Source organism: Helianthus annuus, chromosome 14 (genome assembly GCF_002127325.2).
Source record: "Helianthus annuus cultivar XRQ/B chromosome 14, HanXRQr2.0-SUNRISE, whole genome shotgun sequence".
NCBI classification, from domain to species: Eukaryota; Viridiplantae; Streptophyta; class Magnoliopsida; order Asterales; family Asteraceae; genus Helianthus; species Helianthus annuus.
The window spans coordinates 63,579,932-63,652,020 of NC_035446.2; the positions used below are offsets into that span (position 1 = coordinate 63,579,932).

Consider the following 72,089-nt stretch of genomic DNA (forward strand, 5'->3'; position numbering starts at 1 on the left):
GATCAGATAAGATGTACCATGACTTAAAGGAGTACTATTGGTGGCCTAACCTCAAAAAGGATATTGCTATCTATGTTGGAAAATGCTTGACCTGCGCGAAGGTCAAGGCAGAGTATCAAAAACCGTCGGGTTTATTACAACAACCCGAGATTCCCGCTTGGAAATGGGAACAAATATCGATGGACTTCATTACGAAGTTACCCAGGACCTCGAAAGGCCATGACATGATATGGGTAATCGTCGATAGATTGACAAAGTCCGCCCACTTCTTACCGATTCGGGAGAAGGATAGTACTGAGAAACTAGCGGGAATCTATCTCAAAGAAATAGTGGCTCGTCATGGAGTGCCTATTTCAATCATTTCGGACCGAGACGGTCGTTTTGTTTCAAGAATATGGAAATCATTTCAACAGGCCTTTGGATCTCAATTGAATCTAAGTACGGCCTTTCATCCACAAACTGACGGCCAGAGCGAACGGACAATCCAAACACTCGAAGATATGCTTCGTGCATGTGTTATGGATTTAGGCGGCAATTGGGATAATCATCTACCTCTAGTTGAGTTTTCCTACAATAACAGCTACCATACAAGTATACGAGCTGCACCGTTTGAAGCTCTATATGGTCGAAAGTGTCGCTCTCCGCTATGTTGGGCGGAATCAGGCGATAGTCAATTAATCGGTCCGGAACTAGTCCAAGATACTACTGATAAAATTTTTCAGATACGAGACCGTATCAAGGCGGCTCGCGATCGACAAAAGCTTTACGCAGATGGAAAACGAAAACAAACATCTTTCGAGGTTGGAGAGAAAGTTTTGTTGAAAGTCTCACCTTGGAAAGGCGTAGCGAGGTTCGGTAAACGTGGAAAGCTTAACCCGCGTTACATTGGACCATTTGAAATCTTAGAGAAGATTGGCACTGTTGCTTACAAGTTGAAGTTACCAGATGAACTTAGCAGTGTACACCACACGTTTCATGTGTCGAATCTTAAAAAGAGTCCAATACAAGTAACCGTTACCATTCCTACGGATGAAATTCACATTGACGACAAACTCCAATTCACGGAGGAACCTGTTGAGGTCACGGACTGGAAGGTCAATAAAACACGGAGAAGTCGTATCAAGTTAGTAAAGGTTCGTTGGAACTCTCGTCACGGGCCCGAGTATACTTGGGAACGTGAAGACCAAATGAAGTCAAAATATCCCCACCTATTTCCGAAGACTCCTGAAAAGAATAACAAAGCTAGAATTTCGGGACGAAATTCTCAATAACAAGGGGAGAATGTGACAACTGCCACTTTACGGTAACTTTTCACACTTAAAATACTCATTTTAGCTACATTTTTAGCTACATTTTTATTCATTTTGAACATCCGAACTGCTTATTTCGTGGCATGCACATAGAATACTCAAGGAATACTCACTTAGGATGCATATGACTCATTTTTATTAAGTACATTTGGAACAGTTTAAACAATGCATCGAAACTACTAGAAAAGCACCTAATAAACTAGTATTCTGACGAAAAAGCAGAATCCGCAGAAATCATCTAAACGACATCTTTAGGACTTAGACGAAAGTCCAACATCTTATATATATTAAACCCTAACTAGGAATACAAGGGTTTGATTTAAATCCTTTCCGAAGTCCGATAACACTAAAAATTGCCCGAAAAGCACTAAAAGCGATGATTTCAACACTTTTCCGCAGAAATTCTGCTGAAATCAGCTTTCTAATATTTTTACGACATGTAAAAATATTATTTGACATATAATTCATGTGAGGATACATTCGGGTATCATCCGAGTCAATAACTACATCAATTCACACAAGTTTCGCAACTTAGCGTTCAAATAACATCTAACCGAAACAAATCAAAACAATTATCCGAACAATGTCAAATCTTTTTTTTAATGATCATCTAGTGTTAATTGGATCATTTTGGTCTAGTAATGATCATTTAACACCCTTTAAACACTTAAACACTTATACTTATAAACTACCTAAAACATCTAACTAAGAACTCTAACATTTTTACTAAGTAATTCAAGAAGGAAAAGCAAAGGGAACCCCCCCCCCATTCACGGTTGCAACACCCCTTTGTGGGACCCATTTTTTTTTTACTTGTTACCACAAATATCCTAGATGGTTACTAAAGTCTTGCAAGTGGATGCAAGTGGTGAAATATGATCATTACTAGTAACTAGTTACTTCATTCCTAAGCTTTTCATTCATGCATTTCACCTTCCATTTTCACAACACCAAAAGCTCCCAAACATACCCCATTTTCGGACCATATACACCATCCCCCATCTTCATTTTCAAGCCACTTTCATGATGATCAAGATGCATTTTCATGGAACTTAGGAGGATCTAAGGCAACCACAAGTAGAAGCAAGCATTTCCATCCATCTAAGGGCTTTCAACCATCAAATCTTCATATTCTTTGCTTTTCATTTTCACCTAGATCATCCCTAGCCAAGAGCTAGAAGTGAGCCTTCTAAATCCTTTATTTTCATACTTGTTTATGTATTTATTGTTAAAGAACAACTTATAACTAAAACAACAATACAAAATAAGATGAAAATATAAAGAAGCAAAATAATAATCATAATATAAAAGTGTGTTTATGTTGTGATTTATTGATGATTACTTGCATATTTGATCTAGTTTTGATGGTTAGCATACAAATAACTTGTTAGATGATGTTTAAAAACATAATCTAACAAGTGTTCATGAAAGTGTTTAAGGGTTTTGTTAAACATGAAAGATTAGATGGATGATCATGATCTTTGTTTTTGTTAAAGTATATAAAGTGGTTAACTAAAAATAATGCTTTTACAAGTTATAAAAAGAAAACATACAAGATGGGTTTTTATAAAAAGCTTGTTAAAGCTAGAAGTAAAATATGATTTTTGGACTAGTAAACATATGTAAAGATCATACCAAAACCCTACATGATTATGAGTTCATCTTGATAAGTTATGTTATAAATCTCTTATGTTTTTATTAAGAAAAATATGAGAAGATTGGTGGTGATTTTATAAGAAAAGATGTGTTTTTATTAAACATGGCAAAGTCCATATTTCTAATAAAATATGGCCAAGTTTTCTTAAAAATCATAAGTTATAAAAACTATTATTTTTGACAAAATCTTTATTAGATTAAAAGATTTTTAAGAATAGTTTTTATAAAAATCAAAGTTGATATAAATATATATTTTTGAGAAAATATATATTTAGTTAACTTAACAACTTAAGGGCTATGTGTTATATGTTTGTATTAGTTATATGTATTATAACTAGGAACTTGAATACAATGATACAAATGAACACAATAAACATTTCGACTAAAGTCTTACAAGACTTCACATATTTACGCCTTAAAACGAGTTACGGACGATTCAAATAATCGGACACCATTTATGGTCTAAATGAACGACGGACGACTACATAAGTGAATTACCAATCCGAAGAGTTACTACGATGTTTAGACAATTTTTCGACACGAAATATAAATATGCTATCGATAACAAATTTTCGGATGTTTATAAACTTACAAAAACTAGTATGTTTTTATTTACTAACAAATGTACTTAGTAAATTTTTATAAAAAAGTTTTTATAAAAAATGAAAGGCTTATTATACTAGTGGGCTATTTTATAACAAATGGGCTTATTATACTTAATGGGCTTAACATAAAGACATGGGCTAAGCCCAATATCAAAAACACATGGGCCAAGACCAATACCAAACATATGGGCCAAGGCCCAACACTATTTAAGCCCAACACTATTCAAGCCCAACACTATTCAAACCCAACACTATTCAAGCCCAACACTATTTAAGCCCAACACTATTCAAGCCCAACACTATTCAAGCCCAACACTATTCAAGCCCAACACTATTCAAGCCCAACACTATTCAAGCCCAACACTATTCAAGCCCAATACTATTCAAGCCCAACACTATTTGAGGCCCAACACTATTCAAGCCCAACACTATTTGAGGCCCAACACTATTTAGGCCCAACACTATTTGGGGCCCAAAAACATGAAAACATGGGCTCGGCCCAATGATACCATTATTGTAAACACAATCATACAATTGATACATATAAGACACGAGATTAAGAGGACTAAATCCGACTATACAACTCACATGATACAAGATGACATATATGTATATATTTGGTGAAATATATATATATATATATATATATATATATAACAGATTAACAACTCATTCATCTAAATACACCGTTCAACGAACAGTATAGACATACAAGTCTTACACACAAATAAGACACAAGACTTGTACTCAAGTTACTTACAAAGACCAAAGTGTCTAACAAAAATAAGGACATTTGTAGGTCGCAACGCTATTCAGGACGACCGCACGTGAGATCTTATTTTCATCTATTCACAGGACGCGATACTGTGAGTTCATGTCCCCTATTCATTTAAATGTTTTACAACTTTACAACTATCGGGGAAAATACATGTTCAACGTATGTTAAAGTTAGGGAATGAAACACCTTAGATCATGTGCGAATTAGGGTTATACATCTAAGCACCATTAATCCAGTTTGGACCTAGGTACAAGTGGTTAGATCTAATGGGTTTTGGCGAGCCCCACTCTTGGTCGTGGACCCATACGGAAGAGTGCTTTTGTGTCCCAGTCGATAGGAATCGGCATAAAATCGTCTAGGGTTGGATTGCTTCCTTTTTCGTCACACATATTAATGTCCTTGCAAAACATTAATGATCAACGATTTCATTGACGCTTTACATACTACAACTTACATTTTAAATACATCTTTTACAACTAAACTGCATGAATTCGCCAACTTTTGTTGATGTTTTCCAAACTTAACATGTATTTCAGGGAATTAAAGGACCATGTCGGGATTCTCAGTCAAGATAACAAGTACCAGAACTCCATGCCATCTTTTGGAGGGTTTAACTGTTATATTCCGCCTCTTTGCGGAAATATGATGGTTTAAACCTTAGTAGTTTATTTCATGTTAATGTATGAAACAATAACACTTTACTTTTATGTTAATGGTTTGTCACCGACACACTAAACTTATGTTGTAATCTTTTGAAAAACTTATGTAATGGCAATGGAGTATGTTTTATTCATATAGTTTGTTCATGTACATCGATATTTATGCAATGAAAACCATACAGATCACACCTCGCGCTTCCGCTACGAGCGGGTGTGACATCAATGAACTTTGTTTCTAAAGGCAATGTTGATCCTAACCAGTCGTTTGCATGTGCAGAAAAGGTTGACTTGAAATGTGAAGATACTCTTGGGGGAGAACAAGTTTTAAATTCTGATTTACAAAAACCTTGTTTTGATGAAAATAATCCTGATCTTCTTTTAGGACAAAGTATTTTTAGCATGTTTCTTTCGTTAGCGTCCAATGGGCCTGATATTTTGGGCAAAACTGATGATGGGTGTGTTGAATCTGTGAACATTAATTCTGGCGATGAATTTTCTTCAGCTAATGATTGTGAATGTGATGTTTCTAACTCTTCAGTTGATGATAGTGGTACAAGTGAGGTCCCTCAGGATACATTCAGTGAAACCACTGAAACTACTTCTCAAGAAAATCAAGAATATCCTGATTCTTCTTCTGAATCGGCCTCAGTAGGTGTCCCTAATGTTGAATCTAGTGGGATCCCATTGGAAACCGTTGATGCATGTGATGCAGAAACACGTTTTGATGAAACTTCTACATCTTCTGAAATTAAAACTGAACCAAATTTTGAAAGGGAAGAAGTGGTCACATTAAATGAAAAGTCAGAAGAAAATGTTTCTGAAAAGGAAATTAAAACAGAAACTGAATCGTCTTTTCAAAATGATCCTGATAAAATTATAAAAGACGAAAAACATCAGTTGACTGAATCTCATGCTTGTGCTAGTTCTGATCAACAGGTACAGAAGAAATCAGAAAAGGCACATGGAACACAAGCAAAGCAACCTAAGCATGCTAAGCAAGCTCGGTCATCTAGGCCCATCAGATCAGCTACTGCTGCTGGCTCTCCGAATCTCCATACATTGAAGCGACAGACATGTTTCAATTGTGGAATTCCTGGGCACATTGCTATAAATTGTGTTCATCGCCCAAACGTGCAACAAAATGCGAATATTCACTCTTGTGCTGATGTTTGTGAGCCGGTTCACAACACACAGAAGGAGCCAAAACGAGTAGATCAAAATCAGGGATATAAGAAGTCTGCTCATCAAGGACAATCACAATCTCGTAAGGCTCGTGACAAGGTGAAGAAAAGCTCCAATCAGGGAGAAAAGACGAAGAATGGGGCTCAGAGCAACAAGACTTTTGCAAACAGCAAATACAAGCACCCAAATTCATCTTCGTCTAAGAGTAATGTGCAGTCACATCCAAAGCAAAAAGGACCGGTTTGTCCTTCAGGACCTGCTAGAGCAAATCAAGCTACTCAAAATGTCTTTCCGATGAAAAGACAAACTTGCTACAACTGTGGCATTGCGGGTCATATTGCTAGAAACTGCCCAAGGCGTCCCTACGTACCCTACTATATGCAAAATCAGAGGGTTACATCAAAGGATAACAATCATTCCAAGCCAATGAAGGTATCTTCACCTAAGGCAATGAAGAATGTGAATCCCAAGGTTAAACCTTCTGATGGGGATTGGAATGCTGCTAAAAACAAACGCAAGGCTGTTCAGGAACAAAAACGTGTTTCTAAAACTAACAAACCTGAAACAGCTAAAGTTGCTCAACCGAAGGCAACAAACGCGTTTGCTAGACCGAAACAGTTTTGGAAACCCAAATCCAAAGCAGCAACGTCTCCAATCCTTGAAATTAAAGGGGACTTGTGTTTGAAAGAAGTGTCTTACTTTGATGCTTCAGGAAATCCCAGGACCACGATGGCCTGGGTACCCATGTCTTACTAATCTCCTTACTTTTCAGGAACAACCAAGGAGGAGCTGTTGACAATCTCTGGAATGTTGATAGCGGTTGTTCCAGAGATAAAAGCGGGTAACATTTCACTGTTGCAAAAAGTTCAAATTTTTTTTTACAGATGATATGTTTCCTTTGGAGGAGATAAAAGAAGTAAGAAATTATCAGCAAAAGGTACCGTTTAAATTCAGTACTTTGATTTGTATTTGATTAGTCTTCAGTCTGATGACAGAACGGTTAAGCAAAAATATTTTTCTCTCTTTTTCTTAGTTTATAACTTTGTACATAAAGTGTCCTTTCTCTAGTAAATGGTAAATTTGCGCAAAAATACAAGATTTATGCACAAATTTAGGGGGGAGAGGAACATATAGATAGATATAGAGTTTAGGGGGAGAAAACACAGAAAATACAAAAAGAGTTTGCTGTAAATATGTATTGTTTTAGGGGGAGAAAATAAGAAAAATACAAAAACATTAGAAAAATGAAAAAGCCAAAAAGATAAATTGCATGAAAGGGGAAGTGAAATAAATGTTCGTGTTAAAGGGTTTGACTAACACATGTAAGGTGCCATAGCTGAAAAGACTAGGATCTACTGCGATATGTCGATAGGCTTGACGCTCAACATGATAAAAGATACTAAGTGATATAAACATAACGAACTATGTACCATGTGGGTAACATACCAACGGCGTATGATTTTATGGTCTTAAATCTTGCGTTGATAGATAGCCAACATCTGAGGTTTCGGGTCTTTATATTGTTGAATCATCCGGGGATATCTTGGTTGTTCTTCTGCTTAGAACTAAAACTGTACATGACCCCAGGAAAGAAAGTCACTTGGAATTAGCTCATTTCTATTTGAATGTCTGTATGTTGTCCCGATACACACAATTTTGATCTGATTCTGAAATCTTCTCTGAAAAAAGTCGTGTACCTCCTCTGCTGCATCCAGATATATGCTGACCTGGAGGTGCTAGGCAACGACAGCTTCTGCTGCATCCAGATACATGCTGACCTAGCTGTACGTTGTCGCGCTATAGATCTAAACACCCGAAAGAGGCCCTCTAGTGCCCAAAAGAAACCCCAATAAACCTATATCAAATTGAGAAAAACTCATTTGATCTGTACATTATACCATCTCTGCAAAAGATCTATTCTGTTCTCTTCTCAACCTACTCCCAGTTAAGATTTCAGAAATCTGGATTGGACTTGTGAAATATGTGGTAGGGAAGATACTTGCATGATAGAGTGTGCTGTTTATATTTCCGGGATCTGATTAGTATTTATTTGGGTGTTCATTGTTAAGAAATCAAAACATGATAAAACAGATTATATGCAGACCTAGACTCAGTCAGGATATCTTAAAGGATGACATCAGTATACTCACCTGCTACGATGAATCGTTGTGCTTACCTTGATCGCGGGGGTATGCCTTGGAATGGGACACCCGGGTATATAGTATAATATTACCTAAAGCATATCACGAAGTTGAGAAATTGAAAGTTGAGCGTTAAAGTTTAAGTGGACAAACATATTGGCAATCGCATAGACCAGTTTGATTAGGCTCGTACTGAAAAGTTTTCCTTAGTCTGCCTGAGAACGAATTTTGATCCCATTGCAATTGTAATTGTATATTATGGTAGTTGTTTATATTTTGAATTTTTATTTGTTTTAGTTCTTAAGTTAAAAAAAAAAATTAAAAAAATTGAAAAATTAAAAAAAAAAATCCAAAAATAGAGTGATTTATTTGTTTTCTTAAAAATTAAAAAAAAAATAACCGTTCTTGAAGATTTGACTGATCATCAAAAGTTAAGAGAATTTAAATTGTGAAATTTGATGTATCTAGTGTTCATATGGTACTCTCCCTGTTGCATAAGAAATGTTTGCTTATGAGTTTGTGAGCATGTGCAGAACTTGATTTCAATCAAGAACAGGGGTTGATGAAGACTGAGATGCTGTTAGTTGCTGAAGAAGCCTGGAGCAGCAAATCAACAGATGTACCTGAGTCAGAAGAACCAGATACGAAACGTCGTCTGACAGTGAAAGTACATTTAAAGAAGTACCTGTGAACCTGCTTGGAAGAAAAAGACTGAAGAAGAAAAGAGCTGTTGAGAATCCTCCTCTCACATTCTTTTTGACAAAGATTTTCAAGCAATGCTGATAGAGATCCTGATATGAAGCTAACCACAAAATCTGAAGAAAGAGACCCAGTGCTGAGAGTTCAGAAGTCAAGAACTTCCACAACATCTGCAGCATGGCATCAACCATAGATTTCGTTGAAGACGTTGCTGAATTCAAGTTATGAAGACAATTTGATGGCATCAGTCTAGGGGGAGATTGTTAGGCCCTAAAGTGTGAGACTGAGGCATCAAATTACCACAATGGGCTATGGTTACGAACTGGGCTTTACCGGGTTAGTTTATATTAGGTTTTGGACCTTTACAGGTCACTTGGGCTAAGCTTTAGGCCATGTGGGCCAAGCAGGCCCAAGGGGAGCCCATGTGGGAAGTGGGCTTGCCTAGGTATATAAACAAGTTTTCTACTTGTTTTAGGGTTTGAACCTCCTTGTTACACAATTTCCTAGAGAAGCTAGAGTGGAGGCGATTCGATTGTGGTGTACTCATACCAGACGTTTTTGCTTGTTAAAGTAATCGAAACGTGTGTGAGTTAAAAGTTATTTCGGTGTTCTTGCTTTTCATATTTTTCGGTTTATCTTGAATCATCTTGTGATTGGATTCCGCACTCTCACAAGATTAGGTTTGATATCATTGAAAGATCCGGTTAAACGGGACTTACATGTTGACTTTTTGATATCGAGTAAACGAACTAGTTGAGACTCTTTTCTTTTGTGTTACATTACATGGTTTGTTCATTGCAACCATTTCGAAATTCTATTGTCAACACATGCATTCATTGTTGAAATGTGACTAAACCAAGTTCAATTGTTTGAACTTACTCGTAATATATATTCGATTCAAGATTCCATATGATGGATTGAGGCCATCATATTCAAAATAATCCCAACGAGCCCTTCAATTGCGTTGAACCATAACAGGCTTGTTTGGTCTTCGACTTCATTGAATCATTTCCTTGATCACGATCACCTTGTGGTGACGTTTTAACAAGTTTGAAGCTTGCGCTAATCTCGTTGCTCACCTCATGTACGGATTTAATTATTTATTTATTTGTTTATTGATATTAGATCCACTTTGTTAGGTTATCATGTTAAAGCAATCTTAACACAATCGTGTGTTAAGATAATGGTACACAAATTCATGTCATATTCCGGTGTACCTCCTAACGGTTCTTTCAGCATCGATCGAACATTTTGTGATATTCATTGTTTTTTCATCTTCTATCGGAAAACATTATTTATTTGTTTCAATTTCAATTGGAAATCCTATGAGATTCGTTTGAAACAAATATTCAGACTTACTTCGTTGAATCTCTCACTTGATTTCAAAACACAGGTGATACTTGTTCTATCACCGCTATTATTGAATTGTTTCATTCACTACGACACCTTGTGGTGTCGGTATAAACTTGTAGCTTGGGCTAATCATGATCGAGTGTTTCATGCAAAACACAGGTGATACTTGTTCGATCACCGCTATTATTGAATTGTTTCATTCACTACGACACCTTGTGGCGTCGGTATAAACTTGTAGCTTGCGCTAATCATGATCGACCGTTTCATGCAAAACTACGTACGCTCTTTGCTTGGCTAATCATTTAAATAGTCTTAATGCAACTATGTATTAAGACGATGATACACCAGGTTCGGTTGTATTTCATTTCGGTGTATCCTTGCAATTCAACAATGTCAACACGTTGATTTTGTCTTATTCATTTATTGGTTCGACAGTAGACAAATCATTTCTTGATTCTATTTATTCGAGTTTGTTGAATTCGAGTTTAATTTATACAACAACCAACGCAAGTTGCCGTTGGTAGTGAATTCTATTGTTTCAAAAATTTATTTGCATATTGTGAACGTTCATTTGGAATTCTATTGGTCGAAATCCCTCCTATGTTGAATCGCGTAAACTTGGTCGCATTGGTGATAGTATCACTACACTGCGTTCACTTGACATCGATTTCTGGAACAAACTCAGCTGAATCGTTGGGTTCTTATTGATGCAAAATGTCCTTACATTCACGTAATCTGAATAAGTCTTGATTCGATTACGCGGTCATTTACTTTGGTATTATTCGGACTTACCTAGGAACGACACAACTCTAAGGAGATAACATAGTCCAAATTTCGAGGATGAAATTTCTGTAACGGGGGGAGAATGTGACACCCCATAGATTTCGTTGATAACTTACGTTGATGTACAGGTCATAAATTATTTTATTATTGTTTAAAATGATAATAACTTATGACAAGCGTAACGTGTTATTAGACCGGTGTATGTGTCCAAATAATTCATATACACGTACATCACATATATTACTTCCATATATATATATATATATATATATATATATATATATATATATATATATATATATATATATATATATATATATATATTTGCACAAAAGTCTTTTTTTAGAGACATTAGATCTCCACCACCACACACATAGATTATTATAGTCTAAAGACCATGTCTTGTACCTTAACACTTGATGTCCTGCTAATTCAATCCCTATGGGCTATGTGTGTCAATATGACAAGACAAATGAATGGCAGCATGTGCATGATGCGTGAGTTTCAATCCAACATCCATAAAAAAGATTTTTTTTTTCTTTCTAAACTCTACAACATGCATTTTATTTAATTAAATGCCTAAAATACTTGATACACTACCATAACCCTCCATCTCCTTCAAAAATTCTAGTTGCAGACACAAGGAAACCCTCATCATCTTAGACTTTGAAAATCTTATCTACACCTTCAATTCTCAACACAAACAAAACACAGAGACTTTTTTTTTTACTCTCCTTCCCTCTCGATACAACTCAAACCAAACACACCTCTCGGCTCACTCCCTCTCCCCTGCTTATTAACCCACTTTACCACACAAACACCCAGTTATGTTCCCTCTCTCTCTCTCGATGTCGAGCCGGCCACCACAATCCATCTCCGGCCGCTGTGTTGAACCGACAACACCCCCACCGTGGCAGTGTGAAGGTTGGACGACGACACCCCCCTCTGGCGACTCAGATTTGCAAAGAATGACGACTGGAGTGCGAAGATTTCGCATCAGAAACTCACACACGAAGCTCCGGTACGGTTTTCCGACAACCGGCAGAAAGAGATAGCGGCAGCGTGGTGGCGGTCGGTGTCGAGGGTCCGACGGGTTCTCTGTCCGGTAACCATGTCTACTCGTCTCCATTCCAGATCTGTTAGTGGATCTGATAGTTTTTTTTTTAAATCCTACTTTCTTTTGTTTTCCGGTAACGATGATTAATGGGGACGAAGATGATGATTGATAATGAATAGATGATGTGATGATCAGATGATGAAGAGACGAGGCAGTGTGGTGACAACCACCATTTCCGGCAACGAACGCCGCACAGTTCCGGTAAGGAACCTATGTGTTTCTTTCATTTTGTTTTTTTTTCTTTTTTCAAAGATTTGATGAAAGTTGATGCTGATGCTGTTAAGTTTGCTCAAGATCGGCTCAAGTATTCATATCGGGTTTCTCAGCTTCGGGTGTTGTTTTGAGTTATTTTAAGCAAGGTTGGGGTTTTGTTCGGGTCAGATGTAGTCAACGAGTTCGAGTCAACTCGGTGAACAACGGTTAAACAGGTCAACGCCCGGTCAACATGAAGGACCCGGTAAAGTATTAAGCGTAGCAAATTAGTTAAGTTAGATTTATATAGTTAAACGCGGAACCGAGCTCGACCGATACCGTTAGTGATTAATTATGTTTTATTTTTGTCGTATTTGATAAAGATTTAGTTTATATTGTGTGAATTGATTGAATTATTGTTGAGATTTGACAAAATACGACAACTTTTTATTGTCGGGTTATTCCAAAAACAGAGGAAACTCTGCCCGATTTTCCTTAAAAACCCGAATTATAAAACGTGTTTAATTCTTAACGACACTTTTCGGAATTCGAGTTTTATTTTAAAATAAATATAGAGATATTTATTTTGGCGACGATTTACGAAAGATATTGAAACTTAGACACTTTTATAAAATAAATATAATTAGTTATTATAATTATAATAGTCAACGCTAACTCGAAAACTCTTATAATATATATATTTATAAATATTTATTCAAATATCGATTTTCCGAACACTTTTATACGATAAATATAATGTGTACACCTATTTCAAACACCATGAGTTTGAATATTTATTTCACACCATGACTTCAAACACTTTCTATCAAATAAATATAACGATTTGTATTTATTTCAAACTTCGAAATTTATATTTCAAACGTCAATGGTTTCGAATATATGTTTATTATATATACTTACACCTTATGAAAACTACGACGAGTCGTATTACTATTACATCTACGCCTTTTATTCGCGACCACTAACACGACGCCGTAAGTATATTTATATTTAAATATGTAAATATACATATATTCTAAACCATTCGAAAACTAAGTCACCCTCGAGACTTAGTTTTGTCCCGATTATAAACGGGATCAAATAACCATAGATTGGTTATTCTAAATCAAAATACTAACACCTTCATAGAATCGTTTAGTTAACGATTCGGTAGAGCTCGGACACGTAGTTTAACTACGTTGTTTTATTAGAACTTATACGTTATTCCCCTGTTAGGAATACTGTAGATGCACACTAGCTACTTCACGTTCTTGGATCGACACTACGGAAACACACTAAGCTAGCATTGCATAGGAACGTCAAGGTGAGTTCATAACCCCCACTTTTTTTACTGTTTTACATTTTTATAAATGTTTTCGGGGGTGGAAAGACATGCAAGTTTTGCAAAAGTAAACAACTTTTCGTTGAACGAAAACTTGTATTTCTAAACCATATTGCGAATGGATTTCAAGGAACTCAAATGGTTTACGAACGGTTTATACTAAACATACCGGTTTTACAAAACAAACGCGTATTTTCACAAACGTGCATGATTTTCATGACTAGTGACAGGAATATCCTAGTTACTACAACGGGACTGGGTTATTCTGCGTACGAACAACAAGACAACCCAATGGGTTTATGTCCCCCTTTTTCTTTTGAAATACATATTAACTAGGGTATGATTAAGCTATGGAATGAACTCTTGGATCACGTGCGAATAGGCGCTAACTTAGGCACCATTAATCCTTTTAAGGACCATGGAACAGGGGGTAGATCTATCGGGTACGGGCGAGCCCCACTCACGGTCCTTGTGCGGCCACTTAGAGTGCTTTTGTGTCCCTGTCGAAGTGAATCGACACTTAAATCGTCTACTGGGTTGAGTGCTTCCTATGTCGGCACACATATTAATGTCTTAGCTACACATTAATGATCAACATGTTCATAGACGCTTTACATACCAACTTACAACACTATAACTTTCAAATGTTTTTAATATTCATTTGACGCAAACTCATAATACATGTATTTACAAACTTTGATAATGTTTTCAACTTATGTATAAGTAAGAGGACGTGTTGGTCCTGCTTACAAAGACTTCTTTTGGGCTTGGCCCATTCTCTCTCGTGCAATGCACAAGGATTTTCGTGGGCTAGACTCACAGTTTTCATATGATATATCGAGAAAAATTATTCTATTATGTTTTCTCCACAACTTTTAAACCGGTTATCAAAAAGATTTATTTTAAATCTTTTCAAAACAAACTATGAACTCGCTCAACTGTATGTTGACTTTTTCGCATGTTCTTTCTCAGGTTGAATTTTCAAAGCTATGGAACGGTTGGAATAGGAGAACCCACGGGAATTCGAGTACTTAGCGGCGTTCATTTTCTAGAAGTCCTAGCTTATTTGCTTCCGCTGTGCAATGAAGATACCGGTCCAGTCACGCCAAGCTCTGATATTTCGGGGTGTGACACACTATGCTGTCGCCCCTATGCTAGTGCATTATGTCCAAACAGCTGCTCTACAAATCCAATTTGTTCAAACCCCTGCTCCTCAGGCACAAGTGCAATCTGCACCTCAAACTACTGCTCCAGTAGTTACACAACCTGAACAACAAAGTTTCTTCAGTCAAGAGTTTGTTGACTGGAGCAGTATGCCTGAAAATCTTAATGATGAAAATTTTGCACTATATGCTTCAAATGATTCTTCTCACAATGAATTTTGTTTGATGGCATTAGAGTCAATACAGGAGGGGGTTGAATCTGAAGAGGAACAACTGAAGGTTGAAACAGTGGAAGAGGTGACTGAAGCAGTGGTTACTGCTGTGACTGATGAAATACTGCTGGGAGAAAGTTCAGGTGCCCTGATTGAACCAATGATAGATCTATGGTCTGAAGAAGACAAGAAAGATGAAAAGGCTGGTGAGGAAGAAGAGAGAGCTGATGAGGAAGAAAATCCTAAATGTGATTGTGCAATGATGGCTGCTGCCAAGGTATCACCTCAAGTTCTAGAAAAACTATGTTCTGAAAATTGCATTATTGCTTTTGCTAACATCAAAGAGGTGAATGAAAACCTTAGGAACAAAATCTTAACTGATGAAGTCAAATTTGAAAGATCTTTAAAAGAACTTAAAAACAAGTTGACTGAAAAGGAAAAAGAGATTAGCAGTTTGAAAGAAGAGCAAAGCATAACCAAAACCCAACTCCAAACTATGGTAGAAAAATACCAAGTTTGCAAAAAGGAGTTAGAATCCACCCAGATCACTTGTGAAAAATGGGTGGAATCATGCAAAGGGTATGAGGTTATGCTTGAGAAACAGATAAAAAGCAATGTAAAATTTGGGGTTGGTTATAGAAAACATGATGATGAAAACACTGCTTTTGGAAAATCTGTTTCAACCACTAATGAAACTACTGAGTTCATCCCAACAAACAAGGATGGCCAAGAAGTGAAAATCACTGACAAACTTGATAACAAAATCACACTTGACAGACCAGTGGGTCCCTCTGCATTTGAGGAGATTGAAAATCATCAATTTAAACCAAGATGGTCTGATGAGTGTGATATCCTTGAAAATTTCAAGGCAATGGACTTTACATCAACTGATGGTGTTAAGGCTCCAAAAGCTAAAGTCATTCCTCTTAAGGACATTCCAGCAGTGGTTAAAACCTCTGCTACAAAGGAGTCTGAAAAGAGGAAGAAGAAAGAGAAAATTGATAACTTGTTTTGTGAATTCTGTGAGAAGAGGAACCATCTAACAAAAGATTGTTTCCATCTAAAAGCTTATGACTTAACCAAAACAAGTGTCACTACTTCTGCTGAAAGTTGCAGTGTTTGTGGTAAAACAAACCATAAAACTCAGGCATGTGTGTACCTCAAAAACTTCAATGAAAAGAAGAATGAGTACATGGCTAAAACATCCTTGAGTTCATCAGCACCTTCACCATCTGTCAAGTTCACAAAGAAACAACCACTGTTTGTGCCAGTTCAAACAGCTGTCACAAAACAGCTGAACCAAACATCTGTCAAAAGAGATGTTCAGGTTACTGATGCACCTCCTGCCAATCAATTCAGAAAGGGCAAGGAAAAACAGTCTTACCAAAGGATTCCACACGTTTATGAGGTCTACAAAAAGCCCTCTAAACCCAGAGTGAATAGGCATCCTTTCGGTTACCAGCAGTTGATTGGGCAAGACCCCCAACAGTGGTTAGCAAGAAACAATACTAAAACTGTCCAAACCCCTGACTTAACCACTGCCCATCACACTGCATCCATACCAGACACTGTTGAGACCCCATCCAAAGCCCTGTTGGCTTTGGAGTCCTTAATGAACTAATCCTTTTACTTCATGTGCAGGGAGCTTCTGCATGCTTTGATAGTCTATGGTATGTAGATAGTGGAGGCTCCAGGCACATGACAGGATGTAAAGCCCTCCTCAAAGACTTTAAAATCCATGGTGGGGGTGATATATCCTTTGGAAATAATAGTAAAGGGAAAGTTCTGGGGTCTGGAACAGTGCAATCTGGCAATGTAAAATTTGAAAATGTCAATCTAATAGACAAAAAAAAATTCAACCTTCTGAGTGTGTCTCAAATGAGTGACAAAGGGTTTGGGTCATTCTTCACAAAAGACTGTTGTAGGATTGTTGGACCAGAAATGGTCAAAAAGATTGAAGCAATAATTAAAAATGGTCAAACAAAACTCGTTGCTCAAAGAAGTGGCAATGTTTATGTTGTTGACATGTCTAAAGAGTGTCCCAGAGCTGATGCCTGTCTGTTCTCAGCTGCCTCTAACAAAGAGACAGAACTTTGGCACAAAAGATTGGGACACACAAATCTTAAGACAATAACAGAAATTTCAAAAAATGGTTTGGTGAGAGGCCTACCACAAAAATTGTTTTCATGTCCTGAACATTGCATTTCCTGTTTAAAAGGAAAACAGCATAAAAGTTCCTACAAGTCCATTGAGGAGTCCAAAACAACCCAGTGCTTGCAAATGCTGCACATGGATTTGTTTGGCCCAGTTCAAGTCATGAGCCTCAAAAAGAAAAGATATTGTTTAGTTATAGTTGATGACTTTTCTAGGTTTACATGGACTTTCTTTTTGCACTCTAAAGATGAAACTGCAGGCATTTTGCAAGACTTTGTGACACAGGTTGAAAAACAATTTGATCTTCCAGTGAAAAGCTTTAGGAGTGACAATGGCACATAATTTAAAAATAGGGAGTTGGATGCCTTCTGTGTGAAGAAAGGGATTGTAAGGCAGTACAACATCCCTAGAACTCCAGAGCAAAATGGGGTTGTTGAAAGAAAGAACAGAACTTTGATTGAGGGTGCCAGAACCATGCTTGCAGATTCAGGTTTGCCATTAACTTTCTGGGCAGAGGCAGTAAACACTGCTTGCTCTGTCCAGAACAGAGTTTTAATCAACCCCAGGCACAAAAAGACTGCCTATGAAATTCTGTATAAAATCAAACCACTGATCTCATACTTTAAGGTATTTGGCTGCCCATGCTTTATTTTGAACTTAAAAGATTCCATTTCAAAATTTGCAGCCAAAATTTATTGTGGTTATTTTCTGGGATACTAAACCACTGCCAAGGCCTACAAAGTGTTCAATGCACGGACCAAGGTAGTGGAGGAGACTTTGGATGTAAAGTTCAATGAACTTTCATCAATGAAAATCCCAGCAAATCCTGCTGAACTGTTTGATCTTGAAAAATTCACTTTTGAAAATACTGCTGTCAAGACTAACAGTGCAGGTCCATCAGAGGATACAACACCAGACTATGGGTATGAAGTCATCATCCCTCAAAGGTCTGCCACAAAAGGGAAAGCATCAGTTGTTCAAAACAACTGTCAAAGCTCAACCACTGCTGCATCAACAGTTGTTGATCAAAGTAGCCCATCCACCACTGCTTCCATATCCTCAACTACTGTTGACAAAAGTTCTCAAACAGTGGATAAAAGTCAGCAGTGGTCCACTCCATTACCACCCATTCCACCACCTTTTGAAGCCACTGCTGGGTCATCAAAGTCACCAGCAGTGGTTAGCTCAGATGATACACATTTGCAGCCTTCACCAACAAATGCCATCATACCATATCAAGGAGATTTAATCTTCTTGAGATCTCATCCACCTGATCAAATCATTGGCAACATCAATGAAGGGGTGCTCACAAGAAGCCAAACCCAAAACATTTGTCTTTTTGCTGGTTTTCTATCACTCCATCAGCCAGTCAAGTACGAAGAGGCACTGAAAGACAACAGCTGGGTAGAAGCCATGCAAGAGGAGCTCCAACAGTTCAAGAGACAACAAGTATGGGAGCTTGTACCACTGCCAAAAGAGGTCAGTCCCATTGGCACAAAGTGGGTCTTCAAGAACAAAACAGATGAAAGGGGCATTGTTGTCAAGAACAAAGCCAGGCTTGTGGTTCAAGGTTCCAGACAGGAAGAGGGGATTGATTATGATGAAACATTCGCCCCTGTTGCAAGATTGGAAGCTATCAGACTGTTCCTGGCCTTTGCTGTCAACCACAACATGAAGGTGTTTCAGATGGATATCAAAAGTGCTTTCCTCTATGGTACATTGCAAGAAGAGGTATATGTATGTCAACCTCCAGGCTTTGAGGATCCATTTTATCCTGATCATGTCTACAGGCTAAACAAAGCCTTGTATGGCCTGAAACAAGCACCAAGGGCCTGGTATGAAACTCTTTCCAACTTTCTACTCTCAAATGGTTTCAAAAGAGGTACCATTGATAAAACACTGTTTCTTAAATGGAGAGGGAAAGATTTAATGATTGTCCAAATTTATGTGGATGACATTATTTTTGGAAGCACATGTACCAAAATGTGTGAAGAGTTTAGAGAACTCATGACAGCTGAGTTTGAAATGAGTGCAATGGGTGAGCTGCAATGCTTTCTTGGTCTCCAAGTACAGCAAATGCAAAATGGAACTTTCATTCATCAAAGCAAATATGCTAAAGAACTTTTAACCAAATTTGATATGAATGATTGTAAACCATGCAGCACACCCATGGCCACAAATAAGCTGGTCATGTCTGATGAAAAGGATGAGCTGATTGACCAAACACTTTATAGAAGCATGATTGGGTCTTTACTGTACCTAACTGCATCTAGACCAGACATCATGTTTGCAACATGTGTCTGTGCAAGAAGTCAATCAGCTCCCAGAAAATCTAATCTCATTGCTGTAAAAAGGATTCTCAGATACATAAAAGGTGCTCCCACACTTGGTATCTGGTATCCAGCTAATGGGAATATCAAGCTTTCAGGTTTCTCAGACAGTGACTTTGCTGGTTGCCACACAACAAGGAAGTCCACTTCAGGAGGGTGCCAGTTTCTAGGTGATTGCTTAGTTTCTTGGCAAAGCAAAAAGCAAGCAGCAGTTTCAACATCCACTGCTGAGGCTGAATACATTGCTGCTGCAAGCTGTACAGCCCAACTCCTATGGCTTCAAAACCAGTTACTGGATTTTGGTATCACTGCCTTAAAGACACCACTTATGCTGGATAGCCAGGCAGCAGAAAATATCATCAAAAATCCAGTTTCCCATTTTACCACCAAACACATCGACATCAGACATCACTTTGTGAGGGATTGCTATGAAAAAGGTTTGATTTCTCTGCATCATGTCCCAACTAAAGACCAGCTGGCAGATGTGCTCACAAAAGCACTTGATACAGCCACTTTTGAAAGTCTGGTCTCTAGGATTGGGATGCTGAACATGGAATAACAAGCAACATCTTGTTTTCTATGAATAAAAGCAACAAAATGTTTTCAGAAAATCAAAAATCCATCCTTAAAAATAGCTTAAAAATGAAAATTTCATTAAAATCCTTAAAAGTCTGCCATAACCACTGATTGTTCAAAAGTCTGCTCTACATCAAAAAGTCTGCCCATTGCTGAAAGGCAACCTCTGTTCTCTCATTCCTTGATAACCACTGTTGTTCAAAAGCAGTGTCTTATCTACTGATATGCTATCTACTGATAGTAAAAATCATCCACTGCCCCCTTTCCACTGCTTTCATCCGTTGCTTTCACCAAAAGTACTGTCCTTCATTTTCACTAGTGGTTGTCACGTGGGCAGTACATAGCAGTCAGACTTTTTGTAACGGCTGCCACGTCAGCATTCACTCTCTCTCCTATAAAACTCCCCACTCACCATCCAAACAGGGTTTTACTGTCGAATTGAATTCACAAAAATTCTCTTCTCAAAGCAGTTTTTTTTCCATCTCCCACAAAATTCCTTCGATAAATCGTTTCAAAAATGACAAAATCGAAGTCATCTGCAAAACCCACATCAAAATCCTCGAAAACAGCCTCTCAAAAGGCAATCATCACTGACATTCCATTCAAAAAATCTCACAATCTCCTGGGTCTTCTCACAAAACCAGGAACCACAGATGTTTTCGATTCCATCATCACCATCATAGCAAAATCAAAGTACAAAACTTTGCTCACCGCCGACGCACCCATCTACTTGGCAACCCAAAGGGAGTTTTGGAAGAATGCAACCCTTGAAAAACAAGGAGACATTGCAACTGAAATCAAATCTTCCATAAAGGGTAAAGCTGTTCACATTACACCACAATCCATCTCCGAAGTCTTTCAACTCGATGACCAGGCAGGTAAAACTTCCTTCGCCAAAAACGAGTTGCACATTGACTTCATTGAAAGAGGGTATGAAGCCACAATGATGACGAAACTGACCTTAGAAAAGGGTTATTTTCCTCCTGCAACAAGATTTTTATTTCATACCCTCCTAGTATGTGTTTCAAACAAAACCACTTCTTTTAATGAAATCCCTATAAAGATTCAAAATCTGGGATATGCGATTCTTCAAGAAGAAAATTATAACTATTCTCGGGAAATCTTTAAAGATTTGGTTAATAATGTTGAAAGTAAATCATTTTTACTGTTTCCAAGGTTTTTAAGCTATTATTTTCAAAAGAAATTCAGTAAGGATGATTTACTTCTAATAAACCAAGGTGAAATAACTGCAATAAACTGTCTAACATCTGAAACATTTTCACGTATGTTAGCACCTTGCAAAACACAAGCAGGGGTACCTGAACAGACTTTAGCAGTTACCACTGCTCCTCAGGTATCTGCTGCTGAGCCTACTGCTCTAGGTGATCAAAGCAGCAGAACAACTGTTTTGAAACCCACACCTACCACACCAAAAAGGCCATCCAAAAAGAAAAGTCAAAAACCCTCCAAACCAATCAAAAAGGCAACTCTGGCAGATGAGATACCAGAATTAATGCCTGTGACAACACAAATGTCACTAGAAACCACTGCTACTTCTTCCTCACAGCAGTTGGTACAAATATCTCAACCCATAACCATAACTCCTCCTGCTTCTTCACAAAAAGGACAGGTTGTACACAAAGGGCCACCACATCATGATGCTCTTGATACACTTGTCTCCATCATCCACAGCTCAATGCCCGGAGCAATTCCGCTTTCTAGACCCACCATCACATCCTCAATTCCACCAAAAACACAACTACTGTTGGATGCAATTGACTTGAACCAGGCACTATCCAGTCCTTCTCAATCACCTGTCAATGAGAATATACCTCAACAAATGACTGGGCCTGCTGTATCATTCATTGCTAACCCACCAACAAAACCTGAGGAGGTTACACCCATTGAGTTACAAGTAACTCTTTGTGGTAATCCAAGTGAAGCAGCCACTATAACTGTTGAACCTACAGGTTTACAGTTGGGCAGTGGTTTCATTAATAAGACTTCCTTGGAGGCAATTCCTTACATAGCACCTCTGCCAACCACCAGTGGATTTATATATCCAACTGGCATCATCAAAAGGTTGTCAAGTGTTGAAGGAAGAAGACCCCAGTACCAAGAAAAAGGGGCATTAGTGGTTAGTGTTTGGAATAAATTCCCTACATCTGCCACTGATAAAACCACTGTTAGTGGGAAATCAGATGATCCCATTAAATTGGGTGATGATTTAAAGTACCAGAAATTGACAGACCGTGTTGAAAAACTTGATAACTCTGTTGCAGAGCTCAAAAATATGCTCCAGCAGTTGTTACAGGTACAAAAGGTACAATCCACTGTTGTTCCACCTCAAGCACCTGCTCTACAACAAGCACCTGCTACAAATGAGCTCTGGAATCTCTTTCAACCTTATCTCCATCATCAGGCACAGCTGGCAGATCAGCAACATGAAAAACATGTTCAACAGCTGAGAAATGCTATGGAGTCTAGGTTCAAAGACACTCAGGCTGATCTAAAGGCTCTCAAAACTCAGATCCTGCACACCACTAGCACTGCTCCTCCACCAGTATTTTTCATTGATCACCTCCCTGAAGATAATGCCAAAAAGGGGGAGAAAATTCAAGAATGGAGAAGAAAGGGAATAACTGATGGTCTTTACCTTGCACCAGAAAATTCAAATATGACCAAGCAGATCCCTTTGCCAGATGGTAGTAAGAAGATTGATGAGACTACAAATGCACTTGCAGAAGCACTTGCTTGTGTAAAAAGGGATAGAGAGGCCAAAAAGAAAGCCAAGGTGGATTATCCGGATCAGGGTACTTCAGGGTCAAGAGATGATAAAAATCTTTTTGATGAAAAGAAGAAGCCTACTAGAAAAGTAAGGCTACCCAAATCCATTCCGGTCAGGCGTTCAAAGTCTGTTAAAAAACCACCTCCCAAAACTGGTGTTGTAACCTCTGTTGTATCAACTGCTGTTGGTACCTCAGTAGTTTCAACATCTGCTCCCACTTCAACACACACCACCTCAACACACACTTCATCTACTGCTTTACCACCATCACCACCAAAATCACAATCACCTCCTGTCAAAAGGCAGAAGACAGCAGATGTTAAAACATCTGTTGTAAAGACAACAGTGGTTGGAACACCAGTTGTTTCAACAGCTGTTAGTCTATCACAAACCATTGCCACTACAACCATCTTCCCATCCAAAACATCATCAGTCCCTCCTCAAATAAAGAGGAGGAGGCTAACTCCTAAAGATGATGTCACTTCACCACCCCAAACATCTTCAAAACCTTTAGCCCTTGTCAATATACCAAAACCAGTTCCACTTTCTTCTGTTCCTATGCACAAACCTTTACCTCCTGCAGGTGTTCAATTTCCTCTTGAACTAGAAGCTGTCAGAGAAGAGATAAAATCCTTCTATACTGAGGATGACCCTGCCAAAAGGAGTTTGCCCTCAATCAAAGGATATCCATGGCCCAAAAACATTGATGAATATTTGAAAATAAAGGCCAAACAAGCAGAGGATATCTCACAAAGAAACTCACAAGGGAAATCTGACAAAGAAGTTTCAAGATACTACCAATATCTGCTTACACAAGTCAATTCCCTGGAACATTTTGCAAAGAATGTTAGTCAACAAATTTATGAAAGAGCAGCTGAAACTCTGAAGAAAGACTACATTGAAAGCATCATGTTTTACAAGAAATACAAAGGAGAGAGCCACATGTACAAAGAGTGGACTATCCTAGAGCTTGAAGCTGAATCAGCCAGAATTCAAGTTATAATAAAAAGGAAAGTCACTCACACTCCTCCTGATTGGGCAAAGTTCAAAAAGAATGTACCTGAAAAGCAGTTGGAACTGAAAAGAATGAAAGAAGAATTGGTTGTTGCTGAATTTGGCACCAAAAGACAAGTAGCTAGATGGAAGGAAGATTTGGTCAGGTCAACCTACAGAAGGTTGGAGGAATTAAGGAAGAAAGATCCTAAAATCCCTCAAAAACCTGACTACCCTGAAGCAGCGGTTTCAAAAGGACCACCAAAGCTGCAAATCAGGAGATCCACTGCTCCAGCTGGTACTGCCTTTTACAAAAGAAGGAGTCAAAGCCAGCTAGGTGCTGAAACAGTTCAAGATATTCTTATTGGCAATGCTGTTGTAAAAGAAGGCCTGTTAAGAACGTTGAAAGAAGAACTTGAACAAGAAAATTCTGCTCCCACTGCTCAGCCAGTGATGAACCGGTCAGCCTCTCCAAATACTTCTGCAAATAAGCATCTCCCAAGAAACCCACCAGAATACAAAAGTGGGCAACTGACAAACAGACCCGCGTATCGACTTTGCTCAGGTCTGGTGGAGAAGTGAAGATAATATCAAGGGAATAAGCTCTTGGCCTGAGTCTTGAAGATTTGCAGGATCTCCTTGATCTTCCACTTAGCAGGGATGATGAGGATACAGATGCCCTTAGCTTTGAATTGCAATTTAAAGGCCAGATTAGGGAGCTGTTGATGAGGCAATAAAATATCCACAATAATGAAGAGTTTTGGCATTATCTGTTCCAGGGGGAGATTGTTGGGATTGAACCCTATCAGAGGAACAGATAGTGTAAAGCCAAAACTGGGTCAGCTTAGTGGATTCAAAATAAGCAGATGCTGATATACATATCTCTCCCCTTGAAAGTGATTACAACAACTGATGACCTCCTATCTGCTGATCTTACTAACTGCTGACCAATAACTGCTGCTCAAATGAAGATCTGATGAAGACTCAAGTCCTGCTGATTCAAGCTACTGCCTTGAGTCAAGCACTGCTGATCCGGACAAGTGCTGCTGGGTTCACAGCAGTAGAAGGTTGCAGCAGTTGTTCTAAAAGTCTGTTTGTAATAGAATGTAATAGCAGTAGTTAACACAAGCAGTGTCTGTATAGATCAGAGGTTAGAGTTTGTTAGGAGGTTAGATGTCACTTTCATGGTGACGTCAGCTAAAGATGCTCAGTAGTTTGCAAGTGCTTATAAATAGTACAGTACTTTGTACTGTTCTATTAGCTCTTCACATCATTCGTCTTCTTTGCACGAACAAACTACTGAGCTCGGGCTGAGGGGGAGTTTGCATTCATACATCATCATTGTAATCGTGTTTAAAATAAATTCAATCATTCGGTTCTTTGTGTAAAGATGTTTGATTAAAAGTATTACTCTCATTTGATTGTATACAAAGTTTGTGTTCATCTTAATTTCCGCTGCACACTCATTCATTTCCATCTTATTTTACAAACAAAAGTACAATCAAAAGGAAACTCAGATCCAACAGTTTTGCTGAAAAAGTGCATCTCAGGAGACACGCGGAGCTGTCCACTGATTCTTCCACGACACTCCTAGCTGAACCAGCTGAAACTTTTCAGTTTTGACAGTTTTGGTCCCTACTTGCTATAAACTTGGTTTTTGACACGTTTAAGCCTCGTTGACCCCATTTCAAGGCTCTACAATGAAGTTAAAGCATAGGGAACATGAAACATGCTTAAAAACATTTCGGATGTCGGTTCGTTTGGTCGTACGATCACGTTATTCAGTTAATTACGACGAAAACTCGAACGGACGCGAAAACGATCCAAATTACACAACGAATGGTATTTTTGCATTCCAATCACTAAACTACAATATTTTAATGATTACAAAAATTTTTGGATGTCCGGATATGTTCAGAACGTAAGATATGCGCGTAAATGCAAACTTATGCACTTTTTGACGCTTTTAGTCCCTTTTGATCAAATAAGTTTATTTTCGCATACCAAACCCCTCAAATCCTATTTCAAAGCTATGTAAAGGATATTTAGGGTATGTTTAGCTTATGATCAAGTTTCGGAATGTACGTTACTATACAAATCGGCATAGTTTTGAAGTTTGACACAAATAGTCCCTACGATCGAATAAACTTGTTTTCGACACACCAAACCCTCCAAAACTTATTTCTAAGTTATGTAAAGATTATTTTAGGTATGTTAAGACTTTTTCACTATTCCAGAGTGTTTGTCGCGTTAAAGTGATTATATTTACGCATCAGTTCGCGTATAACTTTCCAGAAAGCGATTTAAAGCTTGAAATCGAACTAGAATCAAATCGTAAAATCATCAAACACAAATACACACATAATAATACCAAAACACATCGTTTTATTGATAATTGATATTGTTTTACATCGTACATCGTTTACAGAGCACAATTGTAACATAGGGGTGTTCAAAACTGGATATCCGTCGAATTTCGGATATTCAAAATTTTCGGATACCAGATTTCATTATCTGAATCCGTATCCGAAATTTCGGACGGATTCGGATAGTGAATTGGATATCCAAAAATCCAACTTTTTATTTAATTTTTATTTTTTGTTATTTTTTTCATATTCGGAAACGAATATTTTGGATAGTTTCGGATATCCGAATATAAGTTTTCGGCTATTTTCCGGATATTTTCGGATATTTTTTGGATATTTCGGATATTTTCGGATACTTCGGATATTTTCGGATATCCAAAAAAATGAGAAATTAAATTTTTGGATATTTCGAATATCCGAAAATTTTGAAAATCACTATCCGAATCCGAATCCAAAAAATTCGGATATCTGAATTTCGGATAACCGAAATTTCGAATATCCGATTTTTTCGGATATTTCGGATTTGGATATCGGATATTTCAGATCGGATTTTCAGATAAGGATAGTTTTGAACACCCCTACCTAAATATACCTTTGTAAATGACGAACATCTCCATTACTTGATCCTATGATATACCTTTAAAAAAAAAACTTAATCCTATGATATTAAAAATGGTATCTTAAACCATCAAGTAAAATATAAGATGTAACTAACTATGATATTAAAAATGGTACACGAGTTCTAAAAAAAGTAAAGGTTAATAAATGGTTAAAAGATTATCTCTCCTCCATCGATTCTCTTCCCCCTCATCGGTGTATACTCACCCCCTTACTCCTCCCTGATCACCGAACCAGGACCGGCATTCCCATCACCGCTCGGCAACCCCCCGTCCCCGATCAAGTCCCGCATACCGTCCACCCCCATTAAAATAAGTAAACCAGTCCTCTTCTTCAATTACAAGCCTCTGCAACTCTTTCTACCAACGAAAGCTTCAATTCTTGCTTCCCATCTTCATCTCCTCATTCTCGCAGCGCTGGTTACACCTTCTGCATCAATGGCAGAATACCACCGCCACACATTCACCCTAATTTTTACCATAACACTCATCTACACCTCCCTAATTTCACTCATTTTCAACACAACAGACCCAAACGTATTAAACCAGTTACGAAAAGGGTTGGATTTGAGCAGCAGCCAACTTTCACCAGGGATTACTCCTAATATTGGTGATTCGGGCATTGGTGGTGTTCTAGTTATACAGCTGAAGAAGAAACCAAATCTAGTTCCATCCCTCACTCCTGTTGCGGGTTACGATTCCATCCTTCTCGTGAGACATTCATTAGGGGTGTTAAAAACCGGATATCCGAAATTTTTGAATTTTTCGGATTTGGATATCGGATATTTCTGATCGGATTTTCGGATAAGGATAGTTTTGAACACCCCTACCTATATATACCTTTGTAAATGATGAACATCTCTATTACTTAATCCTATGATATACCTTTTAAAAAAAACTTAATCATATGATATTAAAAATGGTATCTAAACCATCAAGTAAAATATAAGATGTAACAAACTATGATATTAAAAATGGAATATTAAAAATCGTACACGAGTTCTAAAAAAGTAAAGGTTAATAAATTGTTAAAAGATTATCTTTCCTCTATCAATTCCTGCATCGATTCCTGCATCGAGTATAGTTTTTTTTTATGAACGGCGACTATATCGAGTATACTCACCCCCTTACTCCTTCCCGATCACCGAACCAGGACCGGCATTCCCATCACCGCTCGGCAACCCCCACCTCGATCAAGTCCTGCATATCGTCAACCCTCATTAAAATAAGTAAACCGATCACCTTCTTCAATTACAAGCCTCTGCAACTCTTTCTACCAACGAAAGCTTCAACTCTTGCTTCCCATCTTCATCTCCTCATTCCCGCAGCACCGGTTACTCCTTCTGCATCAATGGCAGATTACCACCACCACACATTCACCCAAATTTTAACCATAACACTCATCTACACCTTCCTAATTTCACTCATTTGCAGCACACCAGACTCCAACGTATTAAACCAGTTACGAAAAGGGTTGGATTTGAGCAGCAGCCAACTTTCACCCGGGATTACTCCTAATATTGGTGATTCGGGCATTGGTGGTGTTCTAGTTATACAACAGATGAAGAAACCAAATCTAGTTCCATCTCTCACTCCTGTTGTGGTTAATGATATCACTCTTCTCGTGAGACATTCATTAGTGGTGTTAAAAACCGGATATCCGAAATTTTTGAATATTTCGGATTCGGATATTGGATATTTCGGATCGGATTTTCGGATATGGATAGTTTTGAACACCCCTACCTATATATACCTTTGTAAATGATGAACATCTCTATTACTTAATCCTATGATATACCTTTCAAAAAAACTTAATCATATGATATTAAAAATGGTATCTTAAACCATCAAGTAAAATATAAGATGTAACTAACTATGATATTAAAAATGGTATATTAATAATGGTACACGAGTTCTAAAAAGAAGTAAAGGTTAATAAATTGTTAAAAGATTAACTTTCCTCTATCAATTCTTGCATCGATTCCTACATCGAGTATACTTTTATTTTGAACGGCGACTGCATCGAGTATACTTACCCCCTTACTCCTCCCGATCACCGAACCAGGACCGGCATTCCCATCACCGCTCGGCAACCCCCTCCCCGATCAAGTCCTGCATATAGTCAACCCTCATAAAAATAAGTAAACCGATCATCTTCTTCAATTACAAGCCTCTGTAACTCTTTCTACCAACGAAAGCTTTAACTCTTGCTTCCCATCTTCATCTCCTCATTCCCGCAGCACCGGTTACACCTTCTGCATCAGTGGCAGAATACCACCGCCACACATTCACCCTAATTTTTACCATAACACTCATCTACACCTCCCTAATTTCACTCATTTTCAGCACAAAAGACCTCAACGTATTAAACCAGTTACGAAAAGGGTTGGATTTGAGCAGCAGCCAACTTTCACCAGGGATTACTCCTCGTATTGGTGATTCAGGCATTGGTGGTGTTCTAGTTATACAGCTGATGAAGAAACCAAATCTAGTTCCGTCCCTCACTCCTGTTGCGGGTTACGATTCCATCCTTCTCGTGAGACATTCATTAGGAGTGTTAAAAACCAGATATCCGAAATTTTCGAATATTTCAGATTTGGATATCGGATATTTCGGATCGGATTTTCAGATAAGTATAGTTTTGAACACCCTTACCTATATATACCTTTGTAAATGATGAACATCTCTATTACTTAATCCTATGATATACCTTTCAAAAAAAACTTAATCATATGATATTAATGATATTAAAAATGGTATCTTAAACCATCAAGTAAAATATAGGATGTAACTAACTATGATATTAAAAATGGAATATTAAAAATGGTACACGAGTTCTAAAAAAGTAAAGGTTAGTAAATTGTTAAAAGATTATCTTTCCTCTATCAATTCCTGCATCGATTCCTGCATCGAGTATAGTTTTTTTATGAACGGCGACTGCATCGAGTATACTCACCCCCTTACTCCTCCCCGATCACCGAACCAGGACCGGCATTCCCATCACCGCTCGGCAACCCCCTCCTCGATCAAGTCCTACATATCGTCAACCCTCATCAAAATAAGTAAACCGATCACCTTCTTCAATTACAAGCCTCTGCAACTCTTTCTACCAACGAAAGCTTCAACTCTTGCTTCCCATCTTCATCTCCTCATTCCCGCAGCACCGGTTACACCTTCTGCATCAATGGCAGATTACCACCGCCACACATTCACCCAAATTTTAACCATAACACTCATCTACACCTTCCAAATTTCACTCATTTTCAGCACACCTGACCCCAACGTATTAAAACAGTTATGAAAAGGGTTGGATTTGAGCAGCAGCTAACTTTCACCAGGGATTACTCTTAGTATTGGTGATTCGGGCATTGGTGGTGTTCCAGTTATACAACTGAAGAAGAAACCAAATGTAGTTCCGTCCCTCACTCCTATTGCGGGTAACGATTCCATCCTTCTCGTGAGCTATTCATTAGGGGTGTTAAAAACTGGATATCCAAAATGCGGATATTCGAATTTTTCGGATACCAGATTTCACTATCCAAATCTGTATCCGAAATTCATATCGGAATTTTCGGATATCCGATCGGGTAGTGAATCGGATATCCGAAAATTCAACTTTTTATTTAGTTTTTATTTTTTTTATTATTTTTTCATATTTGGAACCGGATATTTCGGATATCCAAATATAAGTTTTCGGATATTTTGGATATATTTCAGATATTTTCGTATAGTTTTTCGGATATTTCGGATACTTCAGATATTCTCGGATATTCGGAGATCCGAAAAAAAATAAAAATTAAATTTTCGGATATTTCGGATACTTCAGATATTTTCGGATATTTCGGATTCAGATATCGGATATTTCGGATCGGATTTTCGAATACGGATAGTTTTGAACACCTCTAACTTTCATACCACTTCTCTCCTCATTCCTGCGGCACCGGTTACACCTTCTGCATCAATGGCAGATTACCACCACCACACATTCACCCTAATTTTAACCCTAACACTCATCTACACCTTCCTAATTTCACTCATTTTCAGCACAACAGATCCCAACGTATTAAACCAGTTACGAAAAGGGATGGATTTGAGCAACAATAATTTTCCCCTCCTCAACTTAAGTACAATCCCTCAATGAAACTTGTTTTACGTGGGAATGCCCTGTTTCAGTCGAGTTCCTCAAAAATTCCTCCTAAACCCAGTTCACCCACGGGTTCCCAGCCCGATAGAAGCAGCCAACTTTCACCTGGGATTACTCCTAATACTAGTGATTCGGGCATTGGCGGTGTTCCCGCTATACAGCTGAAGAAGAAACAAAATGTAGTTCGGTCCCTCACTCCTGTTGCGGTATTTGCTGGTTTACCGCTTTTCACCGTCCCTTTAAGTCTCTACTTATAAAAATTGAAGAAAGCTAACTCAAGTAAACAACCGAGCTCACTTGTTATTCACCCCATGGACCCGTCTAACTCAGTTAACACAATCAGGATTTCAATCACCAATGACACACAGATGCATGCTAGTGTTGGCAGTGGTTCGAGTAAGTCCCCTGTAATCAAGTCTGGAAACATGATCATTTTGGTTCTAGTTTTAAGTAGAGCTCGGGCATGGCGGGTTCGAGGTCGTTTACAAGGGCCAATTAGAAGATGGCACAACAATAGCAGTCAAAAGAATGGAATATGGTGTGATTAGCAACAAAGCATTAGCTGAATTTGTATCAGAATTTCAATTTTAACAAAGGTTAGACACAGATATTTGGTGTCACTTTGAGGGTATTCAACTGAAGGGCTCGAAAGAATTCTTGTTAATGAATATATGCCTCAAGGTGCATTAAGTAGGCATGTATTTCATTGGAAAAACTTCAAATTGGAACCACTTTTTTGGAAAAGGAGGTTAAATATTGCATTGGATGTGGCTAGAGGTATGGAATATCTTCATACTTTGGCTCATCAGAGCTTTATACACCGGGATCTTAAATCGTCCAATATTTTACTTGGAGATGATTTTTGAGCCAAAGTTTCAGACTTTGGACCGGTGAAACTCTTCCTCGATGGTGGGAAGTAAAATTATGACTCAGGTAGCTGGGACGCTTGGATACGTTGCCCCTGAATATGCTATGCTGGTAACTATCTTTTTTTGTTTATATATATATATATATATATACTGGGGATCCTACGGAAAGTGTGTTTTTCCTAGAAAGTCTAGGAAGCGATCTGGGCCATCCAATGGGTGTGTTTAATGGTTGAGATCATCTTGGTGGCATTTTGATAATATGTGTTTCTTAAAAATAGGATTATTTAATTAATCAGGGGTAGATATGTCATTTAGCTTGTTTTAAATTTGGAAATAATTGTCATTCCATAACCACCCCACATTTCTTGCGATTTTTCTCTCTCTCTCTCTCTCCCTTTCTCTCTTCTCTCTCTCTGTTTCTTCTATCCTTCATGAAGAAACACATCAAGAAAACACATCGTATTAATCTGCTTGCTAATCTGCTTGCTATTAAAACACAGCGTCAAGAAATCCTCCAACATTACCAACATGAGTGCTAAAACACAACTGTATTAATATGCTTGCTGTTAAAACACAATGTCAAGAAATCCTCCAGCATTACCTGCATGGATGGTAAAACAACGTCAAGAAATCCTCCAGCATTACCAACATGAATGCTAAACCACAACTGTATTATTCTGCTTGCTGTTAAAACACAATGTCAAGAAATCCTCCAGCATTACCAGCATGGATGGTAAAACACAGCGTCAAGAAATCCTCCAGCATTACCAACATGAATGCTAAAACACAACTGTATGAATCTGCTTGCTGCTAAAACACAATGTCAAGAAATCCTCTAGCATTACCAGCATGGATGGTAAAACACAACGTCAAGAAATCCTCCAGCATTTCCAACATGAACGCTAAAACACAACTGTATTAATCTTCTTGCTGTTAAAACACAATGTCAAGAAATCCTCCAGCATTACCTGCATGGATGGTAAAACACAGCGTCAAGAAATCCTCCAGCATTACCAGCATGAGTGTTAAAACAGAATGTCAAGAAATCCTCCATCATTACTAGCATGACTTCAACCTCCCTAACTGTTAAAACACGTTATCAAGAAACAGTCTGATAGTGATCCTGAAAAAGATTAATAAACAAAACAGAAAGCTACAAATATGGAAGTTAAAACACACCATCCAATATCTAAAAAAAAGGTGATCTTCATATTTCAAACCATCAGTCACATTATGGAATCAATAAACACAAAGACTTCAACCTCTCTGACTATTAAAACACATTACCAAGAACAAGAACAAGCTGATGGTTTCCAGTTAAATGTTAATAACCATCTCCACAATCAACAAATGTGTTTGAAGCCATGATTTTTCTCTCTGGAAAAATTATTGAATACGAATACTACTAGTGAAGAAGAAAACCATAGAAAGAATTGTATATACATATGATTTGAATGAGATTTGGATTCGAAACACAACCAAAATTCCGAAAATCATGGACACAATCAGTTACCTTCGAGATCATGCAATGTTAGTTAATGAAATATAAATTCCAAAAATAAAATTAAAATGTGAAATTGCATAATTGCCCTTCTAGTTAAAATAACTCAATGCCACATGTCTAATTCTCATTGCTTCCTAGACTTCCTAGGAAAAATACACTTTCTACCCAACTCCTATTCTCTCTCTCTCTCTCTCTAAATATATATATATATATATATATATATATATATATATATATATATATATATATATATATATATATTGTAAGGATCATTTCAGAACTCAATATATTTTTGAGAACTTACAGAACTCTTTTAGATCCTTAGATTCTTTGATCTATGATTTAAATCAATCATGGTATTTGCATATTAGTTCCTTAAATTTCTCTATACCATAACCATCCCAAAATATTTCCTCTCTCTAAAAAAACACAATTTGTTATTTTCCGAATATTACAGTTTACAAATTTATACATTCATTCTTTTAATTCTGGAGCTTGACAAAATAGGATTAATGAGAATCCATGCAAACAAATATTATTAAGAGTTTAATTTGGGTTTGCTGTAGTCCACATGTCCACTAAGAGAATAACTCACATGGAAGCTTTTTATATACATGGAACGAAAAAAAAGAGACGACTAAATCTGTGTATGTTTAGGTTACAATCTATTTAGTTTTTGAATATTTTGATTGTGTATATGTGTAAATGCTCATCTTTTTGTTACTTACACATGTGTAGACATATTTTGTACATATGTGTAAATATTGATATTTTTATTAAAAAAGATTGTAAACGTTGATTAAGTTATATCTTTTGAGTGATGAATATCTTTTCCGTCCATTTACATATACGTGAATAGACAATTAGTTTGAATAGTGGAAGCTTAGTATAAAGATTTACCTATACGTAAATAGATGATCACTTTGAAAAATGGAATTTAGTATAAAGATTTGCATATATGTAAATAGACTATTGGTTTTTAAAGTGAATAATTAATACGAAAATTTACAGATATGTTAATAATGTATTGGTTTGAAATATAGATGATAGTAAGAGTTATATATGCGAAATTAAAAGACAATTAATCTTTGAAAAATTTGAGACAATTTTAAGATTTACATATATAAAAATAGTAGAATTACACACATGTATAAGTAATTGTACAGTACCTAAACAGTTTGGTCTTGAATGAGTTTAACGCATGATCATATTAAGGATCATTTTAGTTATTCACGTATGTGTAAATATGTAAGTAATTAAACATTACAAAAGGAATATAATATATTTATTTATTTAAAATAATGATCAAGTATTTTTTAGGGAATCAAACATTACAAAGTGTATATTATGGATTTACGTTTCAGTTAGGTAACTTTTAAAAACTTTTGAATAAATAAAAAGTTCTAATACGATTAAAAATATATGAATGAATAAAAACTTCTATTACAGAAATATTGCTCATGATTACATATCTTATTCTAAATGGAGAGAGAAGAGAAAAACAATTAAATAATTACCTAATTAGAGAGAGAAACTATTTATTAATTGACAATTATACCCTTTTGTATTTATTTTTAATTGTTTAAGATTAATTAAAATGAGTGGACTACAATGGTTTTTAAAGTTCTCACTAAAAAAATGGGGTTCTGTAAAGAACCCAACCCTATATATATATATATATATATATATATATATATATATATATAGGATAGGAGTTGGCCAGAAAGTCCAAATTTCCTAAAAAGTGTAAAAAGTCATAAAACACCATAATGTCAACCATAAAACACACCAAAAACCCACAAATAATATGATGAAGATTACTAAAACATCATGTATGTGGGTTTTGTGTTGTGTTTTACATGTTAAGGCTCTAATTGTGGAATGACAAATATTATTGTGTTTTATGTTGTTTAGCATTGTGTGTTTTATATTCATAGTTCTACGATGGTGTGTTTGATGTTTTTATGGACTATTAGAGTTTGAATATGGTGTTTTAGTAATATTCATTCTATTATTTGTGAGTTTTAGGTGTGTTTTATGTCTGAAATTATTGTGTTTTATGACTTTTTACACTTTTTAGGAAAAACACACTCTCCGTAGGATCCCCACTCTATATATATATATATAGGGTAATGCTAGACAAAAAACCCTCAAAATTTTAGGAAACTCTGGAAACTCAAATCTCCACCCATTTTTACCCAACCTCCCGACATTTTTTTTTTTGAAAAAAAAAATAACACATGTAATATACATGTTTTAAAGTGCTTTGGGCCAAAAAAAAACAAAAAAACGCCGAAGGGATTTTTTTTAAAAAAAATAAACAAATTTCAGCAATGTCCGGTTGCCTAACATGTGTTAGGCACAAAAGACATAAATTGCTGATTTTTTTTAAATCATCCCTTCGGCGCTTTTTTGATTTTTTTGGCCCAAAACTCTTAAAAACATGTATATTACATGTGTTATTTTTTTCAAAAAAAAAATGTCGGGAGGTTGGGTTTTCTAGGGTTTTTTATATATATAGGGTTTTCTATATAGCCCTACCCTATATATATATATATATATATATATATATATATATATATATATATATATATATATATATATATTATGGACGTGACAAAAGGGCAGGTTGGAAACGATTAACTTTTGGAATAGGTCAAGTAAAAAACTTTGAATCGAGATTTTGTTTCGATATTTTCTGATATTCGGGTATCTGAAAAAAAATTAAATTCGGATATTTCGGATTCAGATATCAGATATTTCGGATCGGATTTTCGGATACGGATAGTTTTGAACACCTCTACTTTCATACCACTTCTCTCCTCATTCCCACGGCACCGGTTACACCTTCTGCATCAATGGCAGATTACCACCGACACACATTCAACCTAATTTTAACCATAACACTCCTCTACACCTTCCTAATTTCACTCGTTTTCAGTACAACAGATCCCAACGTATTAAACCAGTTACGAAAAGGGTTGGATTGGTGCAACAATAATTTTTCCCCTCCCCAGCTTAAGTACAATCCCTCCATGAAACTTGTTTTAAGTGGAAACCCACTGTTTCAATCGAGTTCATCGAAAATTTCTTCTAAATCCAGTGCACCCACGGGTTCCCAGCCCGACAGCAGGAGTCAACTTTCACCTGGGAGTACTCCTAGTACTGGTGATTCGGGCATTGGTGGTGTTCCCTCTATACAGCTGAAGAAGAAACCAAATGTAGTTTCGTCCCTACTCCTGTTGTGGCTTTTGCTGGGTTAGCACCTTTAACCGTCCCTTTTGGTCTCTACTTATTCAAATTGAAGAAAGCTAACTCAAGTGAACCACCGAGCTCATTTGTTATTCAACCCCTGGACCCGTCTGACTCAGTTAACACAGTCAGGATTTCAATCGCCAATGACACATAGATGCATGCTGGTGTTGGCAGTGGTTCGAGTGAGTCCCCTATAATCAAGTATGGAAACATTATCATTTCGGTTCAAGTTTTAAAAACTGCGACCAAAAACTTCACAAAGGAAAGCGAGCTCGGGCATGGGGGGTTGGAGGTCGTTTACAGGGGCCAGTTAGATGATGGTACAAAAATAGCAGTCAAAAGAATGGAATTTGGTGTGATTAGCAACAAAGCACTAGATGAATTTGTATCAGAAATTTCAGTTTTAACAAAGGTTAGACACAGACATTTGGTGTAACTTTGAGGGTATTCAACTGGAGGGCTCGAAAGAATTCTTGTTTATGAATATATGCCTCATGGTGCATTAAGTAGGCATCTATTTCATTGGAAAAACTTCAAATTGGAACCACTTTCTTGGAAAAGGAGGTTAAATATTGCATTGGATGTGGCTAGAGGTATGGAAAGTCTTCATACTTTGGCTCATAGGAGCTTTATACACCGGGAACTTAAATTGACCAATATTTTACTTGGAAGATGATTTTCGAGCCAAAGTTTCGGACTTTGGACTGGTTAAACTCAGTCCTGGATGTTGGGAAGTAAAATTTTGACTAAGGTTGCTAGGACGTTTGGATATGTTGCCCCTGAATATGCTGGTAACTATCTTTTAAATATATATGTGTATATATATATATATATATATATATATATATATATATATATATATATTATGGATGTGACAAAAGGGTAGGTGGGAAACGATTAACTTTTGGCATGGGTCAAGTAAAAAACTTTGAATCGATATTTTGTTTCCATATTTTCGGATATTCGGGTATCCGAAAAAAATAAAAATCAAATTTTCAGATATTTCGGATATCCGAAATATCCAAAAAAATTTAAAATCACTATCCGAATCCGAATCCGAATCCGAATCCGAAAAATTCGGATCTCTGAATTTTCGGATATTTCGGATTCGAATATCATATATGCATACCAGTGTTGGCAGTGGTTCGAGTGAGTCCACTATAATGAAGTCGAGAAACATGATCATTTCGGTTCAAATTTTAAAAAGTGCGACCAAAAACTTTGCAAAGGAAAGTGAGCTCGGGCATGGCAGGTTCGAGGTCATTTATAAGGGCTAGTTAGACGACGGCACCAAAATAGCAGTCAAAAGAATGGAATCTGGTGTGATTAGCAACAAAGCATTAGATAAATTTGTATAAGAAATTTTAGTTTTAACAAAGGCTAGACATAGACATTTTGTGTCACTTTTAGGGTATTCAACTGAAGGGCTTGAAAAATTTCTTGTTTATAAATATATTCCTCAAGGTGCATTAAGTAGACATCTATTTCATTGGAAAAACTTCAAATTAGAACCACTTTCTTGGAAAAGGAGGTTACATATTGCATTGGATGTGGCTAGAGGTATGGAATATCTTCATACTTTGGCTCATCGGAGCTTTATACACGGGGATCTTAAATCGTCCAATATTTTACTCGGCGATGATTTTTGAGCCAAAGTTTCAGACTTTGGACTGGTGAAAGTCGTCCTAGATGGTGGGAAGTAAAATTATGACTCGGGTAGCTGGGACGTTTGGATACGTTGCCCCTGAATATGCTGGTAACTTTTTTTTCTTTATATATATATATATATATTATGGATGTGATAAAAGGGCAAGGTGGAAACGATTAACTTGGGTCAAGTAAAAAACTTTAAATCGAGATTTTGATTCCATATTTTCAGATATTTGGATATCCGAAAATATAGAAACTAAATTTTTGGATATTTCGGACATATATCCGAAATATCTGAAATATCCGAAATATCTGAAAAAATTTAAAATCACTATCTGAATATGAAGAATTTGGATATCTGAATTTCAGAATTCCTAAATTTCGGATATCTAAATTTTTGGATATTTCAGATTCGGATATCAGATATTTCGGATACAGATAGTTTTGCACACCTCTAACTTTCATACCACTTCTCTCCTCATTCCCACAACACCTGTTACACCATCTATATCAATGGCAGATTACCAACGCCACACATTCATCGTAATTTTAACCATAACACTCCTCTATACCTTCCTAGTTTCACTCGTTTTCAGCACAATAGATCCCAACGTATTAAACAAGTTACGAAAAGGGTTGGATTTGAGCAACAATAATTTTCCCCCTCCTTAGCTTTAGTACAATCCCTCCATGTTGATGCATAATGTCTATCACATGCGTCATCAGTTTATGTCATGTCATTTATATGTAATAGGCTAGCTTTGTGGGTTAAAAAGTTAAGTTTAAGTGTTTTTGACCAGATCGCACGACCTGGTAGGTCAGGCCGCACGTGGTGGGGTATGTCCAACTCGTGCGGTCTGGATGTGTTATTCAATGCGATCTGGTGAAGCCTATAAATAGGCTAGTAGTATTCTTCATTTGTAACATTCTGGAGAATTTTGTACCTAAGTGCTGTCTGATTCTCTCTTTACCAAAACGTATTATGTCAATGAAGAACATTTTAAAGTGACTTTCTACTCTTCTACTCCTGTTCTAACACTGATTGATGGTTTCTAGTCTGATTCCGCCTTTCTAGAAACTAGATCTGACTCTGATTAACTCGTTTGGATGAATCCTAGATCCTACAAGTGGTATCAGAGCTCAGGATGAGTCAAATCTGTTGGTATCAGTGTTTTGAATGGTTTAGAACCATATACTTCTAATCTTTCTTGGATTTTCAGACGAATTCACGGATAAAATGGACTGAATTTTAGATATTGTGTGTAAAACATCATTTTGAACAATTGTACAAAGTTGCAGACCATAAATCGAACTAAAACTGATCCAAAATGACAAAAACTTGAAATTTGATAAGGAAAGTCTTCAAACGAGGTGAAACTGTTCAAATCGTGTGAAATTGATGCTTAAATCCTGTGAAATTGATCAGATCGTCTGAATCTTGTTCAAACCGTTTGAAAATCTTGTCCAGATCACATGAATTGGACCAGATCGTTTGAAACTTTCAAACTGTGTGACCAGATCGCACGACTTGAGTGTCCAGATCGTGTGAATTCATCAGACCGCACGAATTGAAATTTTTTTTAACTAGTATTTATCACCTCGCACGATTTGGATAGTCCAGGTCGTTTGAAACATTCAGGTCGTTTGAAAGGTCCAGGTCGTCTGAAAGTCCAGATTGTTTGAAAGTCCAGGTGGCTTGAAATTGTGATTTTTTTCAAAACTTAGAAATTTTTCGAAACATTTTTCAAAGTATACAAATGGATAATCAAGAGTTTTACAATGAGTTTTTCGGAGGATGTATGACTGTTCAAACTCCAGCAAGTATAGCCCAGAATGTAAATATGGAGAACGAGCTAGGAACCATGCAAAAACCACCGAAACTGCTCAACATTGAAGATTATTCGGGGTGGCAGGATAGATTTCGCACGTGGGTTCAGGCGAATCACCTCGAATGTTGGCTGAAAGTTGAAACGAAATATGTAGTTCCTATTAATGATGCTGGTCTTCCGAAAACACTTAACATGTTAACTCCGGCTGAACAAGAAAACTTTAAAGCCGAGAAGAAGATGGTCAGTATATTGCAACAAGCAATTAAGGAAGACATTTTGGTACTGCTAAAGCATCAGGGTGACGCGCAACGCGCAATCTATTTGGAATGCTCTTAAAATTAAATTTCTTGGGAGTGTTTCAATGATCAATAGCAAAAAGGCGCTACTGAAAAAAGAATTTGACACATTTACTGCTATCAGTGGAGAATCAACGAAAGAATTGATTGAGAGGTACTGTCACTTGGTAGTGGAGATGAAATGTTTGGATATAGAAAAATCAGACAAAGAGTGGGTTGATAAGTTGGCTGACGCACTACCACAAGAAGAGTGGGGTACGTTCTTATTGGTTTTGAAGAACAACTTGGAATACGTGGGTTTCAATTTGAGTACGTTTATTGAGAGAATTGAAGCTCAGGAGCTTGAACTTCGGAAAATGAGGAAAATGAAATCTGCAAACGTACAGCAAGATGTTCAGCTTTATTACAAAGGAAACTCATCTGCCACATATGCTCTAAGTCCAAAGATTTAAATGGCATTCAGTGCAGATTCTTCATCGGGAGTACCTCAAAGCATGCCTAACAACAACGTTTCACCGTTTTCAAATTACGAACCGAATCCTAAGGTTCAAAATTTTCAAGAACAGGTTTCTTCTCAAAGTTCTTCAGGTTCGAACAATCAGGGTTATAGTAATGGGATACAGTACAATATCGCTGTTAATATAAAAAACGGTCAAGATTTTACCAAGACAGCCGCAAAGCAGCATATGGCACTTCTAGCTTCTGTACTTGAGTCTTACGAGAGTCTAGTAGCCGGACGAATTGGTAACCCAAACATGACTAAAGAAGATTACGATCAAATTGATCCCGAGGAACTAGAACTTATCGACATAAAATGGGGTATGGCGAGCATTGTATGAAGAGCTCAGAGGTTCATGGAAATTACCGGAAGAAGTAGTCTTGCAGGTCCTGATCCTAAACTTGGATTCGACAAATCGAAGGTGACTTGCTTCAAGTGTAAAGAGAAGGGGCACTTCAAGCGTGAATGTCCAAACAGAGAGGTTAATATCCACCAGAATCCATTCGCCAACGATTATTACCGACAGGCCATCTATCATAAAAACTGTCAAAGGAAATGAATGAATAGACTTTGAAAGAAATAGTAGACAAAGCTCTTATGGTCAAGCTGCAAGAGGTAGAACAAACTAAAACACCTTCTGATAACAATGAGACCAAAGATGCAACTCAAGAGTCAGTGTCAGTTGAAAATGAGTCAATTATCGAGACTTGTGATACGTATGAGTCAGGAGAGAAGTCCGAGTCCGATGACAAATCAGAAAATGTGAAGTCCGAGTCCAATGACAAATCAAAAAATGTGAAGTCCGAATCCAAAGAGAAATCTGAGTCTGAGTCCGGAGAGTTTGGTAAATCGGAAAGTAAAAATGATAAATGTGACAACTTGAGTTTCCAAGATTCCACCTTCGCATTAATTGCACGTTAAATTGTTTAGTTGTTTGCTTCCACGACTTGTTTGCCTTGTAACTGTACACACTGGATTATATGTTGAGATAGTTGTTTGATATGTTATCTATTTAATGTGATTAAGGTGTTTAACATGTAACCTGTTTGATAAACTTAAACCGTTTAAATCTGAATGTGATCGACGAAACCGGAGTGTTTCGCCATAACCCATACTCGACGAAACTGAGTGGTTCGTCGTAAGCCTTAGCGACGAAACAAAGAGTGTTTTGTCACGGATATCTCGACGAAACAAGTCGTTTCGCCGGCCCAATGTTTCGCCGAAGCCCATTAAGGGCCCAGTACGTTACGCGGTTATTTATTGAGTCCCACTGTTTCATTCATCACACTTTGAACAAATAAGAAACCCTAGAGCCCTCTCTCATCCTGTTGACGGCAACGGTGTGTCTTCGAAGCCCTTTCGTTTCGACCGATCAATCCATTAACTCTCCTATTTTGGTTAGTGTTTAACCCTTGTTGTTGGTGCAGTCATCTGTCGGCTTCGTCTTAGTGTCAAGTCTCGGCTACGGTGCGGATCTGATCGGGGATGACATCACGAGTTGTCACACCCCCAAAATCCACCCGCGGAATACCACCGCTTGGGAGCGTGACTGACCAGGATCAAGCCATCAATCATATCAAACATAGCATTTAATAATAAAAGTACTCAACGTAAGTCACCATGACATGATTGATGTATCAAAACCAAATACTGTTTTAAGTAGCGGAAGCAATGTAAAGTAAACCCAAATAAAGTTATAAGTTCAATAATGTTCATGATCCACATCCCACAACGACCTGCTCCTCCTTGTGCAAGCTCCAATATGTACCTAAGGTCCTGCAAGGCATGCAGCAAATAATCAACAAACTAGTTGAGCGAGTTCACAGAAAGTAAGTTCATAACATGCATAAGTATAGCTAGTGGGGGGCTTCCCATACTAGTGTGTACTAAAGGTGGGGGCTTCCCATGTTCATCCTGGTTAATGAGGGCTTCTCATTAACGGTACTTACTAGACTAACATCCGACCATGTGTTCTTCTTTACCGAGAACAGGAAAACGTACAGGGTCACGTAGGCTTTACGTGACGTGCCCTTCCCCGAGGACAGAGGTACGCGTGGGGGCTACGTAGGCTTTACGCAGCGTGGCCTTCCGACCTGGAAGCCAGTGAATGGTATTGGGTTACGTAGGTTTTACGTAACGTGTCCTTCCCGACCCGGGAGACATATGGCAATTGTACTGGGTTACGTAGGCTTTACGTAACGTGTCCTGACTAACCTGAGGACGATGGTCTATAGTCTGGTATATGCGTAAGTACGAGTAATCAATCCACATTCATCATATCCAACCCAATTCCCAACCCGGGAATCCCATGCCTTGGCTGTGTGAACTCACCTTGGTTTGCTCGGCAGATACACAAGGAATATAAGTAGCAAGTAACTGGTCACTCACGTCCTACCATGGTTATTATACGAGTCAGGTTCGCACATAGCATGTATATAGTAATCACGTATAGTCATGGCAAACATGTACGCACGTAAGCAGATAAGACATAGCATGCGTGATCCAATTGTCTAAGTCCAACAATACCCGGCCCAATGACATAAGCAGCCCAATAACAAAACAGTCCAGATTCTCAATCGGCCCAAATAGTTAAACGTATACCGGTCCAGTAGCAACAGTCCATAATTCAAATCGTTGGGCTCAACAGATTGGGCCCGTAACAGTGAAGGCCCAACAGTGTGCGTGTAAGTGATGGTCTCGACTCGCAACGGGGTTACGAGTCGCAACGAGGATCTCGAGTCGTATCGGCTGGATGCGAGTCGCAACGATGGTCTCGGTTCATCCCGGTCTGGTTACGAGTCGCAATCTGACTCGCAACCGTGGTTGCGGTTCGTGCGGTTGTGGTCTCGAGTCGAGACGGTGAGATGTCGACTCGCAATCTGAGTCGCAACCGGCGGTGTAACTGGTTTCCATAATTCTAGTCAATTAAACTCCGTGATTTCAGCAAACACATCCAGCAGTTTCGGAAACAGATCAAACACCGAAAATAACAGTTTCATAGCATCTTCAAATCAGCATCATTAACATATACATGACAGCCTCAAGAACACATAATCAGATCATCAAATAGGCCTAGACCGAATCATGAATCATATTATTGAACTAGCATGCAACCTAACCGGTTCGAATCAAACAATAAGTCGAGCATATAACGTAACCGTACATGTTATCCTATTTCGTATGAAATCATGATCATCATTCACAGAAAACGATTAACAAGAACACAATCAAATAACTCATACCAACCGAATACTAAATCATGCAATCCGATTTATCATGGCATCATCTAAGCATATAAAACACAGAATCATAGATGATATACTAACCGATTACAAGTAACGAGATGTGACCCGAACAAGAGGGTGATCGGATGGCCTTGTGCCGTCGATTCCTAAACAGCCGAGAGAGAGAGACGAGATAGAGGAGCTAGGGTTATGTGTGTGTGTTTGTGATTTGCAAAAGTGGTAAAACAAAACCCCTAACTCGGTTTTGTGTGTTGCGAGTGGGGAGTGGGCCGAGCCCACTCGGTTGTCTAATGGACCCGAGAACAAGGAGTGGCCCAAAGGGCTTTGTGTGGCCGGTTCACATACATACGACATACATACACACATAATGCATATAACAAATATTCATTTAAAATCATATAATTCGGTCCTCATAAGCACGTAACGTTACATCAAGCAAGCCTAAAGTTCGAGTTGTCACATTATCCCCAACTAATTGGAAATTTCGTCCCGAAATTTGGTATGCACTCACTGAGGAAGCTAGGTAAACTGTGCTGTTCACTGATTTTCCTGGGGTGTCACATCCTCCCCCCGTTGATCTGTTCCGAAGTAGTAGCTTCAGCCTCAGTAGTGGTTGCCTTGTTCCCGAATAACTGGGGGTACTTTTCTGTCATCCTGTCTTCGCGTTCCCAGGTGTACTCTGGGCCACGTTTGGAGTTCCAACGAACTCGAACAAGAGGGATTCTCTTGTGTTTGAGGACCTTCACATCCCGGTCCGTGATTTCGACTGGTTCCTCAACGAACTGCAACCGCTCGTCGATAGTGAGTTCCTTAAAAGGAATGATAAGATTTTCATCTGATAGGCACTTCTTTAGGTTCGATACGTGAAAGACATTGTGAACTGCCCCGAGTTCAGCTGGTAAATTCAACTTGTAGGCTACCTTGCCAATCTTTTCTATAATTTCGAATGGTCCGACGTACCGCGGATTCAGTTTGCCCCGTTTGCCAAAACGTACCACACCCTTCCAGGGTGAGACTTTCAATAAAACCCGGTCCCCGACCTCAAATTCCAAAGGCTTTCTACGCTTGTCCGCGTAGGCTTTCTGACGGTCGCGTGCTGCCGCCATGCGTTGTCGTATCTGTGCAATCTTTTCTGTGGCGTCCACTACAATTTCTGGACCCGTGATCTGACTATCCCCCACCTCTGCCCAACAGAGGGGTGACCGGCATTTACGCCCGTACAATGCCTCGAATGGAGCGGCTTGAATGCTAGTGTGGTAGCTGTTATTGTAAGAAAACTCCACCAAAGGGAGGTGCTTTTCCCAGCCGTTGCCGAAATCGATGACGCATGCCCGAAGCATGTCTTCAAGCGTTTGGATCGTTCGTTCAGACTGCCCATCCGTCTGAGGGTGATAAGCCGTGCTCATGTCTAATCGTGAGCCGAAGGATTTATGCATTGCTTGCCAAAGTTCTGACGTGAATCGTGCATCGCGATCCGAAATGATAGATGTGGGCACCCCGTGCCTCGAGACAACTTCTTTAAGATAGACGTCTGCAAGTGTGGAGAACTTGTCCGTTTCCTTAATCGGTAGGAAGTGTGCAGACTTGGTGAGTCGATAAACTATGACCCATATCGTATCGTTCCCACGCTGGGATCTAGGTAGGCCTGTAACGAAATCCATGGAAATTTCTTCCCATTTCCACTGAGGTATCTTAGGCTGCTGAAGTAGACCAGCTGGTTTCTGATATTCGACCTTGACTCTTGCACAGGTCAAGCATTTTCCAACATACGTAGCAATGTGGGCCTTCATACTAGGCCACCAATAAGTAGTGCTGATGTCGTGGTACATTTTATCCGACCCTGGATGTACCGAATAGCGAGACTTGTGTGCTTCGTCCATCACAAGTTCGCGTAGACCGCCATAAAGAGGGACCCAAATCCGGCCCGTTACATAGTAGGCGCCGTCTGCCTTCTGTTCCATCTGTTGTCGTGAGCCGCGTAAGGCTTCAGCCTTGACATTTTCGGGCTTCAATGCTTCTACCTGAGCATTTCGTATCTGTACTGGAAGGCTAGACTGAATCGTAAGCTGTAGCGCTCGCACGCGCTTTGGTAGAGTGTCTTTTCGACTGAGGGCATCAGCCACGACATTGGCTTTGCCTGGGTGATACTTGATAGCGCATTCGTAATCGTTAAGTAATTCGACCCATCGTCGTTGACGCATATTCAAATCCTTCTGCTTAAGAATATGCTCGAGACTCCTGTGATCGGTGTAAATCGTGCACCTGGTACCGTACAGGTAGTGTCGCCATATCTTAAGCGCGAAAACAACAGCTCCCAGCTCTAAATCGTGCGTCGTGTAGTTGCGTTCATGAACCTTGAGTTGACGAGAGGCGTAAGCGATAACCTTGTCGCGCTGCATTAACACACATCCCAGTCCCCGAATGGATGCATCACAATAAACCACAAAGTCTTCTGTGCCCTCTGGCAATGAGAGGATAGGTGCACTGCAAAGTCTATCCTTTAGGTGCTGAAAAGCAGTCTCCTGGGGCTCTCCCCAGCGATAGGTAACACCCTTCTGTGTCAGTAGCGTAAGCGGCTGAGCAATCTTCGAAAAGTCTCTAATAAACCGTCTGTAGTAACCTGCCAGACCCAAGAATTGGCGTATTTCCGTTGGCGTACGCGGTGCAGGCCAGTTCCTGATCGAATCTACCTTGGACGGATCGACATGGATCCCATCCTTGTTCACCACATGGCCTAAGAAGTGGACTTCACGAAGCCAGAAGTCGCATTTAGAAAGCTTGGCGTACAACTGTTCCTTTCGAAGGAGTTCCAATATCAGGCGAAGATGCTGCTCGTGTTCCTCCTGACTCTTGGAGTAAATCAGAATGTCGTCGATGAAAACAATGACGAACTTGTCGAGATAGGGTTTGCACACCCTGTTCATAAGATCCATAAATACAGCAGGCGCGTTCGTTAACCCAAATGGCATGACGAGAAACTCGTAGTGACCGTAACGAGTTCTGAAGGCTGTCTTGGAGACGTCCTCATCCCGGACTCTCAACTGATGGTACCCCGACCTCAAATCTATCTTCGAATAGTAGCACGACCCTTGCAACTGGTCGAATAAGTCGTCGATGCGCGGAAGAGGATAACGGTTCTTCACCGTCACCTTGTTGAGTTCACGGTAGTCGATGCACATCCTGAACGTACCGTCTTTCTTTTTCACAAAGAGTACTGGAGCTCCCCAAGGCGAAGAGCTTGGTCGTATGAAACCCTTTTCCAGGAGTTCTTGCAGTTGCTTTGACAATTCCTCCAATTCCGATGGAGCTAGACGATATGGTGCGCGAGCTATGGGGGCTGCTCCTGGAGCGAGCTCGATCTGAAATTCGACCTGACGATGAGGCGGTAAGCCAGGTAAGTCTTCAGGAAACACCTGAGGGTAATCTCGTACAACTGGAATGTCTTCCAATTTCTTCTCCTTTGCTGAGGCGTCTGTAACAAGAGCCAAAATGGCTGTGTGACCCTTACGTAAGCATTTCTGAGCCTTCAAGAAAGAGATGATGCCAACCACTGCACCACTCTTGTCGCCTTGAACTTCTAGAGGTTCCTGACCAGAACGAGGAATGCGAATAACCTTTTCGCTGCATAAGATTTCTGCCTGGTGTTGGGATAACCAATCCATCCCAATCACGACGTCGAAACTACCCAAAACTATGGGAATGAGGTCGATAGAGAAGGCTTGACCAGCTAGGATAAGATTACAACCCTGAACTACGTGCGTGGCTTCTAGACTTTTACCGTTAGCTAACTCGACTACTTGTTTGGTGGGTAAAAGTGTTGGTGCACGTTTTAGCAGTTGACACATTTTCACAGACATATAGCTTGTATCCGCACCCGAATCAAATAAAACAGTAACGTAAATATTGTCGAGGAGAAACTTACCCATAACGACGTTGGGATCGTTCACTGCGTCGCCTCGACCTAGTACAAATGCACGACCACGAGCTTCATTGCCGTTGTTGTTGTTGTTGTTTCCACCGTTGTTGTTGCCGTTGCCCTGATTGTTGTTGTTGCGATTCTGGTTCAACTGAGGGCAATCACGTTTGAAGTGACCTTCAGCCCCACACTGGAAACATCCCCGGTTTCCACGCTGTTGCTGCTGCTGCTGCTGCTGCTGGTTCTGTGGAGCTGGTTGCTGAGGCTGCTGATTCTGATTTGCAGGACGAGGGCTCCTACAGTCTTTGGCCTCGTGCCCCATCTTAAGACACCTTTGACAGCGACCCTTGTTACACGGGCCGTGGTGATGCCTGTTGCAGTTGTGGCACCTAGGTTGACTACCCTGATATCTCCTCTGTCTGTGACTGCCAGAGGATTGCTGACTGGGACCCTGATAGTGGTCAATCTTCTGCTGCTGAGCTTGTGGCTGAACAGATGCTGAACTTTTACTAGAATCTCCATCCCATTTTCTTTTACTGTCACCAGATGTAGCAGGAGTAACTGAGGTGGTGACGTTAGCAGTAGCATTAACACGCTTGGGCAGTTTATTCTGATCCACTGCCTGATCGGTGATACGGTGAGCGAGACGCTGAATTTCCTGGATGTTTTCGAGGTTAGCCGACGTCACGTGGCTCTGAATTTCTGGCGCCAAACCCTTGAGATACAACTCAATGCGCTTGTAGGGAGGGTCCACCATAGTAGGACACAGAACGGCCAGCTCATTCGACCGTTTGGTATACGCTTCGATTTCCGATCCAACCATTTTCAAGTTATACAGCTCGTCTTCCAGCTTGTGAATATCTTCACGTGTGCAATACTCACGCTTGATGAGTTCCTTAAAGTCGTTCCATGGGGTGGCGTTAGCGGCTGCCAACCCTAAGATCTGGACTTGGGCGTTCCACCAAGTCAACGCTATTCCTTCCAAAGTACCGGTGGCAAACTTGACCTTGCGAGCCTCAGGGCACTCGCACATTTCGAAAACCGATTCTAACTTTTCAAACCAATGGAGGAGTCCAACTGCCCCCTCTGTGCCACTGAAAGAGTTTGGACGACAGTCCATGAAGTTCTTGAAAGTGCAGACTGGCTGCTGCGCGTGTTGACCTATTGTGTACGAATAGGACGAAGTTAAATACGAGAGTTAATGTAGGATCTAAAGATCCTAGTGTGTGCCTATACTGCAGGATATACTACCTGCTTGAGCTGCTGCAACTGCCGCAGCAACTTGAGCTTGAACAAGAGCCTCTAGCTGGGCTTGTGTCATGTTGATTCGTCCAGACATGATCTTCATAGTAACAAGTAGCATACGTAAGAATGGTTCGCGAGTAGGGCAATGACAGAAAAGCGTAGGCATATAGGTGTTCTCATGAAATCAAAGCATGTGTATCTAAGCGTAATGCGAGCAAAGTTCTAAGCAGTCCTAGCAAACAGGCAATAAACATAAACCTTATTACCTAGGATGTCGAGTCTTGCACGTGGAGCGAAGCGTCGTTGTGGATCATTGAGAGCACTATTCTGGTTATAGTCCGGTTTTAATAAAAACGTTTTCCCATATTAAAACCAAGTTCTCTATAACCAATGGCTCTGATACCAATCTGTCACACCCCCAAAATCCACCCGCGGAATACCACCGCTTGGGAGCGTGACTGACCAGGATCAAGCCATCAATCATATCAAACATAGCATTTAATAATAAAAGTACTCAACGTAAGTCACCATGACATGATTGATGTATCAAAACCAAATACTGTTTTAAGTAGCGGAAGCAATGTAAAGTAAACCCAAATAAAGTTATAAGTTCAATAATGTTCATGATCCACATCCCACAACGACCTGCTCCTCCTTGTGCAAGCTCCAATATGTACCTAAGGTCCTGCAAGGCATGCAGCAAATAATCAACAAACTAGTTGAGCGAGTTCACAGAAAGTAAGTTCATAACATGCATAAGTATAGCTAGTGGGGGGCTTCCCATACTAGTGTGTACTAAAGGTGGGGGCTTCCCATGTTCATCCTGGTTAATGAGGGCTTCTCATTAACGGTACTTACTAGACTAACATCCGACCATGTGTTCTTCTTTACCGAGAACAGGAAAACGTACAGGGTCACGTAGGCTTTACGTGACGTGCCCTTCCCCGAGGACAGAGGTACGCGTGGGGGCTACGTAGGCTTTACGCAGCGTGGCCTTCCGACCTGGAAGCCAGTGAATGGTATTGGGTTACGTAGGTTTTACGTAACGTGTCCTTCCCGACCCGGGAGACATATGGCAATTGTACTGGGTTACGTAGGCTTTACGTAACGTGTCCTGACTAACCTGAGGACGATGGTCTATAGTCTGGTATATGCGTAAGTACGAGTAATCAATCCACATTCATCATATCCAACCCAATTCCCAACCCGGGAATCCCATGCCTTGGCTGTGTGAACTCACCTTGGTTTGCTCGGCAGATACACAAGGAATATAAGTAGCAAGTAACTGGTCACTCACGTCCTACCATGGTTATTATACGAGTCAGGTTCGCACATAGCATGTATATAGTAATCACGTATAGTCATGGCAAACATGTACGCACGTAAGCAGATAAGACATAGCATGCGTGATCCAATTGTCTAAGTCCAACAATACCCGGCCCAATGACATAAGCAGCCCAATAACAAAACAGTCCAGATTCTCAATCGGCCCAAATAGTTAAACGTATACCGGTCCAGTAGCAACAGTCCATAATTCAAATCGTTGGGCTCAACAGATTGGGCCCGTAACAGTGAAGGCCCAACAGTGTGCGTGTAAGTGATGGTCTCGACTCGCAACGGGGTTACGAGTCGCAACGAGGATCTCGAGTCGTATCGGCTGGATGCGAGTCGCAACGATGGTCTCGGTTCATCCCGGTCTGGTTACGAGTCGCAATCTGACTCGCAACCGTGGTTGCGGTTCGTGCGGTTGTGGTCTCGAGTCGAGACGGTGAGATGTCGACTCGCAATCTGAGTCGCAACCGGCGGTGTAACTGGTTTCCATAATTCTAGTCAATTAAACTCCGTGATTTCAGCAAACACATCCAGCAGTTTCGGAAACAGATCAAACACCGAAAATAACAGTTTCATAGCATCTTCAAATCAGCATCATTAACATATACATGACAGCCTCAAGAACACATAATCAGATCATCAAATAGGCCTAGACCGAATCATGAATCATATTATTGAACTAGCATGCAACCTAACCGGTTCGAATCAAACAATAAGTCGAGCATATAACGTAACCGTACATGTTATCCTATTTCGTATGAAATCATGATCATCATTCACAGAAAACGATTAACAAGAACACAATCAAATAACTCATACCAACCGAATACTAAATCATGCAATCCGATTTATCATGGCATCATCTAAGCATATAAAACACAGAATCATAGATGATATACTAACCGATTACAAGTAACGAGATGTGACCCGAACAAGAGGGTGATCGGATGGCCTTGTGCCGTCGATTCCTAAACAGCCGAGAGAGAGAGACGAGATAGAGGAGCTAGGGTTATGTGTGTGTGTTTGTGATTTGCAAAAGTGGTAAAACAAAACCCCTAACTCGGTTTTGTGTGTTGCGAGTGGGGAGTGGGCCGAGCCCACTCGGTTGTCTAATGGACCCGAGAACAAGGAGTGGCCCAAAGGGCTTTGTGTGGCCGGTTCACATACATACGACATACATACACACATAATGCATATAACAAATATTCATTTAAAATCATATAATTCGGTCCTCATAAGCACGTAACGTTACATCAAGCAAGCATAAAGTTCGAGTTGTCACATTATCCCCAACTAATTGGAAATTTCGTCCCGAAATTTGGTATGCACTCACTGAGGAAGCTAGGTAAACTGTGCTGTTCACTGATTTTCCTGGGGTGTCACACGAGTGACATCACCTAGGTGACATCACAAGTGATGTCATCATTCAAATATTACAAAAGTGGCTGTTTAAATCATGTTTCACAACAAGTCTTGAAAGTTCTCAAAAGAAAAATTGTGAAATCATGGCTAGTTTGTGATTGGACCATATGAGGGTCCAATGAAACTTCACCATCAAAAGATCCAATGGAAAGTCTCCATTCAAAGGTCCAACAAGAAGTTTCATGAAGAAAGTCAACATGTCAGATCACTAATTCGAAAACATGTGTAGGATCGCTTTTACTGCAACTTGTGGAACCGCGTTTACGTCATATGTTAGTTCGCTTTTTCGGTAACTGTTGGAACCGCCTTTGTGGCATGTCACTATGAGCGGTTCCTAACTAGTATATATAGGTCATTGTTCATTTCATTTGTAACAGAATTTTAGAACTGATACCGAGGTGCTGCCGGTATTTCCTCTTACTGTAAAAGCTGTAATATTAATATACAAGAGGATTAAAGTGTGATACAAGTTGTGTATACGTCCGTTTCTTTGTTTCCGCCACTGAAACGGATTTGAGCTCTTCCGAACGACTCATTTAGGTCGAAGTCCGATCCTACACTTGTGTGATTTGCCCATTTGTGTCATCACTAACTACTTAATTGAAACCATTGTTAACTGCCGCTATATAAGGTTTAAATTCATGATTTGATGATGAGTCTGATTAATGATGATCGAGGTTTCATGAATCTTATGTATGGTCAATGGATTGCTCATGTTTATCGAATGTTAGTAATAGAATCTGTTCATAATATTTGGATCTCAACCTTATGGTGATTCTTGTTAATAAAGAACATATAGATTTAAAAGATTATCAATTATATGCATGTAGTAATCGGGTAGATCGTATGACGGTTTAGCAAACTGTTATGCATAGATTGCAGGTTGTATACGTGATGATCAATGGTTTCTGCTTCGTATGATAGCTGGTTGTTCATTGTTACTGTGTGACGGCTGTTGATGAGAATTAGGGTTTTCAATGATTGAACTGATATGCGACGTAACTGACATCTTGGATGAAACGCAAATCACGGCAAAACAGGGGGAGTTTCGCCGAAGGGATCATGACGAAACGGTGGATGTTTCGTCGAAGGGATCACGATGAAACAGAGGGTGTTTCGTCAAGGGTTTAAATTGCACAGTGAACTCAGTTAGGTCTGTTAGGGGTTAACTGAGTAGTTAATTGTTGTTAAATGATAAACATGACTTGCATGAGCTGGAATATGTACTTTGTGTTATTTGGTGATCACTGATTCAATACCCACTGTGATTGCACTGATATGTGAACTTTGTGAATATAAACTGATTATGTATACGTGCGTACTCTAGGCCTTGACTGATTATTTGTGAGCACATACCTTAGCATACCGAGCAAACCAAGGTGAGTTCACACTCTTACCAAGGCATGGGATTCCCGGTGGGTTGGGAATGGGATTGTATGACTACCCGTACTTTCATCACTACTAGACTACTTAACACCGTCCTCAGTTTGGGAAGGACGCCAGTGCTAAAACCTACGTAAAACCTACGTACTATTGTCCTCGGTTTGGGAAGGACACCAGTGTTAGAACCTACGTAAAACCTACGTACTATTTTCCTCGGATGGGGAAGGACACCAGAGCAAAACCTACATATTCGTAACGTACTACTGTCCTCGGTTAGGGAAGGGCACTTACGTAAAACCTACGTAAACTCATACTTATCACTGTCCTCGGATTGGGAAGGACACCTATAGATACAACTAGTCTAGTACATACAACATGGGAAGCCCCCACTTATTATTGTAAAGATTTGAGAACAAGGGTACTGGGTAACGCATGGTTATGAAACGAACTTACGATTTCTGAAACGAACTCATTAACTGAATAATCAACTGTGAACTCGCTCAACTTTGTTGTTGACTCTCTGTTACATGCCTTGCAGGTCGATAGGTACTCATGGAGCTTGCACAGGGAGGCGCGGTCATTGTGGGACATGGACAGTGGATGCCATGTTAAAAACATTATGACATTTTGAACTTAATACTTATGTTTGGGTTTTCACAATTATGCTTCCGCTAAACACTTAAGTATGTTTTGTTTTGAACAGCTTTTATATTGATGGGTTGAACTTTATTTAATACTTGCAATGTTCAATATGATTGGTGGCTTGATCCTGGTCAGTCACGCCTCCAAGCGGTGATACTCCGCATGTGGATTTTGGGGGTGTGACAGATTGGTATCAGAGCCATTGGTTATAGTGAACTTGGTTTTAATAAAGGGAAAAAGTTTTTGTTAAAACCAGACTATAACCTGTACAGTGCTCAACGATCCACAATGACGCTTCGCTCCACGTGCAAGACTCAACACTATAGGTGATATGGTTTATGTTTCATTGCCTACTTGTTAGTTACATAGAACTTTGCTCGTGGTATGCTTAGATAACGTAGCAACTATTGTTTGAAAAACATGTGTGCTTACTCTCTTCTGTCATCGCACTTTCGCGAACCTCTCTCACTCATGTTTCCTTTTTGGTATGAAGATCATGAGTGGACGTGTCAATATGACTCAAGCCCAGTTGACGGCTTTGATTAACGAACAAGTTGCTACGGCACTTGCAGCCGCCCAAGCAGGAGGTATATCCTGCAGTCACAACTCACACTAGGATCTTTAGATCCTACTCTTATAGACCAACTCTTGTGTTTAACCTTGTCCTGTTCTTATACATAACAGGTCAGCACGCTCAGCCACCTGTATGCACATTCAAGACTTTCATGGACTGTCGTCCTAGCACATTCAGTGGCACTGAAGGAGCTGATGTGTGTGTTAGTGTATATATGTTTTAGGTATGTATTTTAAGCCCCTTTACACTTTTTAGCCAAGTTTTAAATTTATAAAACACGATATTTAATAACACTAAACACACATATGGGCAAGTGCACCCATCATGGACGTAGTATAGTGTTGGTAAGATACCGAGGTCATCCAAGGACACAAGAGCTTTTAGTACCGGTTTATCCTTAACGTCTAATCAAATCAAAATGTTAGAAAAAAGATTTTTAAACTAAGAAAATAAAACTAACTAAATTGCTGAAAATAAAAAAAATAAAAACAGATAGACAAGATGAATCACTTGGATCTGACTCGTGTGTTAGCGTAACCTTTGATTATTTTCACACTTTTGCACTTGTTTAAGAGATTATCTTAGTTATTGTAGTAGGCCCCTCTTTTGAAGGCGACGTTACCCTCAACCCAGTAGTTTGAGTCAGCAAGGATACAATCCTAAAGGGTCGGATTATTGAAAGATAATTAATTAAGTTATTAATGCATAATGTGGTAGGCCCCTCTTTTGAAGGCGACGTTACCCTCAGCTAAGTAGCCTGAGTCAGCAGGGATACAGTCCTAAGTAGCTGGGTTAAAGTTTTAATTGTAGTTTAACTTATGAGGGGATCAAAGAGTTTGGACCCCCGCCATCCAATACCTTTGGGTATTGAAGGAGGTCCTACTAAATTTGACCCAGGTCCTTTGCAGGATCTATACACTGAACAATGGCAAGACTCTTACCAAACCGTTCCCTTAACCCCCGACCAGGTAGCCAACATAGCTCCATATAGACCGTGGAGATATGAATGGTGAAAATCTTTTATTTTATATAGACAGTAAAATAATGCCAAGACACCACAGACAAACGATAAGGAAGAATCACCTTCAACATAAGAAACTAGTAATTAAAGTCATTAATACAAAACCAATTAAAAAGTGGAAAAGACTAAATAAAAAGTATTACATTAAACACTTGTCTTCACCAAGTGATGTAAGAGACCTAGGCAAACATGGCCTTTGATTGTCAAGAACTTTTACGATTAATCTTGGATCCCGAGACGACTCACACACTCTATGATGGACAATGGATGATGGTGGTGGATGATGGTGTTATGGTGGTGGTGGGTGGTGGGTGAAGTGTGAGAGAGGTGGTATGCCAAGGGATGAGTTGAAATGGCTCCAAACACTCCTATTTATAGGCTGAATAGAAGCTCGGGCACGGCCCCGTGCCCGCTGGGCACGACCCCATGTCCATCCTTATCTCTCTCCTCATTAATTGTAATTCGCAATTACAATAAATGCGCCTGCAGGAAGCTGACCACGTCCCCGTGTCCGCTGGGCACGGCCCCGTGGTGGGCAGTAGAAGCTTCTAAAGGTTTGTCTTTTCTGCTGCTACTTCGGCACGGCCCCGTGCTCGCTGAGCACGGGGCATGTTCAGTCTTCTGTTTTCTTGGTTTTGCTTGGGAAGATGTTGTTGAGGGGTCGGGCATTCCACTTTTGTTCCTTTTCTTGTATTTATGTTAGATTTTGCTGTCTTTTTTGCTTCTTTTGTTAATTTGAGCTCATTTAATCGTGAAAATACAAAAGGAAGATAAAAGCACACTTTTTCCAACATTAGTACTAAAAAGGGTTAGTTTTATGCCACAATTGATAGTATTTATATGTTGCATTTTACGCATATCAAATACCCCGACACTTGAATCTTTGCTTGTCCTCAAGCAAAACTCTTTATAATGTGGCTTTATTCACTCCCAAATGGAATGGGTAGAGGAGAAGGTTTTTGGGCTTGTCATAGAGTGTCGGGATTTCCAAGATTTTTTATTGAGGTTTTATTTTTATTTATTTACAATCCTATTCGGCATGATTTATTAAGAACGTTTCTTAAGATAAATTACTTATTAGGGCATAACATACCTTTTTAAAATCTTATTTATATACAAGTTCACATACCTCACGGGGGATCACTCAACACTCGGCCGAATGTGTATTTTTAGTGAATCACTCGAGAGCGGCATGGAACTTACTCCTACCATAAGCTTGCCAAGCAATCACTCCGCCTCCTTTTTAACTATATACCTTTGTAAATATCAAGAGGACTTTATGGGTGAAGGGTTAGGCTTGGGCTAAAGGTGGGTGGTTGGGTTAGTGGTTAGTAAAAAGGGCGAAAGGCGTAACAAACGTCGGTTTGAAAGACTTTTATTATTTTTTTTTCATATTTTTATTTTATTTCGATGAATTGTTCAAACAAAGTTATTTTTGATAAACTTTGTTTGTTTATTTGGTTTCATCAAAATATAAATGTTTTTTTAGTAAGTCATAAGAGAACCGAACGTTGTTACTCAAAAAATAAATAAAATAAAAAGGTTTAGGTGGGTAAAAAGGGTGATTGTTTTGGGTTAAGAAATGAAAAGGTTTAGGCTCAAAGGGGTTAACTAGGGGGGATTTTGGGTAGGTGGTAAAAAAAAAAAAGAAAAATAATGATGTAGAATGAAAAAGGGTTAGTCCTAATGCCTCCATCATTTACTTACTCGGGTTTAAGTTGGTAAGGATCGGGAATGTATTGTTGTGGCAAGTTCTAGAGTCGTATGAACCAAGCGGCTATTCACACAAGAAACGAAAAATGAGCATTTAGTGTAAAGATATATATTTGTATGCTCTTTAAAGGCTCAAAACTCACTTTTGTGGGAAAAGGGTTTTTATGTGATCAAGTATATGTTATTAAATTTTAACTAAGTTTGTCATGCCTTTTTGATAATTTTCTTATGTTTGTTCTTTTTATCACGACGCTATCGGTTGTAAATTTGTAAAAATATAACCTTGTTAAGACTTGAATTCCCAACTTAAACTTAGACAAGTAAAAAAAAATGAAAATTTTTTGGAAAAAATTTGGGTGATTAGCGGTTCCAATAAAGTTTTGTGTAAGGCTTGTTATTAGGACTTGCAAAATTCAAGGTTTTAGCATCCCCCCCACACTTAAATTACACAGTGTCCTCAATGTGTCCCAAAAATAAGTTTTTAGGTTGATTGAATGTGTAAAATGGTGTTAAAAGCAAAATTTTATGTTACTGGCAGTCTGGACACGGCCCCGTGTAGGTGGACACGGCCCCGTGTTCAGGTGCCAGTAACGAAAACTTACAGAAGTTGGACACGGGGGCGTGTTGGCTGGGCACGACCGCGTGTTTGGAAAAAAATCTGCAGAAAACTTAAACAAACAGCAGGTCTGGGAGGTGGGCACGGGGGCGTGTCGGCTGGACATGACCCCGTGTGGACAGTCTGCAAGGCTGAAAAACAGGTTTTTTTCTCCGGTTTTCCTGTCCTGGCTTTAGTAGTACTAATGTTTAGCACTTTAAGCTTTGTTTGTACCTGTTTTATCAATAAATACCACACCAAACAATACCAAACGTCCTAAATTACCAAGTCAAACATCCAAACCATCAAATTAAAAGTAAAAACAAAAGCAGAATACAAAAATAAGTTAGGGAAAGTAAATTGTTCAACACTTCGGCACGCAGGCCGGAAATTATTTGATAGAAAGGGAAATTAACCTGTGCGCTCACCAACCGTCCACTCCTACTCGTTCTTCACCCTCCTAGTCCATGTCTTCATCACTGTCATCACCTCCTCCCCCATGACCCGCCATATACTCCCGGATGCTCCCGATGTCGTCTTGGATATCGGTGATGTTTCTTTTAATGGCTCTGACCCGGTGGTATGTGTTGTTGGCAAGGTTGTAGTTGTTCCTGGTGCACATAAGGTTTTCCTGCAAAAGATCATGTAAACTTTGAAAGTTAGGAAAACCACCTCCTTGTGAGGAGGATTGGCCCGGATCACCATGGGGTTGGTACTGGTATTGGGGAGGTGGAGCGTGAAGGACTAGTGCCTCGTGTGGGTTCCATGCATGGCCTTGCATCCTCTGAAAGCTTATCGATCCGTCTTCCGCCTCATAGATTAGGTTCATAGCGCGACAAATGGGCAAATCGACCCGTCCAGACCATGGGCTCCTCTGGAAGGACCTAGGGATGTTCGTGAAGTACTTGAAGAGGCGGTACACCCATCCACCGTAGAAGATAGGGGTTGGTGCATGAGCAAGCCGGTTCAGATGGATGTTCCAGAGTAGGAGAAATGGAACATCGAGGGGTCTGCGGGTGTGAATGCAGTGGAGGATTACCAAATCTCTTAACCCAACAACGCCGCTGCTGTCATGTCTCTGACTAAGAGAGTAAGTAAGGAGCCTGTGAATGTAGAGATAGAGCGGATCCCTTAGCTTAGTGCTCTTCGTACTACTCGGATTGTAAAACCCATCACCAATCTGAGCCCATGCAGCCTGGCGTTCATTCTCATCAATCTCTCGCATTCCCCCGGTGTTTTCCTCATTTCCCGCATCCTCTTCAGTATACAACCCCACTACTGCCCCGAATTGAGCCATTGATATAGAGTATCTTGTTCCCCCACAACGAAATTCAACCGCATTGTCATCAAAAGGGTCGGTCCTTGAATGGAAAGTGAAGGTACTGTCGAACTCCATGGTGCATTCGTGTACCGACCGGAGTCGAGTGGTTAAGGCAACCCTTAGCGGGCCGGTAACGAGGTTGTTGAAGCGGTCAAGTTGGTTCACCATGAGTAATAGGTCCGTGCATGCTTGCCTTGGGTATTCTTCGGGTCTTGTTTGAAGTATATCATATCTGGCCCTGGCATCGAGCTCATTAGCGTTGAATCTTGTGAACTTCTTCGACATCTGAAAGAATACACCAAAAGTTAGCACGAAACAGTGAAATTTTTGGAAAAAACTGCAAACAGTGTGCTGGACACGGCCCCGTGTTCAGTGGGCACGACCCCGTGTCCAGGCGTCTGTTACTCAAAAATTGCATTTTTCGTCCCGGTCCGGAAAATCTGAAAATTTTTGGCCAAGTAGGTGCGGTTTCCCCCGAAAATGAAACCCCAAATGCCTTTTTTCCCCAAACAAACCGTTTACCCTTTCAATTTTATCTTTTTCGGTTTAAAAACAATGGTTTGGGGTTTGTATGAGAAATCGGGCAAATCTATCAACAATACAAGTGTATTTATTTCCTATTACACTAATCTAAACTAATGCTAACAGATTATAACAAAAATTTGAGGTTTGATCCGGATGAACTTCAAGAACCCTAGATTTTTCCCCAAATTTTTGATGTTTTAACTACATGCAAGTAACTAATCTAACTACTAATGATGATAGAATCATACCTTGATGTTGTTAGAAAGATAGGAGACGTAAAAAATTTGCGGAAAATTGCCTGGACCAGAGCGTTTTTCGGGGAAACGGGGCGTGTGGAATGAAACTGTTGTGAAAAAGGGGGTTTTATCCCGACAGTTTCGCGGACACGACCCCGTGCCGAGCAAAGTTTTTTTTTTTAAGTGCACGTGTGAGTGCCCTGTTTTCCCAGAAACTTGGTTCGAAGACTTATCGATTTTTGATGTTTACTCGCTTGTTCGTAACTTACCAGGTATGATGTTGATGCCTTTATTCGTCAACCGTTTGGAGCGAGATTTCTTCATCTTCATCCTCAATGGATCCTTGATAGAGTTTCAGCCGTTGGCCATTGACTTTGAATGGGATTCCATTTCGAGATTTAATTTTTACTGAACCGTGAGGAAAAATATGGGTGATGGAAAAAGGTCCAAGTGCACGCCTAGGTGTAGTATCCTTTCGACTGAGGGCATTAGCCACAACATTAGCCTTGCCTAGATGGTACTTGATCTCGCATTCGTAGTCGTTTAAAAGCTCGACCCATCGACGTTGACGCGTGTTTAATTCCTTCTGTTTAAAGATATGCTCGAGACTCCCGTGATCGGTGTAGATGGTGCACTTGGTACCGTACAGGTAATGTCTCCATATCATACGGGTGTTTAATTTTTACTGAACCGTGAGGAAAAATATGGGTGATGAAAAAAGGTCCTGACCACCTAGATTTTAGTTTACACGGAAATAATCGAAGTCGTGAATTAAACAATAGAACTTGGTCTACTACTCGAAATTCATTAGGTTTAATTTATTTGTCGTGTAAATTTTTCATTCTTTCCTTATAAATTTCCGAGTTAGAGTATGCGTAATTCCTTAGTTCGTCTAATTCATTTATTTGACAAAATCGATGTTTACCTGCGATATCTAAATCTAAGTTTACATTTTCTATTGCCCAGTAGGCTTTGTGAGCTATTTCTACCGGAAAATGACAACTTTTTCCATAGACGAGCTTATGTGGGGTTGTGCCTATAGTGGTTTTATAAGCAGTACGAAAAGCCCATAAAGCATCATCTAATTTATCGGCCCATTCCTTTTTATTTAAACCTACGGTTTTTTCAAGTATTCGTTTTAAACCTCTATTAGTCACTTCGGCTTGTCCGTTTGTTTGAGGGTGATACGCTGTTGAGACCCGATGATAGACCCCATATCTTGTTAAGATTTTTTCGAGTTGATGGTTACAAAAATGGGTACCTCTATCACTTATTAATGCTTTAGGCGTTCCAAAATGAGAGAATAATTTTTTCAGAAATTTTACCACAACTCTTCCATCGTTTGTTGGAAGTGCTTCGGCCTCGGCCCATTTAGACAAGTAATCAACTGCCACAAGTATATATTTGTTTCCTTTTGATGGTGGGAAAGGTCACATGAAATCGAGTCCCCACACATCAAAAATTTCACAAACGAGAATGCCATTTTGTGGCATTTCATTTTTGGAAGAAATATTACCTGTTCTTTGGCAAGCATCACATGTCTTGACAAGATTTTTCGCATCTTTGTAAATGGCCGGCCAATAAAATCCTGAATCAAATACCTTTCGTGCTGTACTAGCGGCACCATGATGTCCTCCGTATGGACCTTCATGACAATGGCGGAGAATCCTTCTTGCTTCCTTCCCATGTACGCACCTTCGGATGAGTTGGGCGGCACACATTTTGAAAAGATAAGGGTCTTCCCAAAAGTAATGCTTTACATCAGCAAAGAACTTCTTTCTTTGGTGATGTGGCCATCGTTTGGTGACTATACCGCTAGCTAAGTAATTAGCATAGTCGGCATACCATGGTTCTTGTCTGTATTCCACCATCTCTAGGGACTCTGTTGGAAATTTTTCGTTGATTTGTTCGTCCCTGGTTGCCCCCAAAGTTGGGTCTTCTAGGCGCGAAAGATGATCTGCTGCTGTGTTTTCTACTCCTCTTTTGTGTTTGATTTCGATAACAAATTCTTCGAGGAGTAGAATCCACCTGATCAAACGGGGTTTGGCATCTTGTTTCTTGAAGAGGTATCGGATAGCTGCATGATCTGTATAGACTACAGTTTTAGAAAGAAAAAGGTAAGAACGAAATTTATCAAAAGCAAATACCACAGCTAGTAATTCTTTTTCAGTAGTTGTGTAATTCTCTTGTGCATCGTTAAGCGTTTTACTAGCATAATAAATTGGGTGGAAATGCTTTTCTTTTCTCTGTCCCAAGACAGCTCCAACGGCAAAGTCACTTGCATCACACATGATTTCGAAAGGTAGTTTCCAATCGGGCGCTATCATGATAGGTGCATTGACTAGCATTTCCTTGAGGGTTAGAAACGCTTGATTGCAATCCTTGTCAAAGATGAAAGGCGCATCTTTTTCAAGTAATTTTGTTAGAGGTCTTGAAATTTTTGAAAAGTCTTTGATAAACCATCTGTAAAATCCGGCATGCCCTAAGAAACTTCTGATAGCTCTAACGGAGGATGGTGGAGGTAATCGAGAAATTGTGTCAATCTTTGCTCGATCAACTTCCATTCCTTCGCTCGAGATCTTGTGACCGAGTACTATTCCCTCTGTCACCATGAAATGGCATTTTTCCCAGTTAAGGGCGAGGTTAGTTTCCTCACATTGGGATAGCATTCATTCGAGGTTATCGAGGCATTGGTCGTATGAATCTCGAAAGATAGAAAAGTCGTCCATGAAGACTTCCAATTGTCTTTTCTATCATATCATGGAAAATGGCCACCATGCAACGTTGGAATGTTGCGGGGGCATTACATAGACCGAATGGCATGCGACGATAGGCAAAAGTTCCGTGGGGGCACGTGAAAGTTGTCTTTTATTGGTCTTCAGGTGCTATTGGAATTTGAAAGTAAACTGAAAAACCATCCAAGAAACAGTAAAATTTGTGACCGAATAGTCGTTCTAACATTTGATCAATGAAGGGCAAAGGAAAGTGGTCCTTCCTCGTTGCTTCATTTAATTGTCTATAATCTATACATACTCTCCATCCTGTGACGGTTCTCGTTGGTATTAATTCATTCTTTTCATTAGTTATTACCGTCATACCTCCCTTCTTTGGGACTAATTGGACTGGACTTACCCATGGACTATCTGAGATAGGATAAATAAGTCCGGCGTCAAGTAGTTTGATGACCTCGTTTTTAACCACTTCTTGGACATTTGGATTTACTCTCCTTTGTGGTTGTATCACTAATTTGTAGTCATCGTTCATCAGAATTTTGTGCGTGCACATGGAAGGGCTTGTTCCTTTTATATCTACAAGCGATCGCATTTTTATGTTTTTTCAAAAGTTTAATTAATTTTTCTTTTTCTATACTATTTAATTTAGACGAAATAATTACAGGAGAACCACCATCTTTGTCTAGAAAAGCATATTCCAAACCTTTTGGAAGTTCTTTGAGCTCAAGGGGTGGGTCTTTAGGAGACTCCTTATTTTGGGGCTCATTTAAATTAAGAACTTTAAAGGTTTGTTCTATGGCGACCTCTTCTTCAACAAAGTGGTCAATCTTTTTCATTATATCAGGTGGCTCATCTTCATCTTCAATTAGGGGGTCAATCTTGCCAAAAGGATATTTCATTGAACGCTCAAGATCTATGCTCCTTTTGAATGCCCCTAATTGAAGAGGTAGATTATTAAACTTCCGGTTTTTCAAAGCTTCATGAGTTTTTACAAATAGTCTTCCCAATACTAGAGGAGCGTCATCGAGGATGACAAAGTCGGTTGGAATAACCAATTGATTTGTTTGAACTAAGACGTCCTCCACTACACCGATTGACTTAATTACTCTTCGATTGGATAGAAAAATGGGTATTTGAAGTGGGGCAAAATCACTAATACTCAATTTTTCGAAAAAGTAATTAGGCATTATGTTAACACATAGATCCTTATCAATGGTGACGTTACTAATAAACGAATTTTGAAAAAAAACATGGAACCAGTTTAATGTTAATTTCAAAAGGGTCTTCTTTTATTAGTGAAGTTGATCATTAGTTAACTCAATACTGGTTTTTCACTTATTTGTTCTTCCATTTTTAACTCTTCAACTATTGTTTCTTTATTTAATTCTTCTATTGCGCGGGACTCCTCTTCCCTTGCGCGAGATTCTTTTATGTAACGTTCGATAGTTTTAAGTTTTTCTATTATCCTATCGGCCACTTCGGTGATAGAGAAAGGATCGGGATCCTCAAAGCTTGAATCCGATTTACTCTCCTTTGTGGTTGTCACTAATTTGTAGTCATCGTTCATCAGAATTTTGTGCGTGCACATGGAAGGGCTTATTCCTTTTATATCTACAAGCGATCGCATTTTTATGTTTTTTCAAAAGTTTAATTAATTTTTCTTTTTCTATACTATTTAATTTAGACGAAATAATTACAGGAGAACCACCATCTTTGTCTAGAAAAGCATATTCCAAACCTTTTGGAAGTTCTTTGAGCTCAAGGGGTGGGTCTTTAGGAGACTCCTTATTTTGGGGCTCATTTAAATTAAGAACTTTAAAGGTTTGTTCTATGGCGACCTCTTCTTCAACAAAGTGGTCAATCTTTTTCATTATATCAGGTGGCTCATCTTCATCTTCAATTAGGGGGTCAATCTTGCCAAAAGGATATTTCATTGAACGCTCAAGATCTATGCTCCTTTTGAATGCCCCTAATTGAAGAGGTAGATTATTAAACTTCCGGTTTTTCAAAGCTTCATGAGTTTTTACAAATAGTCTTCCCAATACTAGAGGAGCGTCATCGAGGATGACAAAGTCGGTTGGAATAACCAATTGATTTGTTTGAACTAAGACGTCCTCCACTACACCGATTGACTTAATTACTCTTCGATTGGATAGAAAAATGGGTATTTGAAGTGGGGCAAAATCACTAATACTCAATTTTTCGAAAAGGTAATTAGGCATTATGTTAACACATAGATCCTTATCAATGGTGACGTTACTAATAAACGAATTTTGAAAAAAAAAACATGGAACCGGTTTAATGTTAATTTCAAAAGGGTCTTCTTTTATTAGTGAAGTTGATCATTAGTTAACTCAATACTGGTTTTTCACTTATTTGTTCTTCCATTTTTAACTCTTCAACTATCGTTTCTTTATTTAATTCTTCTATTGCGCGGGACTCCTCTTCCCTTGCGCGAGATTCTTTTATGTAACGTTCGATAGTTTTAAGTTTTTCTATTATCCTATCGGCCACTTCGGTGATAGAGAAAGGATCGGGATCCTCAAAGCTTGAATCAACATTAAAGTTCATGAAAGAAACTACACTACACATGATCTAGAGCTGAGAGCTGTTGTTTTCGCACTTATGATATGGAGACATTACCTGTACGGTACCAAGTGCACCATCTACACCGATCACGGGAGTCTCGAGCATATCTTTAAACAGAAGGAATTAAACACGTGTCAACGTCGATGGGTCGAGCTTTTAAACGACTACGAATGCGAGATCAAGTACCATCTAGGCAAGGCTAATGTTGTGGCTGATGCCCTCAGTCGAAAGGATACTACACCTAGGCGTGTACGAGCGTTGCAACTCACCATTCAGTCTAGTCTTCCAGCACAGATACGAGATGCTCAGGTAGAAGCATTGAAACCAGAAAACGTCAGGGCTGAAGCCCTACGCGGCTTAAGGCAACGGTTAGAACAAAAGGAAGACGGCACCTACTATGTAAGAGGACGCATTTGGGTCCCCCATTATGGAAACTTACGCGAGCTGGTGATAGATGAAGCACATAAGTCTCGCTACTCAGTACATCCTGGTTCGCATAAGATGTACCACGACCTCAGAACTACGTATTGGTGGCCTAGCATGAAAGCTCACATAGCAACTTACGTTAGCAAGTGTTTGACTTGTGCGAGAGTCAAGACGGAATATCAGAAACCATCAGGCCTACTCCAGCAACCAAAGATACCACAATGGAAATGGGAAGAAATTTCCATGGATTTTGTTACTAGCCTGCCTAGATCTCAACGTGGGAATGATACTATTTGGGTGATCGTGGATCGACTCACTAAGTCTGCACACTTCTTGGCTATCAAGGAAACAGACAAGTTCTCTACCTTAGCAGACATTTACCTAAAAGAAGTGGTTTCGAGGCACGGGGTGCCAACCTCCATTATTTCTGATCGTGATGCACGTTTTACTTCTGAACTGTGGCAAGCGATGCACAAATCCTTTGGCTCACGATTAGACATGAGCACAACTTATCATCCTCAGACGGATGGGCAGTCTAAGAGCACTATTCAAACTCTAGAAGACATGCTACGTGCATGTGTAATCGACTTCGGCAACAGCTAGGAAAAACACCTCCCTTTGGTGGAGTTCTCGTATAATAACAGTTACCACACCAGCATTCAAGCCGCTCCATTTGAGGCATTGTACGGGCGTAAATGCCGATCACCTCTTTGTTGGGCAGAGGTAGGTAATATTCAGATCACTGGTCCAGAACTTGTAGTAGATGCAACGAAAAGAATTGCTCAGATACGACAACGAATGGCGGCAGCTCGTGATCGTCAGAAAAGCTACGCCAATAAGCGCAGGAAACCACTCGAGTTCCAAGTTGGGGATCGAGTGCTAGTCAAAGTCTCACCGTAGTTCGTTTTGGCAAACGAGGCAAGCTCAATCCGCAATATGTCGGACCATTCGAAATCATTGAGAAAATAGGCAAGGTGGCCTACGAACTGAACCTACCAGCAGAACTTGGTGGAGTTCACAACGTATTTCACGTGTCAAATCTGAAGAAATGTCTGTCAGATGAGACCCTCATAGTTCCTTTAAAGGACCTCACCATCTACGATCAGTTACGATTCGTCGAGGAACTAGTTGAAATCACGAACTGAGACGTTAAGGTCCTCAAGCACACAAGAATACCTCTTGTTCGAGTTCGTTGGAACTCCCGTCATGGCCCAGAGTTTACCTGGGAACGAGAAGATCAAATGAAACTCAAATATCCCCAGTTGTTTGGGAACAATGCAACCACTACTGAGGCTGAAGCTACTACATAATTTCGGGATGAAATTCCAAATCAACGGGGGGATGATGTGACACCCCAGGAAAACCAGTAAACTACACAACTTAACTAGCTTCCTTAGTAACCGCATGCTAAATTTCGGGACGGAATTTCTTTCAAGTTGGGGATAATGTGACAACTCGAGTTTCCAAGATTCCACCTTCGCAATAATTGCACGTTAAATTGTTTAGTTGTTTGCTTCCATGACTTGTTTGCCTTGTAACTGTACACACTGGATTATATGTTGAGATAGTTGTTTGATATGTTATCTATTTAATGTGATTAAGGTGTTTAACATGTCACCTGTTTGATAAACTTAAACCGTTTAAATCTGAATGTGATCGACGAAACCGGAGTGTTTCATACTCGACGAAATTGAGTGATTTGTCATAAGCCTTAGCGACGAAACAAAGAGTGTTTCGTCACAGACATCTCTACGAAACAAGTCATTTCGCCGGCCCAATGTTTCGCCAAAGCCCATTAATGGCCCAGTACGTTACGCGGTTATTTATTGAGTCCCACTGTTTCATTCGTCACACTTTGAACAAATAAGAAACCCTAGAGCCCTCTCTCTTCCTGTTGACGGCAACGGTGTGTCTTCGGAGCCCTTTCCTTCCGACTGATCGATCCATTAACTCTCCTAGTTTGGTTGGTGTTTAACCCTTGTGTGATTTGCCCATTTGTGTCATCACTAACTACTTAATTGAAACCATTGTTAACTGCCATTATATAAGGTTTAAATTCCTGATTTGATGATGAGTCTGATTAATGATGATCAAGGTTTCATGAATCTTATGTATGGTCAATGGATTGCTCATGTTTATCGAATGTTAGTAATAGAATCTGTTCATAAAATTTGGATCTCAACCTTATGGTGATTCTTGTTAATAAAGAACCTATAGATTTAAAAGATTATCAATTGTATGCATGTAGTAATCGGGTAGATCGTATGAGGGTTTAGCAAACTGTTATGCATAGATTACAGGCTATATACGTGATGATCAATGGTTTCTGCTTTGTATGATAGCTGGTTGTTCATTGTTAGTGTGTAACGACTGTTGTTGAGAATTAGGGTTTTCTATGATTGAACTGATATGCGACGTAACTGACATCTTGGACGAAACGCAAATCACGGCGAAACAAGGGGAGTTTCGCCAAAGGGATCATGACGAAACGGTGGGTGTTTCGTCGAAGGAATCATGACGAAACAGAGGGTGTTTCGTCGAAGGGTTGCACGAAGAAACAAGTATGTTTCGTCAAGTATTTAAATTGCATAGTGAACTCAGTTAGGTCTGTTAGGGATTAACTGAGTTAGTTAACTGTTGTTACAAAACATGACTTGCATGAGCTGGAATATGTACTTTGTGTTATTTGGTGATCACTGATTCAATACCCACTGTGATTGCACTTATACGTGAACTTCGTGAATATAAACTTATTGTTGATGCATGGAATGTCTGTTGACTTCGTCTACATCAAGTCTTTGGTCAAGATAGGTCAACATGGGATCTAGTATGTCAAAATTAGGTTATATGTAGTTAGGTTCGCTTATATGAACATTGTTTAGAAAGAGGTCAGCTCATAGGGTTTCAAACAGGTTCGCTTATGTGTCATTCAGGTAGGTTCGCTCTTGTGTCAACCTGGTAGGTCCGCTTTTATGTCAGTCCGTATAAGCGAACTTACTCACACTATAAATACCTGATCAGTTGAACGTTGGAGCGGACCTGTATCATTGCTTGTGGAACGAAACTTTGTCAAATTGTAATCAGAAAGCAATAAAAGAGTAGAAATTAAAGAGGAATAGCTGTGTAACTTCATTTACGTTGATTCCGCCTTCGTACATGAAGATGAACGTTCTCAACTGACTGTTTAGGGTCGGAACACGGTCCAACAACTGGTATCAGAGCTCAAGACGAGGAGTTCATACTACTACAGCTTGATTCTACCAAATTTTCTGATTTCTACTCACTTTCTCTCATACTTTTCAAATTAAACTGGTTCCTACGGTTGAAATGGCTTGATTTTTGAGTATTACGTGCAGAACATACAATTTACAAACCCTAGAAAGTTTCAGGTTAAAACTCGGATTAAAAATGGTTAAAATTGGGTAAAAACTTAGGTTCGCTTTTTCGGACATCGCTTGGTTCGCTTGTAAAACATTGGGTCCGCTCGAAAAATCAAGTTAGTTCCGCTCTAAATTGCTAGGTTCGCTTATCCAAACCGTATAGTTCCGCTTATTCGGACCATAGAAACTTGTTAGGTCCGCTCGAACGGACATCTGGTAGTTCCGCTCGAATGGAAAAGTGACTTCCACTTATTTGAACAAGGTAGATCCGCTGGAACGGACATCAGACACTTCCGCTCGAACGGACATTACCAGGTCCGCTCATTTGAACAAGTCGGACTTGAGAGTTTCGCTTGAACTTACATTGGACTTTCGCTCATTCGGACAATATAGTTCCGCTCATACTTACACTGATAAGATCCGCTTATCTGTCAAAGTTTGAGTTTCGCTCATTTGTCACTTTCAATCATAGTGTCGCTTATCTGTCACTATTTGTCAAAAATTTCGAAAACTTTTCTAAGTGTTGGTTGATTTTGCACGTACATTCACGATGGATGATATTTTCTTAAACCCGTTCAGCGACATGTACGCGTTTGCTGGAAATTCCGGAAATGATGATACATCGTCAAGTAATGTGAATGAGAACCCACCGAAAGAAAAGAAAAAGGAAGCTTGGGAATCGGAAAGTGCTTTTGGAACATTCAATAAACCCCCAAAGCTTATGGCTATCGAGGAGTACAGTCGGTGGTCCAGAAAGTTTGAAGATTGGATGATGGCATTTGCATTTCCCAGTTGGAAGAGTTTTAAAACCGGTTATGATCAAGGAAACAAAAATGGTGAAACTCTATCTTCAGCTGAAGAGATTAAATCGTTTGTAGCTGAGCAAAAATGCGTGGCTTTGTTGTTCCAGTCTGTCCGGGAAGACATCATCTCTTTGATCGATTATACGAATGCAAAAGATCTTTGGCAAAAGCTAGAAAAGAAATGTCTAGGAAGTACTGAAATTGTAAAAAGTAAAAAGAAACTTCTTAGGAAAGAGTTTGATATGTTTGGTTGTCTTAAGAATGAGTCAGTTTGTAAAATGATAGAAAGGTTCGGTCATCTGAAGCTGGAATTAGCAAGACATGATATCAAATATTCCGATGAAGAACTTGTTGACAAACTGTTCGATTCATTACCAGACGAGATGGATTGGAGATATTATGCGCTGATGTTGAAGAACACTATTGCTCCTGAAAATTTGAAACCAGATTTGGTGATTGAGAGACTTGAAAGTCACGAACTGGAACTGAAGAAGACGTACAAAATCAATCACTCATCTTATCAACAGAATTTAGATTTGTACTATCCGAAAAGCATAATGCCAAAAGCATCTTCTCCTAAAACTGCGTTTTCTGCTGAGAATGTGTCGACAGCAAGCAAAGAAAGTCAAAGCAGTCAAAGCAGTGGAAGTCACAGTGGTTATCACAGTGGATCTTCATCAGCTGCAAGTCATTCTGATGCGAAGTTTCAATGCAACATTGCAATAGATTTGAAGAATGCACAGAATTTTGATGAGGAGTCGGCTAAGCAGCAGATGGTTTTCTTGGCGTCGGTGTTAGAATCGTATGAAGGGTTAGTAGCTGTGAAGATAGGAAACACAAACCTAACGAAAGAGGACTATGACCAAATAGATCCTGAAGAAATGGAGTTAATCGATATTCGTTGGGCTATGGCTAGTGCTGTTCGTCGTGCTCAGCGTTTCATGGAAATAACGGGCAGAAAATCAATTGGTGGTCCGTCTACAAAATTAGGTTTTGATAAATCCAAAGTGACGTGTTTCAAGTGTAAGCAGAAGAGTCACTTTAAACGAGAATGTAGAAACGCGTATGCTGATGAGTCGGAGAATCCTTCCAAAGACGATTATTACAAGAAGACAATATACCATCAGAATAACTCTGAGCCGCCTAGATTGAAGCAGGCTGAAGATAACAGAGACAAATCTAGAGCTCTTGCAGTGATTTACGATGATGAGGGGTATGATTGGAGTAAAGAGGTCCTACCAGAAGAAGATGTGGTCGGTTACGCATTCATGGTGAAAAATGAACCTATTCCGTGGAAAGATGATCGTACTGAAGAGCAGAAGTATAAATACAGAAAAATGATTTCTGAAAACAAAATAATTAGACTTTCTGGTATCTATCTGGAAGCGAAGAGAGAGAGAAGATGGGATCCGGACAGGGAATGTTATCTTGGTCCGTATGGAAACATTGCCATCGACCACAAAACTCTTGATCTGGAAGCCTTAATCAAGGAAATGAAAGATGAGGATGAGTATTGGCAGAACAAATGGTGGGGAACTCCAACCGAGAAAATGAAATTAGAAGAGAAAGAGAAAGAAGAGAAAGAGAAAGAGAAAGAGAAAAAGGAGAAAGAAGAGATCGAAAAAACAAAGAAGATCGATACTGGAGTTATCGATACTACGCAAGAGTTGACTGCAGAGAACCTAGGAAAAATGGCTGACAAAGTGCTGGCTGCTAAAGCACTTGAGGTAGACTCTAACTCCGTGTCTGAGTCAAAAGGCCAGGTCAGTCCAAACTCGTCAACGAATGCGTCAGGTAAAAAGATCAAAGGAAATGCTGATTGCAAAAATTGCAACAAAGAGTGCAAATTTTGTAACACTGCCACGTATCTCAACGGTGAGAAAGTTAAAAATCTGACAGCAAAGGTCAGAAGCGTTGAGGATCAAAT

The 72,089-nt window shown here is 39.3% G+C and overlaps 2 long non-coding RNA genes and 2 pseudogenes across 2 annotated transcripts; all 4 read left to right on the top strand.

Annotated features, from left to right (window-relative positions):
- The first annotated feature begins 2,313 nt into the window (after positions 1–2,313).
- Positions 2,314–5,101, top strand: LOC110905477. The gene is made up of 3 exons (XR_002573158.2): positions 2,314–2,490; positions 4,371–4,437; positions 4,886–5,101. It is a non-coding gene; the product is annotated as an uncharacterized LOC110905477 (long non-coding RNA).
- Positions 5,102–11,906: 6,805 nt separating this feature from the next.
- Positions 11,907–12,665, top strand: LOC118486351. The gene is made up of 3 exons (XR_004878622.1): positions 11,907–12,271; positions 12,382–12,484; positions 12,568–12,665. It is a non-coding gene; the product is annotated as an uncharacterized LOC118486351 (long non-coding RNA).
- A 15,702-nt stretch (positions 12,666–28,367) lies between these two features.
- Positions 28,368–37,379, top strand: LOC110906762 (annotated as a pseudogene).
- A 572-nt stretch (positions 37,380–37,951) lies between these two features.
- Positions 37,952–39,684, top strand: LOC110906761 (annotated as a pseudogene).
- The last annotated feature ends 32,405 nt before the right edge of the window (positions 39,685–72,089 follow it).